The following is a 63,452-nucleotide window of genomic DNA, read 5'->3' on the forward strand; positions in this document are numbered from 1 at the left end:
TACATGTAATGTGTATACATATTACATATAAAAAGGGGTCAGTGCTTTTATTACTTTTTTCTCCAGCTTAAAAATAAAACAGATTGAAATAAACAACATAATAATAAGATAGAGTAAGTCCAAGAAGGAAAAAAACTTAGAGGCAAATTAAAGAAGTTTTTGTTTGCACACATATAGATGGGCATATATTTTTGCCTAGATAAATTAGGATGAAAAAAAAGTTACAGTCGAATACAGAAGTGTTATGAATACGGTGCTTTGAAAATAAAGGAGTGTCTTATGAATCACAATGTTTATACAAAAAGCCTGAATTAAAAATTTAGGTGACATTTTCTCAAAAATATGCTCCTGACATTTTTTGTCTATCGTCAACATCAGTCTTTCCCCGCCGAATATACATATTCAGTAGACAATATTTAAAATATATATGGATAGGTAAGTAGGGAGATCAGTAGGTAGATAGAGTACTTGTTATATTAGTAAAGTCTGAGAAACAGAATTGTATTTATGTAGGTACAAATATTTCCTTTACGTGTCTTTGGCCTTGCATCATTTTCTCTCTCGGGTAATAAGCATGTAGAGGATAATAATATGCTCGATTTTTTTAAATAAACACTATGTAATATTTTATTCAGTTCATTAAATTCTTCAGAGGTCCCCCTGCATGGTGCATGACAAATTTTCCTTTCCCCCCAAGTCACTGATGTGGTGAATTCAGAGTTCCCCTGCATGTTTATATACTTTATATAAATGTAATCTGGTATTGTTAACTATGATTAAGTCATAGTTAATAATAAATTAACTTTAAATAAATTTACTTTAAATAAAACTATAGTTTTATTTAATAAACTATTTAAAACTTGAAATAATTTTTTTTACCAAACATGGCCATTCTAAATTGTATTTTTTCTCTCCACATTACTTTTCATAGATTTTTAAAAAGATTCCATTTATTTATTCATGAGACACATACACACACACACACACACACACACACACACACAGAGTTAGAGACACAGGGAGAGAGAGAGAAGCAGGCTCTATGCAGGAGCCCAAAGTGGGACTTGATCCAGGTCTCCAGAATAACGCCCTAGGCGGGAGGCAGGCGGCCAATGGCTGAGCCACTTTTCACAGATTCTATGTTAATAGATATAGAGCTAGTTAATTAATTTAAATTGCTCATTAAAATTATGTTGGGGGGGGTCCCTCGGTGGCGCAGTGGTTTGGCGCCTGCCTTTAGCCCAGGGCGCGATCCTGGAGACCCGGGATTGAATCCCACGTCGGGCTCCCGGTGCATGGAGCCTGCTTCTCCCTCTGCCTATGTCTCTGCCTCTCTCTCTTTCTCTCTCTGTGACTATCATAAATAAATATAAAAAATTATGTTGGATGCATATCCTTGTATCCAAGAACTATTGATGGACATTTGAGCTAATTTGAAAATTACTCTTCTATATCCTATGTTATATTGAAATCTAAGTGTATATAAATTCTAGGCTCATTTATGACTTTTTCTAGAGAACATACAGAGGAATGAGATACCCAAGTAAAAGAGTGTGATTTTTTATTTTAATTTGATTTTATGAATTTTGATTTGATTTTAATTAATTTTGCCAAAAATTAATCAAATTCATCAATCTTTCTATTGTAATTTTTGTTTTTGTGGTTTGTAAAAGAAAACCTTTCCTATTTGTATATCACATAGCTTGTCTCCTGTTTTGTCTTGTATAATTTAAATTGCATTTCAAAGTTGATGATGCCAAACGAATGAAATTTATTTTATTGGTGGTATGTTAAATGAATCTAAATTTATTTTAATGTATTACCAGTTGTTTCAGGAGTTATTGACACTTAACTTTACATTTGTCCTATACAAAGTTTCTATGAATGTTTTTCTCATTCTGAGCTTTTTAATCTTACCCTTTTATCTATTTGTTTATGATAATAACAATAGTAATAATAATTAATCTTAGTATTTTTTAATGTGCCAGATACTATCCTAAGTACTTTATAAATACTTAATCTTTTAATCTTACAACATTCTATGAGGTAGGTACTTTATATCTTCATTTACCAGATGAGCAGAGAATTTAAATAACTTGTCTAAGATCACATAGTACTTGGGAGAGTCAGGTTTAAACCAACATTTGGCTCCAGAGTTTTAATTTAATTTAACTCATTAATTTAATTTAACCCTCAGCTATCCTCCCCGTCCAATATCATACTCTGAGAGAAACTGCTATGTGTTACCAAAGCATATTTCATTTTCCTCTTCGGCATACTATTAACTTCTAATTCCCCAGCCTCCCTTTTAGCAAGGTATATTTATGTGATTTTTTTCTAATCAATGGACGATGAACAAAGTAATGTGTGTTATTTTGAGCCTTGGCTCATAAAATGTTCTTATGTATAATCTCCCCCTCCATTTACATACAAGATGCAGAAAAGCAAGTAAAGGATTATGAGATCCTAAAAGATAGACTACACATAAGATGCACTGAGCCTGGTCTCTGAATCACAGTGTGGACCACAGATGCCAAATGATGGTTTTAAAGATTTAGGTAGGCAGGAAATAATATTCCAGAGCTGTGCTATCACATACAGTAGGTACTAGCCACATTGGTTACTAAATTTAAATTTTGATTGATTAAAATTAACTAAAATTAGAATTTTAGTTATACAGTCATATTAGCCACAGTCAAGTGTTCAGTAGGCACATATGGTTATCACATGATCATTATATTGAACAGCACTTATTTTAACTGTAGAATAAGATTCTATTACAAATATTGTTATATAGATGTAGTACAATTTATTTATCTATTCACCTAAATGAAGGACAGCTCAGTTGCTTCCCTGTTTCGGCAATTATGAACAAAGCTCCCATAAACACTTATGTGTAGGTAGGTGAATGGATAACTAAACTGTGATACTTACTACTATGTAAAAGAAGCCAAGTCCATAGCATATACAACACCAAGAGTAACCTCTAAGGTTAAACTCTGGATATTGGGTAATTATGATATGTCAATCTAGATTCATCAGTGATAACAAATGTACCACTCTGATGGAGGGTGTTGATAATGGGCAAGTGTATGCATGTGTGGATGCCAGGGATATATGAGAAATTTCCTTACCTTTCTCTCAATTTTCCTGTGAACCTAAAACTGGTATAAAAACTTAAGTCTTTAAAAAATTAATTTATAAAGATACTCAATATCATCAGTCATCATGGAAATGCAAATAATAATCATAACAGAATGCCACTTCACACCACTAGCATGGTTATAATCAGAATAACAGAAAGCAACTAGTGTTGATGAGGCTTCAGAGAAATTGAAATTGTTGTTAATTGCTAGTGAGAAATATATAATGGCATCATCACATTGGAAAACAGTTTGTGGGGAGATAGGGTAACTGGATGATGGGCACTGAGGAGGGCATTTGATAGGATGAGCACCGGATGTTAAACTGTATGTTGGCAAATTGAATTTCAATTAAAAAAACGTAAAAAAAAAAAAAAAAAAAAGGAAAACATTTTGAAAATCCCTGAAAATGTTCAACATAGAGTTACCATTTAAACCCAGAAATTCCAATCCTAAGGATACCAAAAAATAAGAAAAATATATGTCAATACACAAAATTGTATATGAAAGTTCAGAATAGTGTTATCAACGCCTAAACGTAGAAAGAGTACAAGGTCAATTATCTGATGAATGAATAGTAACATTTAGTATATTCATACGATGGAATATTATTTGTCAATGTAAAGACTGAATTGCTGATACATGCCACATCATAGATGTGCCTTGAGAACTCTACACCATGAAAGAAGGCAGTCATAAATTAAAATCTATTGTATTACTCTATTTATATCAAATTTCTTTAATAGAAAAATTCATGGAGACCGAAAATTGATTATTGTTTGCCAGTGAATTCCAATATATATAGCAGTTTCTCTTATGGTGATGAAATGTTCTAAAATTAGATAATACTGATATTTGCACACTTCTGTGAATATACTGGAATCAATGAATTATAGAGTCTAAAAGAGTAAAATTTATGGGTATAAATAATACCTTAATAAGCTGTTATAAGAAAAATATCATGTTATGCACATTTCTACATGCCTTTCTATGCACAGGTGTATTTATTTCTTCTGGTATATATTTCTTGGCTTGCTTTTGGCCACATCACTGTCCGCTTTTACTCTTGTTCACTAAAAACAAAACAAAACAAACTAGGTTCTGGCTCACATGTGGAGGAGGTAGAGATCAGTTACACTGTATTATTTTAGGCCTTATCATAGCTCTAATACAGAGAAAAGACCAAAGAAGAAACACTTAGTAAAGAAAACATATAGAAAAAAGATAAATCAAAAATGTTTATTGCTAAGAATGTAGTCAAATTGTTAATTAATAAATAAAATTCTGAAAGAAGAGTGACTAATGTTATAGGAAATACACGTGAAATTATTTCCAAATATACTTATTATTATGTACCCAAATTGCATGTATCTGAAACTATTTTTCCCTAACATGATCTCTTCTTGGTGAAATACCCAAGTAGGGCTTCTTTCATTTCATTCTCTTTTGTTTCTATTTCTTGATAGAAATATTAAAGGAAAAACAACTATTGCAAATGTATTTTAAATACACCAAACACATTTAACTTTTCACTTCTTTCCATTAGAAATAACTAGAGATTAATTGATAATGCAGTGCAAAGTATAAGCATAATAGTAACAGTTATCTAACGCTTACTATGCATTATGCATAATTTTGAGCACTTTACATAATTCCCTGATTTAAAATTTGGGTGATAACACTAGCAGGACTGAAAATGTGACAGGAAATATATATATTAAATATATATTATTTAATATATAATATATATTATATATTAAATATTATAGTATATTATTTAATATATATAATATATATAATATAATAATATAATATAAATAATAATATAGTATACCCCACTATTTCTTTTTTACTTGAATCTATTTTTCTGGGATTAGAATAAGATCTGATAGACAAATCTAAGAACTTTAGCTCTGCTAAGCAGTATTAGCAGCAGTAATGATTGTAACATTAAATTTCTTGATTTGGGGCGGCACCTGGGTAGCTCAGTTGGTTAAGCATCTGCCTTCAACTTAGGTCATGATCTCAGGTCCTGGGATGGAGCCCTGGTCCCTGCTCAGTAAGGAGTCTGCTTTTCCCTCTCCTTCTGTCCCTCCTCCTGCTTGCTCTCTCTTGCACACACATGCCCTATGCATCTCTTTCTCTCTCTCTCAAATGAAAAAAATAAAAATCTTTAGAAAAATAAATTTATTGGTTTTTTAAATTCAATCTAAAATATTTAGTAAATATCCTGTGAACCTTAAATCCTATTTTCTACCCTAAAAGCAACTGAAGTTAACAGTTTATATGTTCTTCTTGACTTTTTTCTATGCTGTACAGATATATTTTTTATATAAAATAGACAATATCTTTGAAATATTATTTGATCTCTAGTAATGCAACAAAAACAGTATTCTGTATGGAAGTTTAGCTAGGCCTTGCAATTTCAACATTCCTTGCATCTGATGGAGAAATAAAGACAAGTTATTTGAAAATATAATTTGAGACACTATGATCTAGCTTCACCCTATAGTTCATGAAAAGGATCTCTTATACCCATATTGTCTAATGTGATAGCCTTTAGCACTTATGGCTATTGAGCGATGAAATATGACTAATCTGAACTGAAATCTTAAGCTCCACATATTTGGAAATTAAGGACTATATCTCAAAATAATCACAGCTTCTAGCAAAATAAATCTCAAGGTAATTTTAAAATATTTTGAACTAATGATCTGAACAATATAATAAACACTACAGGACTTAGCTAATAGCAGGGCTTATGGAGGAATTTATAGCTTTAGGGACTATAATTAAACATAATATCTAAATTTAATCACCTATCTTAGTAAGCTAGGAAGAAAAGCACAAACTAAACTCAAAGTCAGAAGAAAATATTTATAAATGTTTATTGACTATCATTTAGATTAAGGCAACATACCAGTGTTTTAATTTCATATATCCTTGAAACTAGTTTTATACATTTCACAACACATCTTATTTGTATGTGACTGAAATATATATAGCAGCAGGAAAGTTTTCAAGACATTTATTTTTCTTTCACTACAATTTCAATGAGAACAATTTTGCTACAAACCTTTTACTTTTATGACATTAAAAGTTGTTCAGTTTTGGAAACCCACATTAGCATGGAAAGCACTAACTGGAAAATATAAACAGGAACTTCTAATGTTTACATTTTTTAAGATTTTATTTATTTATTTATTTATTTATTTATTTTAATTTATTTTTTATTGGTGTTCAATTTACTAACATACAGAATAACCCCCAGTGCCCGTCACTCATTCACTCCCACCCCCCGCCCTTCTCCCCTTCTACCACCCCTAGTTCGTTTCCCAGAGTTAGCAGTCTTTACGTTCTGTCTCCCTTTCTGATATTTCCCACACATTTCTTCTCCCTTCCCTTATATTTATTTATTCATGAGAGACACAGAGAGAAAGGCAGAGGCACAGGCAGAGGGAGAAGCAGGCTCCATGGAGGGAGCCTGATGTGGGGTCCCCAGGATCATGCCCTGGGCTGAAAGTGGTGCTAAACTGCTGAGTCACCTGAGCTGCCCAGGAACTTCTAATAAAAGAAAAATGAATAAATAGTGGTTACATGAAGGAAAAAAAATTGGAAAAATATTCCCAAAGAATGTAAACATAGTAGTTACATTGGTGTACAACTCAACAAAATTGTTAGATACCATTTGTCTCATTTACATGAGTCAAAATGTAGGAGATGAAAATTAGAATAGCATTTTTCCAATTAAACTGTCATAATTACCTGTATTGAAGTAACCTATAATGAAACATGACGAGTCTTCACTTCCTACTAATTTGTTATTTAGCACAAGATAGAAACATACAGAATTTATACTGAGTAAGAAAATATTCTGGACAGTAATGAATTCTGGAGTCATATTATATATTAAAAATACTTATTTTGGAAAAGCATAATCTGGGCCAACCTGTGATCTCACATTATATTTTTGAGATTAAGGTCTTTAGCAGCCAGGACAATGCCATAAGTTAAAGATACTTTAAGGAGAAAAAAAAGAAATCTAAGTCAGTAAAGATCTCTTAAACCTAACAAGAATAAAAAACTTATTAACAAATTACCTTTTTCCTGATTCTCAAGATGAAATTTTGAAATTTTGAAAAGATTGTGATTTCAATAAAATAAAATAAGACACATAAAAAAGCAAATACATTTGGTTGACTTATAAGAACTGAATAGTAATAAAAAAGGGGGAGGAAAGGAATCAAGCTATATAAAATTAATGTTTTATATATTACTGGAATTAAGCTAGTTTAAACCTGAATTTAATTCTAATTGGTTAAGATGTAGTATTAAACCCTATAGCAATCATTGAACAAAGAATTCTCAAAAGATAAAATCATGGAAAACATAATTAATGTGCATCATTGAACAAAGAATTCTCAAAAGATAAAAATCATGGAAAACATAATTAAAACATAATTAAAGTGCAACACTAAAAAGCATTTACTTAATGCCGAAGTAAGTAGGAAAGGAAAAAATATAGGATTAAAAAATATATGAGACTCTGAAAACAGGTAGTAAAATAGAAAACATAAATCTGACAATCGCAACAATAATATCAAATGGTAATGGGTTAAATAATCCAATGAAAATTAAGACAGTGTCAAACTTGATAAAAAATATGATATAACCCTATGCTGTCTATAGAAGTCAGATTTTAAAATACAATGAGGTATGGGAAAAGGTGTGTGAATTATATATCATGCAAGTAGTAACAGCAAGAATGCTAGATAGGCTATACAAATATTACACAATATAGCTATAAAAAAAGAATTTGCTAGTGATGAAGAGGGACATTTCAGAATGAGTCACTGATCAATTTATCAAGAAGATATAATTAGAAACATATGCGTCTATTAACACAGCACTATAGCAAATGAATCAAAAACTAACAGGAGAGGAAATTCAGTAAGAGTTGGAAATTTCAATATCCCATTTCAATAATGATTAGAACAAGTAGAAGACTAACAATAAAAGATTTGAACAATACAATAAACTGACAGACAATATAGATTTAACAGAGAACATTCTATACAACAGAAAATATACATTCTTCTCAACTCCACATGGAATATTTCCCAGGATTGACCATTGCTAGGCCATTAAAAACAAAACAAAACAAAAACCTCAATAAATTTAAAAGGATAGAAATAATACGAAGATATGTTCTCTGATCACAATGGAATGAAATTAGAAATAAATAACAAAAAGAATTTGATAAACTCACATGCATACAGAAATGAAACAACACACTGAACTTAAAAACAAGAAAAAAGAAGAAAATTATAAAAATTAAAATAGAAATTCATAAAATAGAGAACTAAAAGCAGTAGACAAAAAATTAGTGAACAAAACACTGATTCTTTAAAGAGAGAGGGAGAAGGGGACTAGAGGTGGTGGGGGGAGAGTGAGAGAAAGAGAGAGAGAGACCTAGATTACTAGGATCAGAAGTGAAAAAGGAGACATTACTATGAAAGAAGAAGGAAATATGAAGGATTATAAGAGAAAAACATGAACAAGTATATTCCAACAAATTAGATAACTTTAGAAAAATTCAATAAACTAGAAAGCAGAGTAAAGAAATAAAGAAATTAAACTGAAAAAAGAAAAAAAAAGTTGTGTTATTGAAAAACCAAATAAAGTGGCAAGTATTTTGATAAACTGATTTTAAAAAGACACATAAACATCATTAGCAATAAAAAGTGCATATGAATTTAAAAAAATAAAGCTTAATAAAAATCCATAAAATCTTTATCCCAATAAATTAAAGATTTGAAAGGAATATTTTCTATAAAACATAATTTATATAAACCCAATAAAATAAGAAAATGCAGCAATAAAAAAAGTAAAAGAAAATGCAATGATAACAGGCTGCTGGAATAAGTTGAGTCTTTTGAAATCCATACCTGTACTTAAAAGGGGGAAAGTAATCCAAAATATGTTCAAAGGTGATAAAACACTTAGGAGATTTTAAATATTGGCTATAGAAGATTAAGTGTAATGGGAAGGAGCCTAATGGTGGGTATGATTACCACTTTACATAACTTTATAAGAACTTGGATAAAATTAAAAATACCCATATTTGTAAAATAATAATTTACTGTAAAAAATAATGAAGTCTGCTCTTAAGCTAACCAAATACTTAATGGCTTCAACCCATATTTGTAAGCAGTTTTTACATCACCTCAGAGATTTAAAATAAATTTAAATTTTTAAATGGAATCTTAAAAAAATGCATTTAGAAGTCATATGAAAATGTCACATAAAATTAAGATAGTTTGTCTTTTGTCTTATTTTCTATAATTGAACCATGGGACTCACTTATGCCCTAAGCAGGAGCCCCAGTTGAGACAGAAATTGTTGACATCGCAAAGTAGTAAATACACAGATCGCAAACAAGATTGTGACCTAACCCTCTTACTTTGATCTCGATTTGAAGAGAAGGTACAATTTCAAATCTACAATTGGTACAATTTCAAATTTACTTTTGATTACAATTGACAAAATGATATTCTTTGATGGGTATAGGGAAGCCTTATTCAAAAGCTACAGTAATAACCCCAAACTTACATGACAGAGAGGAGTATCACTCTGGAAAGCCTGTAAAATGAAACATAAATGTCCTTTTGCTACAAAATCACTCTCAGGTAAATTATTCAACATAATCTCTTAATTATCATTAATAAAAAGATATTTTCTCCATTTAGGCATACATCCTGCTGTTAAACTGATAAATACTGATACCTTTCCAAGAGGATAAAATTTCTAGAATGTATGTATGCATAACCATACTAAAGAAATATATTCTCCTAAAATATTTGAAACTTAGAGTAAATGTTAATATAAGGAAATCAGTTTCCTAGTTCCGATCAAGTACTTTTTGTAAAAGTTTTTATTTATTTATTTGAGAGAGAGAGTGAGCACAAGCAGGAGACCTGAATATGGAGAAGGAGAAGCAGCCTCCCCACTGAGTAGGGAGTCCCTGCTGGCCTCGAACCCAGGACCCTGAGATCATGATCTGACCCCAAGGCAGACACTTAATTACCAACTGAGTAACCCAAATGCCCCATGAACAAATAACAAAGTATTTTTCAGAAGACAGATTAGCAAGAGTAATTTTGTTGCTTCTGATGTTTTTTTTCTTAGATTTATAAATATATTTTTAAAAACCCTCAGTTAAACAAGAAGGGAAAGAGTAGGCTAATTATATTTTGTATTATTCTGTCATGTAAAGTCCTAATTTTAAACAGGAAATTTCTAATAGAAATACTACCAAGGCAAAGTTAACCAACATAAATTTCTCTAATGATAAAAATGTTCCGCATATGTGTTGTCCTATATAATAGCAGCTAACCCCAACTCATTAGTGAGACTTGAAAAGTAGCTAGTAATACAGAAGAATGGAATTTTTATTTCCTTTTAATTAATTTTAATTTAAATATCCACATGTGGCTAATGGCTACAATACAGGAAAGCAAAGCAAGAATTGATATATTTTACTCGGTCAGGACTTTGTGTACAAGCTTGCATCCTCTAAGACACATTATACATGAGTTTTGTGAAAATGAATAATCACTTTCAGCTTTTTCAAAAGAGAAATTGCCACAGAGATTCACAAAAGCCCACTTTTAGAAAGAACAAATGAGCATAGATATACTACCATGTTAATCAGTGTTTAAATGTGTTAAGAAACAACAAACAAACACAATGATAATAAGGATATGAAAAGCTACTTGTTAGAACTAATAAGAGAACAAGAAAGCATTTTTATCTGGTGTCCCAATTTGACAACATTTCAGTAAGTCTTTCAAAAAGAACAGTTTGCTAAAGACAAAATTACGCAATTAAAGCATGCTATATGGAATTTCATTAATATGTTCATGTTAAAAACAGATAATCTTCATTTGAAGTCTACGTGATAGGAAAATACATAAATCACATTTATCATCTCTCTTACTTCTAGGTGCTTTTTGTGACTTTTGCATTTATTTGAAGAAGCAAAGGAAAACTTACAATTATTTTGGAAATTTGGGAAACTCTTCCAAATTAGTCCAAGTCTTTGAAATACTCTGATTTGGATTTTAAAATGAGCATTTCTCTTAAAAGTTTATACAATGTAATACGATTATTTTTGGTTAGATAACTGGGTAATTTTATTCCGTATAATTTTCCAGGGACTGTGGAGACTCACATTTTCTAGTTCTAAGTAATCGATGTCAACAGTTTTTGAATGCTCTTTATACAGACTCATAAAGTAAATTAAAATACAATCACATTGGTTATAACATCATGGATGCATCAAATACTTTGAAAATAAAGACTAAAGGGCAAAGTACACATAATAAAGGGACATAGAGCCAAATTTACTAGAAATCACTAGTGCTAAGCATAAATTCTTCAACCTAAAAATTAACTCAGTGCCTTTACCAGTCTGTGAAAAGTGGAATCAAGAATGAATTATGCGGATCTTACTTTCTAATAAAACAATTCACATAGGGCACCTGGGTGGCTCAGTGGTTGAGCATCTGCCTTTGGCTCAGGTCATCATCCCAGCGTCCTGGGATTGAGTCCCAATTAGGGTTCCCCACAGGGAGCCTGCTTCTTCCTCTGGCTTTCTCTTTGTGTTTCATGATTAAATAAATAAAATATATTTTTTAAAAAACTCACACAATACCATCAGAAGAAACAAAGTGTTTTTTTAAATCTAAACTCTGATGAGAATGAATTTGGAGTATTATATTTTCAATGATAGATGTGTCAATATATTTAATTCAGTCATTCATTATCTTGACCCTGTACAAACAAAACCACTAAAACTATGTTCATAGTTGTCAAAATATTAGCTTAAATTTTTGCTTCTGAAATATTCAGATCACAAGAAAACTCCTTCCTTTAAAAATGGAACTACCCTACAACCCAGCAATGGCACTATTAGGTATTTGCCCAGAGGATACAAAAATCCGGATTCTAAAGGGCATATGCACCCTGCTGTTTATAGTAGTATTAGTAACAATAGCCAAATTATGGAAAGAACCCAAATGTCCATCTACTGATGAATGGATAAAGAAGAGGTGGTAAATATATGTGATGCACTCTTCAGCTATCAAAAGCATGAAATCTTCCCATTTGCAATATGATGTAGATGGAGCTAGAGTATATTTTGCTAAGTTAAATAAGTCAGTCAGAGAAAGACAAATAATACTTGATTTATACATTAACCTTCCTAGTTTGGAACTCGATAATATAAATAAGAACTGCAGCAAATAAGTACTATAGGGCTGAAATTAAAATTATTTCTCAGAGGTAAAAATTAAAGTGTGTGTATTTATATATTCTTTTAAATTATTGTTTCTACCTGTTTGTTTGAAGACATCAGACACATCTGTTAAAGCAATTAGGATCTGAAAGGACAGGATCATGAACAAGGTGCCAACAATGAAACACAAAGGAGTGAGATGACTTCCAGTCTGACGGCAACTTTATCTTTCCTGGGACATTTGCCGATTCTGTATGCTGTAGAAGAAGCCAAGGATCTGAGTTCCCTTAGCTAAGGGCCAATAGGAAGATGCAGAGACACAAACAAAAATTTGAGAGGTTTTGTGAGACAATATTAGAAACAATGAGGATGAGGGAAAAAAGCAGGGGATAGAACTCAGTCACTTGCTCTGTTTTTCCCTCCAGACAATAGGCTGTAATCAAAAGCTATACAAGGGAGAGTAAGAAATTCAGTAGAATGTTTCCTGAAAGCAGAGCACAAATATTGTGACTGTTCCAACCCCAAGGATCGAAAGTATACAGCTCAAAAGAGACCCTGATGACAATTTGAGCTTCACAGTAATGTGACTATAACTATGAGTTAGGCAAAGATTTTATAAAAATATTAAAAACCCATTAAACATAAAAAGAAAAATGATAAATTCTATTATATTATTTACAACTACTCCTTATCAATTATTACGATAAAATAAAGCCACAAAATTGAAGAATATGTTTTATAATCCATGTGTCTGACAAAAACTTAGTCCATATTTAATTAAATTAATTCCTTGCATCAACTTAAATAAGAAATAAGCAGAAAAACCAGGAGAAAAAGTGATTAAAACACACCAACACTTGCTAAAAGCATATCTAAATAACCAATAAATATATGAAAATGCACTCAACATCATTAGTGATCAATGAAATGCAAACTCAAATTACAGTGTTATCACGTATCCAGCATGACTAAAATAAAAAAATACAATACCATATGTTAACAAGGATGTGAAGAAATTGGCACATACATTGATAATGAGGTTTAATTTTTTTATATTTACTTTGAATAATTATCAGCATCCATTAAAGTTTAACATACACACACTGGTAATTCAGCAGTTTCATTCTTCTCAATACGCAGAAGAAATCCACATTCATGTTTACTAAATACACGTTTACTTTTATAAGTAACTAACAAAATGTTTTCGGGGGTGACTGTATTAATTTACCTTCTCACCAGCAATGTGTGAGTGATCTTGTGACTGTGCATCCTTAATGACATTTTGCATTATCACTATTTTTATTGTACCTATTCTAATACGTATGTACTGATATTTCATTGTAGTTTTAATTTTCATTTCCTTAGTGGCTAGTAATGTTTAATATCCTTACGTGCTTATTTTCTCCTGGTATATCCTGCTTGGTATATATGTACATCTTTGCTCACTTCTTAATTGGATTGCTTATTTTTTTACTGTTACATTTTGAGTTCTTTAAATATATTTTTGTTATCACTAGTCCTCTGTCAGGTATGTCAATTGCAAATATTTTCTTATCTGTAACTTGTCTTTTATCACAACAGATTCTTTTGCAAATCATGAAGTCTAATATTATGAATTTTCCTTTTATTGTTCATACTTTTTGTGTCAAATCTAAGCAGTCTTTGCCTAGACCTAGGTTCTAAAGATTGTCATTTTTTCTAGGATTTTTATAATTTTATGTTTAAGCCCATGATCTATTATTGTTAATTTCTACAGACTGTGTGATTTAGTAAAGGTTCTTTATTTGACTGTTGATGTCCAATTGTTCAACACCACTTCTTGAAAAGACTATTCCTCCTCCACTGAATTGCTTTTACTCCTTTGTTAAAAATAAATTGGACATATTTGTGCATTCTCTATTGCAACTTCATTTTTAATAGCCAAAAACTAAAATCAATTCAAATTTCTATGAATTTTAGATTGGCTAAGTAAATAGTGGTAGAGTCATAGAGTGGAATATCAGAAAGTTATAAGAATATAAAATTATTACTGCACACACATAAACACACACACAACAATGAATCTCAAACATAATACTGAGCAAAAGAATTCAGGCAAAAAACAAGGCATAATATGTATAAGGTTTGAAATGGTCAAAAGTATTTCTGTTGCTACAACGCAGAACAATGACATTTATCATTGGAAAGTGACTGGCAAGAGTCATAATGAAGCTTCTTAGATTTCAATAATATTCTATTTTTTATGTGTGTGATAGCCTAATGTACTCACTTTGTGAAAATTTTCTTAATTGTACATTTATGATCAGTGCATTTTTCTGTATGCTGATTCTATTTCAATATCTCAATTAAGATATAAGAAAAATATCCTATTCTCTTTCATTCCTTGGTCAGTTTAAGTGAGGAGAACCTGTACTGTTCATGTATGTGGAAGATGTGCTGAAATAAAGACTAAAGACTAAGAATCCTGCTCGACTTGTATATTACTCAATATGTTGTAGAACTATCTCACTGATAACTTACAAATACAATTTCTCCATGTTTCCCAACACTGAGAAAATTTCTTCATATTTTTGTCACTTAAATATGGATATGATACTATGAATATCAGGAATTAACTTCATATACTCAAATTGACAATCACAAGACATTTTTTGTTTAGTCAAGTTAAATTTGTATTTTGAAGACTATAGAAGAACTTTTGACATGTAATGAGTCCAATGTATAAATAGAACTTACAGGGCAGCCCGGGTGACTCAGCGGTTTAGTACCTCCTTCAGCCCAGGACATGATCCTGGAGACCCAGGATCGAGTCCCACGTTGGGCTCCGTGCATGGAGCCTGCTTCTCCCTCTGCCTGTGTCTCTGCCTCTCTCTCTCTCTCTCTCTGTGTCTCATGAGTAAATAAATAAAATCTTTAAAATAGAAGAAGAAAGACTTTCAAAAAGAATAAAAAGTAAAAATGCAAAGCTGAACTTAACTTTTTTACATAATATAATTTTTGAGAGACTTGATGAAATGAAACTATATGGGATAACAAAATCCTTTGATCCATCTCCATCTTTTAGTATTTTATATTTTTTATAGCATTGTGAAAACAATGAATCAGAGTAAAATGTCACACAGAGAAGAGAATAATTCCTTATTTTAAAGAAGTTAAGATGGGATCCTTATGGAGAAGTCCATGACTCTAAACACTCTCCTTATTCTAATCTCCCTCAGCCTTCAGAAAACAGAACTCATAACCTGCAGGATTATGCAGGATATATTCCCCTCATTTTTAGAACTGCCTTGTATACGTCAGTATAACATATCATGTCTGAAAAAAAATGTGTCAATATATGTTTCTTTCTATGCTATAACTTGGGTATAAGGTTTTATTAACTGGTAGTACTTGTTTCTACTTCACATTATTATGCAGAACATTGTTAATTTCCTCTGTACTCTTCCTTCTGTCAGTTTCTTTTTACTCTTTCTCGATAAAAGCTGTAAACTTTTCATGGCTAATGACTACTCTATTACACAAAGACCTTGTCAAAGCTTTTAAATACCCATAGTGATCTTTCATTAATCTCTTGGACAAGTCAATTTCCTACATTTTCTGTTGGCTGTTTGTGGACACTGTGGTTCATTGAGTTATAGAAGAAAAAAATAAATTGGTGAATAAAAGTTACGTGTGTGTGTGTGTGTGTGTGTGTGTGTATGCACAAATAATTAAGGGAAGACATGATGAAAGAAGTATGGATAACAGGGATGTAGGGAATTTGTGACCAATAGAGTTGAAATAATAGATATTTAGCTAGTTCTTAAACATCTGATAAGCAATTATAGCTTAATTTAGAAAGCAGAAGTAAAAATAAGCAGTACAGTAAATTGGCAACATTACTCAGAATGAATTAAAGAAAGACATAAAGACTAGATTTTGAAATGTCTCAGGAAGTACTACATTTGGCCAGAAAAGAAAAAGTAAAGTTTAAGCTAGTGAATTCACAGTGAATGAGGAAAAGATATTATCTGTATGAATGATTTAAAGAGTATCAGGAACAATTTGCAACTAATATATAATGGGGACAATGGCTAGGATTATGATGTGACTGGAATAATAGTTATGTGGTGATGACATTTTCAACCAAATTAGAGAATTTAGAAAGAAAACCTGCATTTGAGTAGAAAGAATAAGTTTTATAATGGATATTTGCATACATTAGAAAGGCAATGCCTATTTATAATTTTAATCACTAATTATATTTAACTTCAGACATTGTAGTTATGTTTTTCCCATTATTATCAATCATAGAAAGTAAGTGGGACCTTAGCCAGCACACCAGTGTCCTGATGCAGATACAGGGGACAGTATCATAGTGTTTGTCAAAACCCAGGTCAAAATCTGTTAGTAGGTCAAGATCAGCACTTTTAAAAATGTAGTGAATGAAGGAAATAATCTATAATAGAAAATGAAAGTATCAGAATGTATCCCAGGTACTCAGGGTAAGTGTGCGCGTGTGTGTGTGTGTGTGTGTGTATGTGTATGTGTGCATGTGCACACATATGCATGCATGAGGAATCATTACATAAAAATATTTTCGTTTTGGGCAGCCCAGGTAGCTCAGTGGTTCAGCACCGCCTTCAGCCCAGGGCCTGATCCTGAAGACCAGGGATCGAGTCCCACGTCGGGCTCCCTGCATGGAACCTGCTTCTCCCTCTGCCTGTGTCTCCGCCTCTCCCTCTCTCTCTCTCTCTGTGTCTCTCATAAATAAATAAATAAATAAATAAATAAATAAATAAATAAATATCTTTTAAAAAATTAAAAAAATATTTTCATTCTTAGTATGGATTGTTCAAAACATGATGGAAGCAACTGCTATAAGAAGTTTTAAAAAACCCTGTGGAAGCAGATATCCTGGGTTTAAATCCTGGACCCACCAATATCATGTATGTCACATCGGCATGTTACCTGAAATCTGAAAAATAACTGAAAAATCAAAGAATATCATAATTCATAACATTTTCACAGTGTTGCTGGGATGAGTGAATAAGTAAATATATGTGTAGCAGTTATAATGGTACCCAGATTATATTAAGTGCAATGAATCAAGTCAGATGTATCCTCTTCATGTAACATGCAATAAAGAGAAATTATTCGGCAGTCATTAGTATACCATGTTTTTTGTTTTGTTTTGTTTTGTTTTGTTTTGTTTTGTTTTGTTTTGTTTTGTATGCCAGAATAATCTCTGTCTTTAATACTGCAGCTGCTAAAGGGGAGCCAGACTCCGGAAGTAAATCTTTGGACAGTTATATAATCCACAGGACTACAAAGAGAAAGGGTTATATAGCCTAACTGCTAGAGCCCTTAGATTTAAGGCCTTTCAATCCCTTTCATTTCTCTTACTCCCTATGGAGGCAGGCTTCTGAGCCAACTGGTCAGCCATTTCTATTAAAGTATTTTAAAAATCTTCTTTGGCTCCAGAAAGATTTTATCTGAGATCAATTGAAAGTTGAAGTGATTTAATATGTGATCAGTAGTACCAGTTTTTATTCATCAGTTTTTAGGACTTTGTAATATTTAGTTCACTAGCCTTTGAAAAATAAAACCACAATAATTTCTGCTTATAAACAAAACAAAACAAAATAGAAACAATTATAATTCTTTCCAAATTTAATGCTTGTTTAGTGTTAAATTTAATAAAACATAAACTTTAATTTTAAGAAGTAAAGAACTATTACATGTGTTATATGTGCTACTTTGCATATTTTTTATAACAATTCCCATTTTCTCCAGAATAATATTAGGTTAAAGTATTTTCACTGTTCTCTGTCCCATACCCTTGGACCTTGTAGCTGATGCTTTGTCTATTAATGTCTTCCAACCCTTCCTCTTTCTTCAGATATAATTCAAACATCATTTCCTTTCCCCTTACCATATCACTTGTGCCTTTTTCATACCCACTTTTACTAAAGGGTCAGTCTCAAAACAAAATTTAAGGAATTCCATTTGAAATGCAAAATAAATACATCAATATTTTAAATAATTACTTGAGTTAATATCTTGGGAAGAAGGGTAAGAAAATAATATCTTATGGGACGGGTGGGTGGCTCAGCAGTTGAGCATCAGCCTTTGGCTCAGGGTGTGATCCTGGGATCCTGGATCTACTCCCCTGTCCAGCTCCCCACAGAAAGCCTGCTTCTCCTTCTGGCTATGCCTCTCTCTCGCTCGCTCGCTCTCTGTCTCTCATGAATAAATATATAAATCTTAAAAAAAAAAGAATATAACATCTTAGACATATATTTTTCTAATACTTTTTATGAGCATTACCTACAAAGTAAATACAAATAGTTAAAATATGAGTATCTATCGTAAAACTGTTACAGAGTAACTATACTTACCTCAAGTTCTTTGAAATTTCAAAAGAATACCCTTAACTGTACAACCAATTAAAATTAACTTTCACATATGTACATGCTATATGCATAAAAAATGATTCTTTAAATATTATTCCATTCCGGTAATTAGCACACATTGGAGAGCCTAAGGAAGCATCTGCGTCCTTCTGTTGTGATCAGTAAGTTCCTTAAACTTCCTATGCTTTAGCTTCCTCAACCATAAAACATGGATAAAAGAGGAACCAAGCCCACTGGATAGCAATGAAGACCATGAAAGTTGTTATGCAGATCACTTAGAATAAAGCCAGACATTTGGGGCGCCAAAATTGGTTGGTTAACACATTAAATGCAATCCCTATCAAAATACCATGGACTTTCTTCAGAGAGTTGGAACAAATCATCTTAAGATTTGTGTGGAATCAGAAAAGACTCCGAATAGCCAGGGGAATATTAAAAAATGAAAACCATAGCCAGGGCATCACAATACCAGATTTCAGGCTGTACTACAAAGCTGTGGTCATCAAGACATCAACACATCAAAGCTGTGTTTTGTACTGGCACAAAAACAGACACATAGATCAATGGAACAGAATAGAGAACCCAGTAGTGTACCCTCAACTTTTGGTCAACTAATATTTGACAAAGCAGGGAAGACTATCCACTGGAAGAAAGACAGTCTCTTCAATAAATGGTGCTGGGAAAATTGGACATCCACATGCAGAAGAATGAAACTAGACCATTCTCTTACACCATACACAAAGATAAACTCAAAATAGATGAAAGATCTAAATGTGAGACAAGATTCCATCAAAATCCTAGAGGAGACACAGGCAACACCTTTTTTGAACTTGGCCACAGCAACTTCTTGCAAGATACATCCATGAAGGCGAGAGAAACAAAAGCAAAAATGAATTATTGGGACTTTATCAAGACAAGAAGCTTCGGCATAGAAAAAGAAACAAGTCAACAAAACTAAAAGACAACCTACAGAATGGGAGAAGATATTTGCAAATGACGTATCAGATAAAGGACTAGTATCCAAGATCTATAAATAACTCATTAATTCAACAGCAAGAAACAAACAATCGAATCATGAAATGGGCAAAAGACATGAACAGAAATCTCACAGAAGAAGACACAGACATAGCCAACAAGCACATGAGAAAATGCTCCGCATCACTGGCCATCAGGGAAATACAAATCAAAACCACAATGAGATACCACCTCACACCAGTGAGAATGGGGCAAATTAACAAGGCAGGACACAACAAATGTTGGAGAAGATGTGGAGAAAGGGGAACCCTCTTGCACTGTTGTTGGGAATGTGTACTGGTGCAGCCACTCTGGAAAACTGTGTGGAGGTTCCTCAAAGAGTTAAAAATAGAGCTGCCCTATGACCCAGAAATTGCACTGCTGCAGATTTTCCCCAAAGATATAGATATAGTAAAACAACAGGACACCTGCAGCCCAAAGTTCATAGCAGCAATGTCCATAATAGCCAAACTGTGGAAGGAGCCTTGATGCCATATGTATACAATGGAATATTCCTCAGCCATTAGAAATGACAAATACCCACTATTTGCTTCGACCTGGAGGGACCTGGAGGGTATTATGCTGAGTGAAATAAGCCAATCGGAAAAGGACAAACATTATATGGTCTCATTCATTTGGGGAATATAAAAATTAGTAAAGGGAATAAAGGGAAAGGAGAGAAAATGAGTGAAAATATCAGTGAGGGTGACAAAACATGAGAGATACCTAACTCTGGGAAATGAACAAGGGGTAGTGGAAGGGTAAGTGGGTGGGGCTTGGGGTGACTGGGTGATGAGCAATGTGGGGGGCTAAAAAATTAAAAAAAAACTGGTTGGTTAAGCATCTGCCTATGGCTCAGGTCATGATCTCAGTGTCCTGGGATTGAGCCCTGCATTGGGCTTCCTGCACAGCAGGAGACTGCTTCTCCCCTCCCTTTGCCCCTTGCCTCAGTTCCTGCTTGCTCTCTCTCTCAAATAAATAAATAAAATCTTTTCTTTAAAAAAATTAAAAAATGAACAAGGCCAAATATGAGAATTGTAAATGCTACTCGTTTTTTTTTAATTAATTACTTCAGAGATGATTATTACAAAACACTAAGAACCCAGAATCTAAGTCATTGTCATAACTTTATGTCACGTAGGAAAATTCCCTTTCCTGGGGAAATATATTTAACAATTCTAGTTTCATTTATTCCAGAATTTTATATTTAATGTATTGTTGAAGGTTTTATTATTAAGGAAGATTCTTTATGTCGGCAATGTTTCCAGACTACATATGTGAATTCAAATTATGGAAAGAGATTAAAGCTATAATTCTCAAATTTTACTATGCGAAAGAATCATTGAAATACATGCAGTTTTCTACCCCTATAATTCCTGAATTCAAATTCTGGATGAAGGTACTTATATATTAACCAAGCATTACAAGAGATTTTGATGCAGGTAGACCTAGTGAAACACAGAATGATAAAAAGGCCATTTCCCTCAAAGATTGTCCCCATATATGGTGAATAGTATATACATTTATTTGATTTCACATGTAAACTCAGGCAGTAAACATGCTAAAAGGCTGTTCTTCACTTTAAAAATATGATTAAGAAAACTGAACACTCAAGAAAAATTCAGATGAGATAAAGTATTTTTATAGTTTTTTTTTCTGTCAATAGATACTTTCAATTGCAAGGTTAAGGAGAGAAAAATAATACAATGAAAAGAGTATGTCAGGATGATTAAATCTTCTTAAAAATGACAACTACCTGTGTTTTCAGAAGTACAAATACACAAGACAAAAGGACAAGCTTAAGACTAATAATGAAGTAGAACAAAAATTTTTATGTTGAGCTGTCAGGATAATTTCATGATACTTTGTCTAGTAAAATATTGGGATGGGGTATAGGGTAATCTATACTAAAATCCTAACTGAGATTTAACTGATTAAAATTTATAATGCTGCAAATTGGCGATCTTTACATGGATTGCAGAAACATGCCTAATAGAACATACCTAATGGGCAATACACAATCATTAACAGCTGAGGCAGCATATACAAAAAAAAAAAAAAAAATGATTGTTGGATATTGAGAGAAGAGAAAAAAAGTCCTAAAACTAAGAAATGAGCAAATTATGTTCTGCCTCACTCTTTGCAGCTTGAAAGAAAAAAAAAAATCACGGGTGATGGTCTCTTTAAAATCAGATTACACTGCTTTACTCTGCCTGTGGTCTCTGTGTGACACCATTTCCTGTCTTCTTGCTTGTTGGCCCTATTGGATCCTACGGACAGGGGATCAAATCCTTTTATTCCAATTTCAGACACAGATGTGGCTTTCTCATTTGCTTCTTCAATGTGTTAATTTTGCCTCCAGACTGATATTCCACACACCTGGCACTTCTCATCACCAAACCCCAGACCTCCTATGTAAAATCCAATCTGGACATGAAACTTTTAAGAATATGTGAATTTAAAATTCAAAGCTTTCTTTTAAAAAAAATTAGCTGCTTATATAAGTATCCTTGGACCTCCTCCATGCCCTGCAACTGTCCTGTTTTATTTGCTAGCATTTTTAAAATTTGGGGTGTATTGTTGATATTAATAAAATTTTGTTTTGAACAAAAATATTTTAACAGAACAATCCTATCTATTAAAGGAAGAAAAGAAGAAAGGAAGCATGAGTAAACTTCATAGGATGATTAAAATGAGAATTACCGAGAAATATTAACAGAAAATATTTATTTAAAAGAAGAATCATGTATGAGTAGCATGGCATTCAAATCCATGAATTGTACTTTCTTTTTTGTTTGTTTCATTAAGGACTTTCTCCCTTCTTCCTCTTCCTGCTCTGACACACAGACACACACACACAAAAATATTGTGCTGTGCAGTACAAGGATTTACGAGTTAAGAAGGCAACATTATGTACTTTTTGTTTTCTCTAAGGACAAGTAACTAGTTGTGACCCACTTGCAGTCATCATTTTCAAGAGATCTATGTCACAACAGAATGACACAGCAGAGACCCAAAGGATTCAGATTCAATGGTGGGAGATAGGATAAATGAAATTTATCAAATTAGATCAAGGTTAGATTATTTGTGACTGATGATAGCTGATGTCCATTGTCATAAAGAATATGTGCATCAAACATGTTTTAAATTAGCAGCATATTTTGATAAAAATTACATTCTAAATTATACATTAATTTTATTATATTTATAATATTTGAGATTTGTAAGGAGGAATAGTTTAATGGATCATATACTAAAAATTCTGAGCCTACCTGGTTCTATCATAGACAGGTTTACCTTAGCAGGCACCTGGGTGGCTCAGTGGTTGAGTGTCTACCTTTGGCTCAGGTCGAGATCCCGGGGTCCTGGGATCGAGTTCTGCACCAGGCTCCCAACAGAAGGACTACTTCTCCCTTTGCCTGTGTCTCTGCCTCTCTCTTGTGTCTCTTATGAATAAATAAATAAAATCTAAAAAAAGAGAAAGGTTTAGCTTATTAACTTACACTTACACACACTGAGTTGCCAGTTAATGGCAAGTGTACACATTATGTACATAACATAGGAAGAACAATTTAACTTTATAAACAAGAATTGGATACAGTAAAAAAATATTATACATGATCACAGATTCTGCCAATATTCTTGAAAATTAACTACTCGAATCTCTTCTTTCAACTTCATTCCTTAAATGATTTCTCTTACTTTATACTATGCATTTTCCAATTATTAGAGACACAGAAATAAGAAGACCTGATGTGTGCTTTCATAACATTCTGACTATTAAGCAGATATAAATAACTAAAAACAAGGAAGTAAGAATATGAAATTTGATGCTACTAATAAATTATTATGGATTCTAAAGAGAAGTCTGTGTAAGATACCCTGAACATGAGAGGCAAGGTCAATGTATTCTGATGGGGTGAAGATGGGAGACAGAAAAACTTTACATGGGAGGGTGATGCTCAAGATGGGAATGCCAAAATGAAAATAAAAACTAGAATCTTGTGCTATTATAAGAAATTCTAGCACTAGAAGAAAAAAAACCTATGTTTTAAAACTGTTGCTAGAATAACTGTTAACAAATTGGCTTTAAACAAATAAAATTGGATATTTAAAAATATAGTTTAGAGTCCATCTGTGGCAGTTCATGATTCTAATTATATAAGTATTCTTGGACATGAAGGCCATTCACCAAATTCAGGGCACTTTTTTTCTGGATTGAAAAAAATGACTTTTCTTCCTGTCACTATACCTAAAACAATTTTTCCAAACTCTAATTTTGCTCTTATTTTTCTAAACATTCTCAGAAGAAACCTTGTTAAGCAAAATACCTAGTCAGATATTGTTAAAAGTAGAATTTCACTAAATATTTTAATATGAGAATAAAAGTAAGATGATTTAAAAAACAAGAATCTCCTTATTTTGGGTAACAAGGTATTCCCTGGAAATGTATAAGAAAATAACACAAGTAAAAAAGGATAATTGGTGATAAAAGTTTGAAAAGCAAAATAAATAAATAGGTGAATTATAAGGAGATAGAATGACTGCAAAAATATATCTGCTAAGAGAAGATATGGTCAATAATATGTAGTTGCTGGGCTGAAAAAAATATTAGATAGTTTTCTATTTTATTTTGTTTATAAAGAGCATTATTGATAAGTAAGCAAATCAATTCAGAAAGTATGTGTACTAAATTGACCATGTGAAAATCATGATCCTATATAATATGGAGGTAATAGAGGAATCATCTTTTTTAATCAGAAAATCATTCAGTACAAAAAAATGCAATTCAAGATGCAAATGATTCAAGAAACATTATGGTAGAGATGGAAATAATCTTGAAATCAGGTCAGCTTTACTCAGTGACTAAGCACAGTCTACCTACCAAAACTAGCAGTCAGGTAGGAAAGGAAAGAATGTCACTCAGTTACTGAAACATTGTTTCTTGAGTTTTTAAACTGTAACTTTTTGTTTTTAGGCAGAAATTAATAACAGAATAATAAAAAATAACTATTAAAAACACTATATATTACTAGGAGTTATAGAGAAAAGAATGATTTAGCAGTTATGACCAAGTGATGAAAATCAAAGTGCTCAACTCATGGACACATTCACTGGCCTTAGTAAGACAGCAGATCACTTTCTCACCAGAAATGAGAGTTTAAAAAAAAAAGGAAAATGTGGGAATAAAAGAGTTATGGGTAGAAAGAACCTCAAAACAAAGCACAACCACCACCACAACAAATGTCATGTGGTTTGGCCAGGACACACCATATTTAAATACAATTGCCCAAAAGAAAATCTTTTTTTACTGGAATTTTACTAAAAAGGTATCTTTCATGAGCTACATAAAATATATTTCTTTCAGAATATGCATTTAAGTTACAAGTAGACATTTTGAACAAAATCAATATATAACTTAATTAAATTAGTGATATAACAAATACATGAGAAAAAAGAAATCATAAAATGTTTTACTACTCAACTAGTTCATATTAGGTAGTATATTTTGGGAGTTCCTAAAACACTACAGAGTTGCAACTGCAAGAGGAAAATCAATCAAGATTCCCTTGCTAATATTTCCGTAATACAATAGTAAAGTATTGGAAATCTACTTATATGTGACTATGAAGTGTTTGGGGAAAATATAAATAAAATGCCTTTAACCTTGAGTGTATCTGTGTGTCTGTGTGTGTGTGTGTGTGTGTGTGCATTTTTAAACAGTCAATTGCCATGAATCTGATCAACATGATTAGGTTATGAAGTTTTGTTGGAAAGAGTAAGATTGTATTTAAATATGGGAATTATAAGAAAAATCGATTTTATTTTAAATCATGTATTAAAACACAAGGGAATGAATATTGAACAGACAAAACATAACTGTCAGTGCAATTAAAATTTAAGTTGGCATCTTAGAGTGGAAAAAAATGAAATCATTTTTAGGAAATCAAATTAACTAATGCAATATCCATCCAAACACTGGAGGGGGAGAATTTTCTTAGCTAAGCGGTTTAGAAAGCAAAGCAAACCTTTCTTTAAACATACTTTTCTAAAATGTGCAAATATTAAAGTTATCAATTTTATAGGGTAAACCACTCTGCTATACAGCCAGATTATGGCTTTACTGGTGTATATTTAAGTTAATTCAATCTACATCCCTTCAACATATTCAAAGTTAACAAATCATGCAATTTTATCAATCAAGGGCTAGTCAGGAGACAAAAATCACCTTAATATTTTGAATAGGGGGAATTTAATATAAGTGATTGTTAAGGAAGTATAAGTTTATTAACTAAGTAATAGAATAGGTAAAAGGAGAATCTGGCCATCATGAAAGTAGGGCTTAAGTAGTAGCTACCCTTCCAGAGAAGAAGGAAGAGAGAAGATACTGAGATTATTACGATTTAGAAATTAAGAGGAGGGCCCTGAGAAGCTGAAACTCCTCCTTGAGGAGGAGAAGATGCTACTCAACTTATGTGGTACATGCCACGGGAGTCCCATGGGGCTAAGACCCTTACCCCTAAGGAAGAGACAAACATCTGCTACTCGGTGCTTATGTCTCTGAATGAGTACAACAAGGCTACTTTTGTAAATGTTGGGAAAAAGGTCAAACAATCCAGCTCTGCTCCAGAAAGGCAGTGCTTCCGCCAAGGTCAACAAACAAGGCTGAGATGATGCTCACAGAAACTAAACTGCCAGCCTCAACTATCTATCTGCCTCCCCTACGAAAGAGCCTCACAGTGAGGAGCTGGCGGGGGGAGAATATGGAAGGGTGGATTGGGAGCTGAGAGGAAATAATTTAATAACCTGTCTAGCATTGAATCCCATGCCAGAGGACTAAAAGAAGTTATTGAGGTAAGTGTAAATAAATTTAATTTAAAAACATAAAACAGGAAATTTATTCTTCATTGGAATCAAGCCTAGATTTAAACTAATCCAGTAGAATTTTGAGCAATTAGTATAGTGATCAACAACAACAACAAAATCAAAATGTAATCATAATATCATATACTTCAATCACTGAACAACTTTAGGAAACATTTTTTAAAGGTGAAAATATTTTTAAAAACTAAAGGTGAAAATATTTCAGAGGATCATAACATAACTTGCCCAAAATCATAACAAAGATTACTGATGAGAGGAAAATTGCAAATCAATTTCTTCAGTCTTATTTTCTATTTCTTAGAATATAAGACTCCTCTGATCATTTGAAAATAGGTAATATTTTTAGTAAAAAACACTTTTAGTATCCTTACTTTTGATATAAAGGTCTTAAGTAAAATAACTATAAAATCATATACAAGCCAGTACTAACTTTCTTTCTTAAACTATTACTTTTCCCTCTAATTTATGGTAGCTCTTCTACTACTGTTGTCAATCTGATTCAATTACAGGAAAAACCCAGCGTTACTGTTAACTATTATTTTCTTAATAACTATTGATTGAATATTTGAACATAATATTTAGACATTAAATGTATTTAGACAATTATAAATGTGCCACATGCCTTCAGAATCTATCACTGAGATATTGTAAAACCTAATGAACTGCTCCTGGAGTCTAGACGTACAATTTGCAGAAGAAACTGACAGTACAGAAAATCAATAATCTACCAATAGTCTGCATTAGTTATCTATTGCTGTTATAAATTATCTCCAAGCTAAATGTCTGATGAGATCATGCAGCTCTTGGGAGCCTGTAAGTCCTAAGTGACTGTTGATTGGCCTGAGAAGATCTACTTCCAACTCTCACATGACTGTCTTCAAACTCCAAGTTCTCACTGACTGTTGGCCAAATACCTCACTCCCTTGCTATTTGGGTGTCTCCACAGGGATATTTACAATGGGCAGCCTCCTTCTCCCAGAAGGAGGATACCATCAAAGAGAAGGTGAGAGATGACAAGAGGACAGAGAACACATTTATTTTGTAACCTAATCTCAGATATGACATTCAACCACTTTTGATGTATTTCATTCATCACAAGTAGGTTGCTAGAACTAGCCCATAACCAAGGGGCAAGAGTTGGTTACACAAAGTCACAAATGCCAAGAGGTAGATGTCATTTGGAGACATTTTAGAGGCTGTCTACCACAAGGTCTATCTCCAGCGCCCAAAAAGAGACAAAATGCAGAGGGAATCATACTGAATTTTTTCATCCTTAGTCATTCCGAGTCCTATTTAAATATCTTAATTAAGTTTTACAACAGAACAAATAAAGAAAAATGTTTTGAAATGTGACAGAACTATCAAAAGCACATCAAACAGATCACATAATTTGTGAAATTGGAACGGATTTTAAAAAATAAACATGTAACAGTTCTACCAAGGATCTCTCTCTCTTTTACTGAAGGCTTTTTTTTTAAAGTATAGCTAGCATACAATGTTACATTATTTTCAGATGTACAACATAGTGATTGAACAATCTATGCATTGTTTTGTGCTTATCACAACTGTAGGTACCATTTGTCACCATACAATGCTTCTACAATTACCATTAACTCTCTTCCCTTGCTGTACATTTTATCCCAGTGACTTATTCATTCCGTTACTGGAGGTATCTTCCACTCTCCTTCACCCATTCTGCCCATCTCCACCATCCCCCTTCCTTCTGGCAAGTTTATTCTATTTACATGTCTGTTTCTGCTTTTTGTTTGTTCATTAATTCATTTGTGCTTTCTTCCTTTTTAGATTCTACGTAAGTGAAATCCTATGGCATTTGTCTTTCTCTGATGACTGATTTCACTTAGCATAATACCCTCTAGGTCTATCCATATTGTCTTAAATGGCAAGATCCCATTATTTATATGGCTAATATTCCACTGTATCCAAGGATCTCTTTACTAGTATAAAAATGTTATCTGTGAAATTGTGATTTAATTTTTTTTTTTAACTTTCATTGAATGACTGTCCTAAACCTAACAGTTTCAGACTTTAGGTTATAAAACTGTCAAGCTTGAAAACAGATGCATCAATGATTTCAGTCTATCATGCCTTCCAAAACTCCTGTGCCGTTGTCATCTATGATTCAGATTGTTTTATTTCACACTTGTTGCAATATTGATTTAACTGGTGATTCAAAATCACTAGGATAACTAGTGTAGTATGACTGATATTTGCATCTTTACCTTCCTGCATTACATGTTCTTTTTTTTTTAGGTAAGAGACTCCAAATTATGGGAGATACTTTATCTCCATTCTCAGGCCAGGGCTCAGTGAATTATATACCTCTGGCTACTGTAATTATTTTGGAGGTAGGAATTTAGCCCAGATTAGGTTATAAAGCTCAGGTCTGGACTTGCCTTGCAATCAGCTGAGATATTAAAAGGTCTCTCCTGTTTGCTTCTTTTACGAAGCAGTGGAAATGAGACTACAGATTCTGACAACTCTGTCCTAAGTCTAGAGACCTCCTGCAAGTGACAGTAATGCTGAGGAAATCTGGAGCTTAGAGAAGTGGATAGTAAATCAGTGAGACCACTCTTGAGCCACTTCTTTCAGCTATGTCTGAGATAAGCCTTATTAGTGATCTGATTCCAAAAGACTATAGTCTGTCTGTTGTGCTTTCACTAAGCATATTTGACTTGGTTTTGTAGAGTTTGCTACCCAGTGAGTTCCAGCTTCTATAATCAGTAAGCAAAATGGTGTTTACCTGAACGCATGTCTTCGCAGTGTAATTCAGTAATGGAAGTAAAAACCAATCTGCTACCATATATTGAATTTGGAATATTTTTATTTAGATTTAAATATGATAGAAGCAGAAATGACTTATTATTTGAATAAAAAAAACCTTATTTGATCAGTCACTTTTGTATGCAGAACTTAATTACCTATTGAGAAAAAGATGTACCTTCACTTCAGAATCAAACTTCTAAGTAAATGTAGGGAATGTTTAAACTGCCACTTGATATATCAAGTCACAACTTTATAAAGAGGGAACAAATTCTTTATCAGCAATTAAAGTAATTTGAAAATGTACAATTAAAAGGAATCCAAAAGCTTTTTTTATATATATAATACTTTCACCTTGTTACTAAACTGTTTTTAGTTATTAGCTTGACAGATCAAAGATGCTAATGTGTGTAGTGGAAGAAAATCATTCTAACATAATTAAATGTTAGTATGTTAGCAGGAATAGTGAAATCTTGTTGCACTCCTGCAGTTAAGAAGCTGTGTGATTTCAGAACATTTTGTGATCTCTCTGATATTTGAAAGTCAAGCTATTTTCTCTACAATAGTTGTTGTGGACTGTCTCCCATTGACTCTACCAAATATATTCCAAGTGATAGACTAAAACTGAGAGGTATATCACTTCATTATCCCACTTAAATTTTTCAAGCTTATATGCACCTAAGATGATGTTTATTACTTTTCATGAGGACTATTGCCAGAATATCTGTCCTTTGCCTGACTTCCAAGTTTTTTTTATTTTTTTTTTCATTCCTCACATACAGTTCAGCTAACCTGACTTTCAACCATTTCTTCTTCTAACCTGTTCCAGTCTTATATACTTTGCAAATACTATTTTTTTCTCTCTCCAAAATGGTAGCTTCTATAATCTTGACTTACCTAACTCTTCCTCCTTTTTCTTACACTACTTTAAATGTCACATGCTCAGTTATTCCTTCTCTAACCCATTACCACTAATCCCAATTTAGTCCTTCCTTCATAGTATTTTGATATTTTCTAAAGATAATTTGTTTCATTTTATAATTTTATAGACACACATAGATATAATTTATTCTTTACATATACATATATGCATATATATGTATGTGTGTAAATATCTGTACATGTATACATATATATTTACTCTATTTAATAAATCTGCACCATTGTATATGTAGTACCAGACACTTCTCTCTAGTGAATATTAGGATCAATATAAAACTGTTAGATTGATTTGTATTTTTAAAAACTGGTAGAAGAAATACTGAGGTGATTTTTCTTTCTGAATCCATATACTTTTGAAGGTTTCTCAAAAAGTTAAAAATAGAACTACCCTATGATCCAGCAATTGCACTACTAGGTACTTACACAAAGGATATAAAAATAAAGATTCAAAGGGTCACATGCACCCCGATGTTTATAGCAGCAATATCAAGAATAGCCAAACTTTAAAGGGAGCCAAATATCCATCGACTGATGAATGGATAAAGAAGATGTGGTGTATATAAATATATGTACATATATATACACAATGAAATATTATTCAGCTATAGAATGAATGAAATCTTGCCATTTGCAATGACATGGATGGAGCTAGAGTATATTATGTAACTGAAATAATTGGTCAGAGAAAGACAAATGCCACATGATCTCACTCATAGGGAATTTAAGAAAGAAAACAGATGAACATATAGGAAGGGGAGGGAAGGAAAGAAGGAAGTAAGCCATAAGTGATTCTTAACCATTGAGAACAAACTGAGGGTTGATGGAGGGAAGTGGGTGGTGGATGGGCTAGTTGAGTAATGATTATTAAAAAGGCACTTGTGATGAGCACTGGGTGTTGTATATAAGTGATGAATCACTGAATTCTATTCCAGAAATGAATTGCACTGTATATTAACTAACAAAATAAAAAATAATATATTCGAGATTTTGTGTATGTCTTTTTGCCTTTATTTGTTCACATTTCTAATTTTTTAAAATTTAATGCATTAAAACATAATTTGTAAAAAAGATTCATCACAGCACACATCATGATAATTTAGGGTAATCAAAGGCAGTATATAGAACACTTAAATAATAAATTTATATTCCCCTCAGAAAACACTGCCACTTCTACTGTAAATAAAATCTGAATTTACTTACTATGTTTTGTAACTCTTATGTCCCACATAGTTAATGATCATTTTCCTTCTTTTTTATTATAAATAAATACATAGACTTTGGTTGACCTATCTACTCTTATTGTCAGACTTGTGTCCTAAACTCAAAACTTTAATCATTATTACCTGAATCCTTCTGTCTCTCCTTCCCCTGGAATACATCCTTAACTCCCTTATCTGGCTGAAGAACTCATATTTATTTGTTAAGATTTTATTTTAAACAGGCACTTTTGTTGATACTATTCTAACTACCACTCTCAATTTATTTTTTTATTTTCTAATGTTTTATAGAATCATCATACAAAAATTGAATCAAAATTAGCAGATGATGAATTATCAAAAAATCCAAATGTCCATATGATAGAAATGGAATATTACCACTGTCCTAAAGTTCCACTCTTCTCCTTCTAACCACTCCCCTGTACTTCCACTACAAAACTTACCATCATTCTGATCATTAATAACAAAACTCAATTTACCTGTTTTGAACTTTGAAAAATGGAATCATGCTTAGGTATTCATTTTGACTTGGCTGCTTTTTAACAATATAATATTCTTGGGACCCTTCCATATTATTTTCTAGAAATGGGTTATATTTTCATTGCTGTATAGTATTCTATTGATTCATCTAGGATTTTTTTAATTCAACCATTATAAATATTTATGTGTCTACTTCCCATTATAACAAATAATTTCACTACACATATCCTTATGCATGCCTTTGTTTGAACTTTTACATGTTTATTTAAGATAAACAAAGCACATGTGCACATGCACATGCATACACACACACTCAGAAGAGAAATAATAAGTCACAAAGCATCATTACATGAATACAGTCAAATAGTTTTCCACAAAACTCCAGTGAATAGATGATACCAGGTGAAAAAACAACCTCCTGAAAGGGAGAAGGTATTTTTGTGAGTGATTTATCTAAAAAGGGGTTAATATCCAAAATATATAGAGAATTTATACAACTCAACACCAAAAGCACCAAATAATTCAATAGAAAAATGTGCAGAAGATCTGAATAGACATTTTTCCAAGAAGGCATACAGATGGCCAACAGACACATGGGAAGATGTTCAACATCACTAATTATCAGGGCTACGCAAATCAAAACCACAATCAAATATAATCTTACTCCTGTCAGAATGGCTAGAATAAGAAGACAAGAAATAAAAGTGTTGGCAAATATGTAAAGAAAAAGGAAACCTCATACACTGTTGGTGTAAATATAAACTGGTACAGTCACTATGACAAACAGTATGGAGGTTCCTCAAAAAACTAAAAATGGAATTATCATATGATCCAGTAATTCCACTACTGGATATTTACCCAAGGAAAATGAAAACACTAATTTGAAAAGATATATACATCTTTATGTTTACTGCAGTATTATTTACAATATCCAAGACACAGAAGCAATCTAAGTGTCCAGTGGTAGTTGAAAGAATAAAGATCTAAAAACAAAACAAAACAAATAAACAAAAAAGCAGAAAAACACCCATAAGTACAGAGAACTGATAGTTGCTGAAGGGAAGGGGGATGAGGAGATGAGCAAAATAGATGAAGGAGATTGGAACGTACAAGCTTCCACTTATGGAATAAGACATAGGGATGAAGGACAGCATATGAAATATAGTCAATGATAATGTAATAGGGTTGTATGGTGACAGATGGTAGCTCTTCTTGTGGTGAGTTATAACTCATACAGTTACTGAATCACTGTGCTGTATACCTTAAAAATAATGTAGCATTGTGTTTCAACTATGTTTTAATAAAAAAAATGCTCTTCTTGACTGGCTATGGGTTTATATTATAATTAGGAATACCGTTTATTGAATTATTCTTCTGTATCTATTGATATATCTTTATGATTTCTCCTTTATTCTGTTAATCTGGTAAATTATACTTAAATGTTAAGTTAGCAATACATTCCTGAATCTAAAATGGTCATATATTTTTTTTATAATTAAATATTTGAATTTGGTTTAATAATAATTAACTCAAGATTTTTATATCTATGTTCATAAAAAATTCATAACTGTCACTGCAATATCTTCACCAGGTTTTCTTATTATATATCCCAAAGCAAGTTTAAATATGATTTCTTCTTGGGATGCCTGGGTGGCTCAGTGGTTGAGCATCTGCCTTTAGCTCAGGGAGTGATCCGGGATCCTGGGATTGAGTTCTGCATCAGGCTTCCTTTAGGGAGCCTGCATCTCCCTCTGCCTGTGTGTCCGCCTCTCTCTCTCTGTGTCTCTCATGAATAAATAAATAAATAAATAAATAAATAAATAAATAAATAAGATTTCTTCTTTATTCCTTCAAATTGTTTTGAATATCTGGAGTTTCTTTTTCCTTAAATATATTTTTTTAAATTTTTATTTATTTATGATAGTCACAGTGAGAGAGAGAGAGAGAAAGAGGCAGAGACACAGTAGGAGGGAGAAGCAGGCTCCATGCACCGGAAGCCCAATGTGGGATTCGATCCCAGGTCTCCAGGATCACGCCCTGGGCCAAAGGCAGGCGCCAAACTGCTGCGCCACCCAGGGATCCCTTTTTCCTTAAATATTGATCAAATTTTTCATGGAAGGCATCTTGACTTTTAGTCATTTTGTGTGTGTGTGTGTGTGAGAGAGAGAAGGATTTTAACAGAGGTAAATTTTATAAATATAGAATAATTCAGATTATAAATTTTTGTTATATCAGTTTGTATAAATCAGGTTTTCCTCCATATTTTCCTGTTGCATTTATCAGGTGTACTTCTAGAAAGATGTTCATAATATGCTTTTATAATCATTTTCACGTTTGTAAGCTCTCTACTTCTATTTCTTTTATCATTCCCATTATCGATTACTGGGACTCTCCAATATCTTGATGTGTCTCACGAGGGATTTATTATTTTTAGTAATATATTATAAAATATATTTCTTATATGATTAATTTTTATCATCTTGATTATTATCTTATGATTTCTTTTTAGTGTTTTAAGTGATAGGAATGCTTAAATCATCAATTTTCTCACTTTATTGTCTTGCATATGCGAGTAAGTGTCACAGCTAGACTTTTTGGCTTTCGAATCAAAAAAGATTTTCTAATTGCATTGTGATTTTTTTTCATCTCAACTGGATATTTAGAATTCTGCCTTTTAATTTCTTAATTTAATTATACTTGAGTGTTACTTGTTTTAATATTAATTTTTAAGGTAACCCCATAATAATTGATAATATACTATCTATTTTAAGGCTTTGATATTCTTGTGACTTTATCTGTGACTCAGCATGTGGTAAATTTTACTTATTATTCTACCATGAGTCCTTACAAAGAATGTATATTTGGAAGTTGTTGGGCTCAGCTCAAACTTAATAATCAGATCATCCATATGTTATAAAGGCTTACTGTGTTTTTTTCTTTTCAGCTTGCTTTATCAGTTACTAAGAAAGCTGTTTAATATTCCATTAGTTCTGTTAATTTTATTTTTTAAAGATTTTATTTATTTATTCATGATAGACACAGAGAGAGAGAGAGAGAGAGAGAGAGAGAGGCAGAGACACAGGCAGAAGAGAAGCAGGCTCCATGCAGGGAGCCTGACGTGGAACTCGATCCCGGGTCCCCAGGCTCAGGCCCTGGGCTGAAGGCAGGTGCTATACTGCAGAGCCACCCGGGCTGCCCAGTTCTGTTACTTTTAACTTTATATACTTTATGGTATATAATTAGCACAGACATACTTATAATTTTGTATCTTTATGATGAATTATAATTTTATTATCATGACTCACACTTTTCCAAACACACATTAAAAATCTTTTTATATATGTATTTTATTTCACCCCTAATAAATCTCTATAGTAGCAAAAATACTGCCAGTCAAAAGTTTTCGACTCAAGGAACTGCAATCCCTTTTGTAACGAATGCATAAACATAGGAATGGCTTATCATTTCTGTGTCTACTCCTTTCTACTTCTCCAACGTAAGATTATATAATTTTCTGCCTTATTTAAGTCACCCAAATATTCTACACACCTTAGTCCATTGAACCTTTGCTTGCATGTTTTTCTTATCATCAAAAGCTTAGTTTTTATCCCTTTGACTGCCTTAATGCTATTCATTCTTTAAACTTAAAATCAAATACAATTTCCCAAGTAAGTCTGGCTTCATCTCCCAAACTAAATGAGGCTTGTGTTATTGTTATCCTCATAGTATTTTTCCTTAGACCTGAATGAATATAATTGATAGTACCCATCTCATAGGTTTGTGTGTGATTATTGAATAAACAGAACATGGAAAGCAATCAGAAGACTGCCTGGCATTAATAACAATTCAATAAAGTTTAGTTATTGTAAAGCTATTTCCATTTTTACATAAAATGGTGGATCTCCAAATGAATAAGAGATTTTCCCCAAGGATACAAAATCAATAAGATGCCATGTTTTACCCCATATACAAATACTGGTTTTAATTTTTCCTTCTTGTCTTTGTTAGCCATTTTGCTCATTGACCTGATGTTTCCCTGATATATTTGTAGGTATATGCATGCAGATGAATATATATGTAAGTATATACACATATACATGGAAAGTCCCATTCACCCACTAACACACACATTTGTAACTGAATACTATAATAGAATCTCCTTAAAGAATTTGTGATAGGGTAGTTAAATAAATGTTTAATAAATCATTGCTTTCAAAAAGTAGTAAAACTCCATACTTGATTGGAGTAGTTATTCCAAAAATTTTTACAAAATTGTTGCATCTATGGGTAGTCATCAAAATATTTTGAGGATAATATTCCTTTATGTTTGTTTTATTTCCAAATAACCAATGTTTATCCAGGATTGCAACTTGGAACTATGACTTTCTATTCAGGCTGCAGACAAATTTCATTATACTTTATTTATACAGTATCCCTCATGTTTCCTAAAATTCATTCCTTAAAAGTGGTATAACATAGAGTTTCCTATATCTAAAAGAAGAAATGCAATTGATAAAAATATTGAAATATATGATGTTTTGATTTGATGTGACATGGTACGTCATCATCTGCTTGGCTTTCCTTTTTAAACTACTTATTTATTTTTCTCCTAGGGCATAAGAGGCAAGTAATGAAAATTATCAGATTTCAGTCATAAGTACAAGTTAACTCACAATCATTAATATGTGGCACTTGAACCAATTTAAAACAGAAATGAAAAATACAATATATTTTATATGATTATATATTAAATATGAGAAATGTGAAAATATGCATGTGTATTAAAACACAGTTTTAAGATATTTTACAATTCAGATTGTTTCTGGCTAAAATTTTATGTAATAATATTAGTAAAAATATACATTTGAAAATATAATGCTTCTGAGTTTTATTAAGCTTTTGTATAGAAAAGTGTGTGTATGTTCATGTGCATGTGTATGTATATGAATGTGCATGCATTAAAAAAAAGAGTCATGAAGAAAAAAACTTAAAATAATGTTTCCTATATGGATTAATGTGAGTATAAAAGTGTGCAGGAAAGTCATTGCCTTTTTGACAATGCAAACTCACATTATTTTATTACTTGAAACATGAATGGATACTGACCTCAAAAATTAAGCATATTCATTAAAATTTTATTTGATGACCCCTGAATATAGGTGGACACTGGCATAAAATTGAGAATATTCATTATAAAATTTGTCACTGTTTCTAAAAATATTGTTCTATGATTTCTAAAAGGACTTTCATTTTAAGACTCAGAGGAACATTTATTTTTATAGTTTATAAGACACTCTCCAGACTGCTAAAATTCACAAGGAAAATTGCATCATATCCTAAATAGACTTCTTGCCTCTGGGTGTGTTTTCTCAGTAACAAATGTTCATTTGTCAGAAGCAAGTATATATATTTGCAAATTGTATTTAATGATTATTTTAGAAAGACCCATGTAAGCTTAAACATAGATACATTGAATCAGAAATATTAAAATTCCAAATATTCCAATTATCTTTTTCTTGTATAACCTGTTGTTTCAACATACTAAATATATTAAACTTCTCATAAAATAAAAGTTTTGTCTTTGGTAAATTTTCTGTTATGAGTAAAGTATTAACAAATGTGAATATCTAATTTGTTACATGCCAGAGTACGTACACATTTATTCCAAAAATAATACCAACAAAAATAACTTTAAATAAAAACATAAATCAGCAAATTTGAATATAGATTTCTTTCTATTATAAAATATGTCTTTAAACTAGAAGCAGCTTAGCTTGAACTCATTTTCATAATTTCATAATTTTAATAATTCATTTTATATTAATTTATTAGTAGAATAAATTAAATGAAAGCTAAATTAAAATATGAGGTATATATGTATTAAATCCTTTTCAGTGATCAATTAGAAGTGAGATGATTAGAGAATATAAATTTTCTTTTGAGTGTTTCTCAATGATAACTCAGATTAAGCAATATTTGGTTATTGTAAGTAAGGAAATAAGATTATTTTAGATATACTACATTTTAAACAGACCATATAAACTATTAATATTTCTATAATTTAAAAAAAACATATATAATTTATATACATACCAAAGATATTGTTTTTTTTTAATAGTCCTATTTAAAGAAAATACATTGCTTGGTGTGATTATTGTATCCCTTTCAAGTATAGTTAGTTATAGCTCTATGAACCATGAGCCAAATTTTCAAATTTCCTTCTAATTATAACTGCCCAAAGTTACGGGAAGTATCATTCTTTAAGCAAAATTACCACAATGAAAAATTTTCATGTACTGTATTTTGTGCTACTTTTTCTTGAGTGTTAAGAATATAAAAAAAATTTTTTATTTCTTTAAATTGAACAAAACCATAGTAACTGACCATAAAAAAGAAATTTCAAATTTTTAATTATATTTAACTTTTCTAAAGTATATATAAAGCAGAGAGCAAGAATTATTTAAGATAATACTTATTAACTTACTACTGGCATAGAAAAATACTGGACTCTATATTTGTTTATTTAATCTTAAAGGAAAAAAATGTTTGAAAGGGAGAATGTCTTCTGTTTATACTTTTTACCATCATTCCTTAACTTTTGCTTACAATGAAAATCATGAAAGAAATATTTTCCCAGAGTCAACAAACTAAAAACAATCTATGCCACTGAAGAGTAATCCTGTTTATCATGCTTTTTTAGATTGTACACATATCCCAGCACAGTGCCATATACACATGGAAGACAGTACAGCAAAACCTTTTAAATGGCTTTGAGTATGGAACTTACATTTAGTGCTGCCTCTGCTTGAAAGACATAAGCAGAAGAGAAGTAGGGAAACATGCTCTCTAATACTGCCATGCTATAATAGGCGGAAAAGAAGTATGTTACAGGAGAGGGACAAATTCTTACAGAAAAAAAAAATACAGTAAGGAAAGAGAGATCTAATTTCTCCAAAATAGTAGAATAATCTACTAGTGTATGGATAGTCCTTCTTTCAATATTTTTTCTGCCGATGGGCCAAAAGGTACCATCAGAAGTGACAATGTGTCCATATGCAGTACTGAGTAAGTTTTCCATTTCCAACATCTGACCTCCTGAATGTGCTTCACTCTCAGTTGTCCCTTTAACTGGATAAATTAGAAGTTGCTCCTTGTAAGGGAAAGTTGGAGACTACCAATTTGGCCCAAGTTCCTCATTCTACAAAGGGAAAATTGAGGTTGAAAAAGGTTAAATGGCTTTTTCATGGTCATGCATATATTCAACAGGAAGTCAGTACAAGAACTTTTGTTTCTTTGCTATCCTTCAGAGATCAGAATATGACCAGAATATGAGATAGGAAAAACCCTAAGACTGAGTCTCACACTTTTACCTAAAATAAGGTATGTGTATATGTGTATGCATATAAACTCAATCTATACATATACATATACCTTCATAAGTTTAGTGTGTGTATATATATGTATATATAAAATACTGTTTTATATATATTATATATTGACTATAAAGAAATTATGTATATATTGGCTATAAAGACATACCTTCTATAGATGTTATCTACAGTTACTGACTCAGAAAAGATTTTGAAATTAAGAAAAGCAACATTAATTGACTTATAGACCATAATACATGTATAATGGGATCTGAAAATAATTTAATCATAAATCACACAGTTATTTGCATTATTTAAAATGAAAGCACTTTTGTATGAAAATTCTAATTGGGAGAATAATTTTCTCTATGTTAAAACAATATATTATTGAGTTATGTTACATTTCAAAAAATAAAAGAGAAATAGAAAATAAATTTCTTAGCTTACATTCATGCTATTGTTTAAATTCCTATAATGAAATATGGAGGTACCGTGTTTTAATGTATGCAGCTTTTTGAGAGCTGGAGAAGTATTTGAAGAAAATAAGATCATCACTCTAAACATTCCAATGTTTTTAATTTGACTGGAAATTTAGTATAATTTAAATAGTATTTATATCTAGGGTCATTTTCCCTATTTATTATTTTCTTTGGAACTCTTTCTAAGGTATATTTCAAATTAAATGTACATGTAATTCTGTTTGGGGGCTAGTTAACAAATGTTCTTCCTTAATTTCTTTGTGATGAGCTTATTTTTCCCCAGGATCTGATCAAAATAATTGTTTCACTTTAAAAGTGTAGTAAATATACTTTATTAAAGTACATATATATGTAAAATATTAATAAATAGTATATTCTGACATATTCTCTGGTGGAGGAATTAAAACAGGTGATTTAAAGTGAAGAGATCAACAGTTGTAAGACAAGTATCTCCAAAGAGTAGAGACAAAAATGAATTAATGAAGTCTACTATTTTCATACAAGGTTTAGTTTTATTATTAGAAGTCTAAAGAATTGGCACAAACTCTATTTATGTTTTCACTGAACTATTAAGTATCATATCATTGAGTTGGATTGTATTGAACATTATATTCATCCATAGTATTAGTCAATGTATGTCAGTTGATATTAACTTCTGTATTCCTACATAAATTTTCATACCTGTTAATTTATTTAATATATTTTAGAAACAAGTATTTACTATTCTGTGATATACTGACTGCTAGTCAGTATAAGAGAATAAGTGGCTTATGCCTTTAGTTGTTCAGTCTGATATTAGGACTCTATATGTTTCTGGTGGAGATCATAGTAGAAGCAAAACATTACTGCCTTCTGGAATCTTTTCAGACTTGGATCTGTAAAGATCTAAGTGAATTTAGCATCATATATAAATGATATTGCATCATTCATGTCTTTGGAAATTACCACCATTATTTATTTTGTTATATGTTTTCCAAATAAATGGCCTTAGACTTTATTTGAACATTGCATAGTATAGTTTTCATAATTATTTCTATATTGAAATGAAACTGTGAAATGTCAAAAAAAAATTAAGGAATAGACTTAAAAACTAAAACAGGGTTTCCCAAACTAGTCTTCAAAATTCTTGTACAAACTTAACTGAAATATTTGATAAAATGAAGATTTTAAAAAACCTTTTCCAAAACATATTAAATCAAAATCTCTGTCACTGCAATTTAAATATCTATAATTTTAAAACTATTTTAAGTACATATAAACATTCATTTTATAACCAGTGATGTAAATCGTATCATGCCACTTATATTCTGATTTTATTTGGGTTACCCTAAAGGCAAAGACCTGTGTGCTGATACATTATGTCAATAGGCAAAAGTGAACGAGGGAAATGGGAGTTGAAAAGTGAATAATCAAATAAATATGAATAATTTATCAAAATTGCTGTTCTGAACAAAAGATGCTTATTTCTACAGGGATCTCTGAAAAGCATATGGAATGCCTCTCAAACCATCTTTTAAAGATGAGTAGCTGAAGCATTTATCCATCAACCTCCACTAGTTGAAGGTTGCCTGCAAGGAAAGCTCTCCCACACTTCCAGGAGGCATTTTTTGTGTAGGCCAAGTGAGTTCTCACAGCTTCAGAGCAGGCCCCATGGTCAAAGCACAAAATGATATGTGGCAGAGACCTGAGGGGGTTACTATTAGAATGAGTCTGAGCTTGCAAGAACATCAAAACAAACAAGCAAACAAACAAAAACCTAAAACACCATCACAACTGTGGTTAAGTCTAGAAATGTAAGCAGAATACCAAATATCTTGCTTATATGTGTCTTAACATTGCTCAGATCCATTCATGCCAAATGCAAAGTCTCCCTCTGTCGTAAAGTTTCAAATACTTTCTGGTTGACAATTTCTATGAAAGCCAATGCATAGAAGAAGTAATGGAAAAGCAACAGTCCCTGCTATTATAAGGCAGCATCATTGTTTTCGTGGTGAGAGAGGAGCCATAATCCTGACTCTCTAAAAGCACCATCCCTATCACCAATGCTACTCTATTTATGGGAACATTAGTCAAGCATGAGATGGGCAATACAGAGGATGGCTATCATATAAAGGACAAGTCATTTTGTCTTTTGAAGGAAGCCAAAGGTAAACAAAACTTTTTATTTTATTTTTTTTAATTTTTATTTATTTATGATAGTCACAGAGAGAGAGAGAGAGAGAGAGAGAGAGAGGCAGAGACACAGGCAGAAGGAGAAGCAGGCTCCCTGCACTGGGAGCCTGACATGGGATTTGATCCCAGGTCTTCAGGATCGCGCCCTGGGCCAAAGGCAGGCGACAAACCGCTGCGCCACCCAGGGATCCCAAACAAAACTTTTTAAAAAGGTGAGTGAAATACCACTTTCTCTAGCCTTATAACCATCCCCTCAACCTAATTGACCTTTACTTTCCTTTCTGTCCTGTAAACATCTACTTTCTCTCACTTATAAATTTTTTTGGCACTTTCCCTCAGCTTTCCTAGGAGACACTTGTAATTTGAAATAAACAAATAGTCATTTTGTTCTACATATTTGTTGAGTACTCTCTCTGCAGTAGAGAGTTTTCTGTTCTGTGAACATTAATGTGAACCACGAACCCCCAAAATTTGTGTTGGCCCCTATGTTCCAGCCAGTTTCTTTCCCCGATCTCTTTACAAACAAAAAGAATTTTGTTTGAATTTATATCAATTTTTCCATACTGTGCCTTCAAGGTCCTGAAAAAAGCAAGTGAGCCACTTATCACTGCTCAGGAATACTTATATATTCTTTTTTTTTTTTTTAATTTTTTTTTATTTATTTATGGTAGTCACAGAGAGAGAGACAGAGAGAGAGAGAGGCAGAGACACAGGCAGAGGGAGAAGCAGGCTCCATGCACCGGGAGCCCGACGTGGGATTCGATCCCGGGTCTCCAGGATCGCGCCCTGGGCCAAAGGCAGGCGCCAAACCGCTGCGCCACCCAGGGATCCCTACTTATATATTCTTATCTCACAATTCATCTCACACTATACAGACTCTCAGTATCATGAATAACATGCTGCCCAATTGAGAGAATTTCTTCCTAATAATATTGGTTAGAGTCATCCCTGAATGGAATTACAGCTTAGCAGGAATCCATTTTCAGATATGTTCCAAAATATTAAACCACCCCTTTATAAAACAGGTGTAAGCCTTTTCCTTTTCCACTAACTAATCACGAAGAATGCCTCGCCATAGGTGAGACTTCTGTAAGATGAAAAGATACATAATAGTAGCTATCATATAAATCTGGGGCATCAGGACCAGTAACATGCTTGTGTCATCTGAATCTGCTCAGGTCCAATCTGAAAGATCACATTTCCATTATATAATGGATAGCTGCTCTGTCCACTTAAATTTGTTTTGTGGTAGATCTTAACATACCCAGCTTTGGTGGAAGGCAGTTTGTGTCACATAGCCATTTAATGTCATCTGTTGTCACCTCTCATTCAGGAAGGGACTAGTTTGTGGTTCATCATCAGAAATATAGATAAATAGATAGATAGATGATGATGATGATAGATAGATGATAGATAGATAGATAGATAGATAGATAGATAGATAGATAGATAGATAGATTTTATTGGTATATGTTTGCCATTTGTGCTGGCAAAGCCTCAACCAGCACACTATCCAGAGGAGAGTACCTGACCAACAGGCATGGACTACCACATGGCTTAGCATATGATAAAGGGATCCAGTTCACATCAAAGAATATGCAGAAATGGATGTGTCACAATAGGTTCCACAGGTTGCATTACACAGCATATAATGCAGAAAAAGATTGCTTTACATAATTCTCAAATAACTTTCTAAAAGCACATCTGAAGTATATCCCCTGAAGCAACATTGAAAATACCTGGTACTGTCATTTGGGATGAAATGTGTACATTAGGGTTTTTCAGGCTAAGAGCAAGGAGTGGAAGCAGGAGCAGCAGCTCCACTTACTAATGACCGAATAGTGGACTTTGTGCATCTTATGTATCCCCAAAATCAGGGCTCTGCGTGAAAAGCAGATGAACTCTTCCCAGAGACATATATCTACGTCAATGTCTAGGTCAATGGTCCCATTGAGCTAAACTGAAATTCTGATATCTTGGAGATAGAAGGCACATATAAGTATAAATGTGACCAGAATAATTGACCCTGATGATCAGGAGCCAGTGACTAGGACTGCTTTTAGGTCATAAGTGTAGGGAGAAACATGTATTGAAAACAAGGGATCTACTTGGGTAAATCCAGGTACTTGCTTCCCATATTATAATTGTGAATGGATAGGTACAGCAACCCTAATCTAAGAAGGATTTTGAGAACTCTTAGGCTTCAGTCACACTACCAGCTAAGCTACCAAACTTACTGATATGATAGGTTAAATTTAAAGGAATTTAGAGCATATAATAAATGAGATGGAATGGATACCAAGTTGTAGCTATAAGACTGACTATAGTGAAGGTAGTTCATCCCATTAATTTCCTCTTTTAAGTTTCCAACAGGAAGAAAGCCCACAGAAACTGTGGAGGAGCTGATCTTTGAACTTGTGAAAGAAACACATCTATGCGGAGATTGGCAAATATCCGGATGGTCCAGCTCCCAAATATGAGCAAAGTGGTCCTCTACTAGATATTTTTCTCATAAGCTTTTATTGTTTTAACATCTTTGTGATATATAAAATAGGGATTTTTTATACATATATAATTTTGTTGTTTTTGTTTTGGGGAGAGAGTCTGTCTTTTGTAAATTATTCCATCATAGCCAGAAGTAGATGGTCCCCCAAATTTAAAGGATAATTTCTAGAAATTTCACATAAAACATTTGTTTCTTTCTATTTTAATTACATGGCTATAAAATCTGCAAAGGACCATAAAAAAATATACCCAGTCAAAAATCTTAAGTTCTATTAATGAAGAGAGCAATGATAGATAATGAATGTAAAAATAATAAGGCCTACTACAATCATTAAATCCAGTTTAAGAAATGGTGGGGTGGAGATAATCCATTAGGAATGGGGAAGCTGATGTATTTTGTGAGCACTGACTCCAACAATTATTAAAATAAGATTGGAAACTTAACTTATATATAAAAGCAGTATATACTTGGTTAAGGTCTGACTCTTGATTTTTGTCTTGGGTCAAGGTCTCAGGGTCTATGAAATCAAGCCTGTGTGGAGCTCTGCTCAGCACAGAATCTGTCTTTCCTTCTCTTTGCCTCTCTGCCCTCCCTCCACTTGTGTGCACACATGCACTCTCTCTTAAATAAGATCTTTTAAAAAAATAAAATTAGTATATATATAATAGAACTATTAACAATGTAAAAGTTAAATAATGACCACATGAGATACAACTTTACTCCCACGAGGATGGTTATTAAAAAAAAAAAAGAAAGAAAGAAAAGTTCGTTTCCCAGAGTTAGGAGTCTTCCATGTTCTGTCTCCCTTTCTGATATTTCCTACCCATTTCTTCTCTCTTCCCCTCTATTCCCTTTCACTATTATTTACATTCCCCAAATGAATGAGACCATATAATGTTTGTCCTTCTCCCATTGACTTATTTCACTCAGCATAATACCCTCCAGTTCCATCCACATCGAGGCAAATGGTGGGTATTTGTCGTTTCTAATGGCTGAGTAATATTCCATTGTATACATAAACCACATTTTCTTTATCCATGCCCAGAGGTCAGTGGCATTTCTATACATTAACAATGAGACTGAAGAAAGAGAAATTAAGGAGTCAATCCCATTTACAATTGCACCCCAAAGCATAAAATACCTAGGAATAAACCTAACCAAAGAGGTAAAGGATCTATACCCTAAAAACTATAGAACACTTCTGAAAGAAATTGAGGAAGGCACAAAGAGATGGAAAAATCTTCCATGCTCATGGATTGGAAGAATAGATCAGAGATTTAAACGTGAAACACAGAAATATAAAATTCTAGGATAGACTGAATGTTCGTGCCACCCTCTTTTGTGCCAGAGTGAAGTCCTTATTGACAATGTGATGGTATTTTGAATAGGGCCTTTGGAAGATAATTAAGCTTACATGTGATCATGAAGATGGGGCCTCCGATATGGGATTAGTATCCTTATAGGAAGACAGACCAAAGTTCCCTTTCTCTCTTGCTATCATGTAAGGGAATAGCAAGACAATAATAGCCATCTGTAAGTCAGAAGGGAGTTCTCACCAGGAACTGAATTGGCCAGCATCTTGATCGTGGAATTCCCAGCCTCCATTATGAGAAATAAATTTCTGTTGTTTAAGCCACCCAATCCATGCTATTTTGTTATAGCAACCAAAGATGAACTACTAAAAGATAATATATGAAAAATTCTATATGTCCTTGATTATAGCAATGACTTTCAGATACAAATTTGAAAGTATAATCCATGAAATAAAGAATTGAACTGGGCCTCATTAAAATCAAAATCTACACTGTGAAGGAAAATGTCAAGAGAATGAAAAGACAAGCTATAGAATGCAAGAAAATATTTACCAAAGGTATATCTGATAAATGACAGTAATCCAAAATATACAAGGAACTTTTAAAACTTATCAGTAAGAAAACTGAAGCACTTGATTAAAAAGTGGCAAAAGACTTGAAGAGACACTTCACCTACACACACACACAAAGGTATACAAACGGCAATCAAGCATATGAAAAAATGCTCCACATTATATGTCACTAGAGAACTGCAAACTAAAACAACAAACAATGAGATATGTATTAAAATTGTCAAAATCTAGGGATGCCTGGGTAGCTCAAAGGTTCAGCATCTGCCTTTGGTTCAGGTCATGATCCCAGAGTCCTGGGATCGAGTCCCTCATCAGGCTCCCTGCATGGAGCCTGCTTCTCCCTCTTCCTATGTCTCTGCCTCTCTCTCTGTATCTCTCATGAATAAATAAATAAAATCCTTAAAAATAAATAAATACAAATAAAATGGTCAAAATCTGAAATTGTGACAACATCAAATGTTGAGAATGATGTGGAGCAACAGTCATTCCCATTCATTGTTGGTGGAAATACAAAATGGTACAGCCACTGTGGAAGACAGTTTGGAAGTTTTTTTTACAAAACTAGACATTATTATCCTACGATTTAGCAATTGTACTCCTTGGTGTTTTCCCAAAGAAGTTGAAAACTGATGTCCACTCCTAAGTTGAATCTAACATAGATGTTAAGATCAGCTTTATTTATATTTGCCAAAGCTTGGCAACAATAAAGATTATCCTTCAGTAGATGAATTGATGAATAAACTGCCGAACATCTGGACAATGGAATGCTATTAATTTTAAAAGAAAATTACCTATCAAGTCATGAAAGGACATGGTGGAAATGTAGATGCATATTATTAAGTGAAAGAAGCCAATCTGAAAAGCTACATGCTGTATGATTCAAACTATGTGACGTTTTGGAAAAGGCAAACTGTGGAGATAGTAAAAGGATAAATGGTTGTTAGGAGTTAGAAGACAGGCTGGGAAACACAGAATATGGAGTATTTTTAGGGAAGTGAAACTACTCTATATGATATAATAATACATAGATGTCATTAAATGTTTGTCAAAACTCACAGAATGTACAGCCTCAAGAGTGAACCATAATATGAACTATGGATTTGGGGTAATAATGACATTTCTTTTTAGGTTCATCAGTTGTAATAAAACTAGCATTGTGGTGGAAAGAAGTACATAATGGGGGGCCTATGGATATGCAGGGGCAGGAGGTATTGGGGAAAGCTCTGTATCTTCTCAGTTTTGCTGTGAACCTAGACCTGATCTTTTTTTTTTTTTTTAATTTTTATTTATTTATGATAGTCACAGAGAGAGAGAGAGAGAGGCGCAGAGACACAGGCAGAGGGAGAAGCAGGCTCCATGCACCGGGAGCCCGACGTGGGATTCGATCCCGGGTCTCTAGGATCGCGCCCTGGGCCAAAGGCAGGCGCCAAACCGCTGCGCCACCCAGGGATCCCCCAGACCTGATCTTAAAAAAAATAATATATAAAGTCTGCAATAAAAAAGAAATACATATTCCCAGAGTCTATTCAAACCAATAGAGTCAGAATTTCTGGGAGTGTGATCTTATACATTTATTAACTTCCCAGGAGACATTTTATACATACAAATGTCTAAGATGGGTCATGATCTCTCTCTTAAACTTGTCTCAGATCATGATTGCTTCATTTCATAAAGCTTTATATGAAAATTATATAACTCAATTTATAGTTGAGATATTTTAGAAAACTACTTAAAGCTTAGAGAAACAATGTACTACACTTAAGTTTAATTTCTAAATGTATGATTCCTCACCTGTTTCTGACTTACTTATTTTTTATTTTTATTTTTTAAAATATTTTATTTATTCATTCATGAGACACCCAGAGATAGAGATAGAGAGAGAGAGAGAGAGAGAGAGAGAGGCAGAGACACAGGCAGAGGGAGAGAGAAACAGGCTCCATGCAGGGAGGCCCAACACGGGACTCGATCCCGGGACTCTAGGATCATGCCCTGGGCCGAAGGCAGGTGTTAAACCACGGAGCCACCCAGGGGTCCCTTCTGAATTATTTATTTTTAATGAATTAATTTATTAGTTTTGAATAAACAGAAATTACATAATCTAAAGTTCCACTGTATTTGTAAATAAAAATCAACATCTCTATCCAGCAGTCAGTCATATTCTGTGTATTTAATTTTATGCATTATAATACTGCATTATAAATATTTTACCTGTCAGTTATGATTTTTAAAATTTTATAAGACTTTATGATTCCCACATGAATATTTGCTCACTCTAAAATTCAAACTAATTATATTCCACTGTTCACACACTGCCCATCTCATGCAGTCATTCATGTTGTCGCTGTCCTCTGCTGCCATTCCCACATTTTCTCAAAATACAGAATATATTATCTTATAATCTATCTTAAAATAGCTGTTTAAAATTTCTCTCTCTCATCTCTCTGATTCTTTTCAGTATATGAAAAGTTGAAGAGAAAAAAATCTAAAAGCAGCATTACTTTTATGCTGAATCAGTATTATAAACATCTTGAATTGGTTTTTCTATTTAAAATGGTTACTGGCAGCAGAATTTGTATCAGCTTTCAATATAATTTTCAACTCACTTGGTACAGACAGTTAATACTATTAGTGGAACGTATCCAAGAAGCTCTCTAGTTAAAACCATGTCAGTAATATGAAGAAAACTTAGCAGTCGATTAAAAGCAAATTTTCATTTTATGAAAAAATTGCAATAAATTATTATGAATCTATAATCAGAACATGAAAGACTTTTGATAATACAGACCTAGCCCCTAAGAATCATGTTTGACATTCTAATTTGTTTAGCCTGCCTCATGAGAATCAATAAAATAAAAAATATAGATTCCAAGATTATCTTTATGATGAGAAGAAAAATCAAGCTGTTCCAAAGCTCCCTCTTAATTAAAAAGAAGGGGAAATGAAAAGCTATATACCTTTCATGAAGTCACCCAAATAAGTTTTCTTTTGATTGTGATTGGAGAAATATGAGAGTTTAAAAGATGTTAATTTATTATTTTTTTCTTTTGGGGCACCCAGGTTGCTCAGTGGTTGAGCATCTGCCTTTGGCTCAGGTTGTGATCCCAAGGGTCCTGGAATCAAATCCCACATCAGGATCCCCACAGGGAGACTGCTTCTCCCTTTGCCTATGTCTCTGCTTCTCTCTGTCACTCATGAATAAATAAATAAAATCTTTAAAATATTTTATATATTTTTCTCTTTTGGCTTTTAATCCAATTTTTACATGGTTTATAATTTTTATATTTCAAGTTGACCTACCAACTTTCCAAACAATTGCCTGCTATGTTACCTAAGAATTTAATGCTTCTCAAGTACTATCTTTACCCTCCCAACGTTTCTATATCAGAAATTTCTTTTTAAAGATTTTATTTATTTATTCATGATAGTCACAGAGAGAGAGAGAGAGAGGCAGAGACACAGGCAGAGGGAGAAGCAGGCTCCAGGCAGGGAGCCCGACGTGGGATTCGATCCCGAGTCTTCAGGATTGCGCCCTGGGCCAAAGGCAGGCGCCAAACTGCTGCGCCACCCAGGGATCCCATATATCAGAAATTTTAATAAAAATTTGTTAATATCGATACTATCTGTATTAACACTACTCGCTGTTAAACCAAATAATAGTTTTGGCTTCTGATTACCTATACATACATAAACACACATATATGCAATTTGTATATATATATATATATACCCTTGTAGTTTTTATTATTGCCATTTATATTATTCTTATTCTCAGTGTTCTGAGTTCACTTTCTAATTGGCTTTTATGTGAGGCTTTATTAACTAATTTTTCTGGGCACTGGATAAGTCTCTTTTATCTGAGTGATAAGAAAAGTTCTGGAATTACTTTTTTTAGATTCTTTTTATAGTTACCCCTTCTCTGTTTTTAATTCATATTTTGGAAAGAATTCATATTGCTCGAATACTGAAACTTCTTATCCAATCTTTATATATCCTTAACTTTCTTTTTTTTAAGATTTTATTTATTTATTCATAAGAGATACACAGAGAGAGAGAGGCAGAGACACAGGCAGAGGGAGAAGTAGGCTCCATGCAGGGAGCCCAACGTGGGACTTGATCCCATGTCTCCAGGGTCACGCCCTGGGCTGAAGGTGGCGCTAAACTGCTGGGCCACTGGGGCTGCCCTATCCTTAACTTTCTTAACCAATTTTGTTCATTATCCTTTTTGTTGGTTTCAACTTTAGAAACATTTTCTAAATTTTATCTTTCAAATTTCCTACTATTTTTTTACTGATTGATATTTTAATTTCTAGGAGATTACTGTTGATTTAGAATTATTCTTTTTCCCAAACTTATTTTTCCATGTTAAAGAATCTAATGTCTCTGAGAATTTAAGTTACATTATTAAAATATTTTTTCTCTCGATTCCCTCCCCCACATTATTATGGGATGCTTCCTTATGTCACTTATAGGCAATGCTTAAAGAAAGCAAGGCACATTCCAAAAGAAAAACAAAAAAGAGATTAACATTAGAAAATGTCAAGATACGTCACTAAAGGCTATTTAGAAGGTTCACCAACATCCAGAATTAAACAGAGATTTCAAGGAGTATTGATTAGAAGAGCATTTGACTGTGAATTTCTCTTCCTAAAGAGGGAAATAGATTCTGGGAAGATGCCGCATTCAATCACAAGCTTAGGGAGTCATAAATGTCCCCTTGCAGGTGGAGGCACTCTAGATGGGTATCTGACATATGGCTGTGATGGAAGAGCATCGAGTTGCCTCTAGGAGAGTCAGTGATTGACTGGCTTCATGAATGAATGCATGATTGAATGAAACAAAGGACATCTACTGCTATTTACAATGTGCTGCATAAACAACTATAATGTAGTTATATATTTATATATATACTATATGTAAACATCAATAATGACAACAATACATCTGAGAACTAATAAATTATAAAATCTGACAGGGAGTTTTCACTAACTTCAATTCAGTGGTGACTATGAAAGCAACATTTGTTGACTCCTTCATCTATACTCATCCTCAAGTTGGGAAGGTGGAGGTTCCTTATTTACCATATACTACTAGAAGCATGCCCTTTATACTCTATTTTAAAACATTCAGAGTTTATTCTATTGCCCCATGTAAATACTCTATTATTGCTGTTATAATGGCATTAACGATTGTCTCACACACATAAAGTCTACAGCTAAGTAGAGAGGAGGTATTATGGCCTATTGTAGATTGTACTATTTTTTTTAATTGAAGGATAGTTGCCACACAATGTTACATTAGCTTCAGGTGTACAACATAGTGATAAGACAATTCTATATGTTATGTTATGCTCACGAGTGTAGCTACCATCAGTCATCAGGCAACACTATACAACACCTTTGAATATATTCCCTCTGCTAGACATTCTATCTCTGTGACTTAATCATTCCACAACTGGAAGCCTGTATCTCAACTCTCCTTCACTTGTTTTGCCTATGCAATAAGTTTTAATTAGGCACCCAGATCCATGAGACAGAGGTCCAAAAATAAGAGTTAGAGAGAGGAACTTTGATTAGGAGAGCCACTCCAGTGTGTTGGGCTATGAGGTTGCAAACAATTTACTGTATATGTAACTGTAGATTTTTTGAGTGAGTATAACTAGAACTTATCAAATTGCAATCATATTAAGTAATCTCAGTTTTTCTCTCAGCTGTAATGTTGAAAGAGAATTGATGAGAAGGGGAATCTGTTGAGGATAGATAACCTAGACCTGAAATTTTGAAATGTCTATACATCAGGAGCAAGATAAAAAACAAAACTTTGAGACAGAGAACACTGCAGAGAGGCAGTAAGAATATTTTAATGCTTTATATGCCAAAACAGAAAATGTTAAGATTAGGGAGTGATGAATGATGAACCTATATGGTTAGCAGTTATCAGTTAAAATTATAAATCTTAACAGAGGTGGGTATTTTTGTTTGTTTGATTTTTTTTTTAACAAATGTTGGTGTTTTCAGTGAAAAACTTCCTGCCATGGTAGTCACCTCATTATGCATAAAAACCTTCATGATTATAACATTTTGACAGCGAAAAAGCATTCCAACAACTGCCACTTGTTCCAGGAAATAGCTGGCCATGGAAAACTCTCAACCTCTAAGATTGAATAACCCTTCCTTTTTTGAAATGACTTCAAAACTGTAAGGTTTTGGCAACCAAGGCTGCCAAATGTAGAAGACCAACTAAAATGTCTCCCTGCATCTAAAACCTTCACCTTAAGAGATAACTTATCAGTCAGAGACTGTCAGCTTTTTCTGCTTTTACTCTATAAAATATAGTTTCCTTTCTGACTCCTTGTTTGAACCCCTATTGAAATGTAACTGATGACAGATGGGTTCCCTTATGGCAACTTTGTGAATAAACAAACTTTGTCTATGTTGTAGCAGACTTAGTTTTGTCCTTGACATCAATAAAAGGGCCCATAAATTTAAAAGATGAATAAATTTCAATATGAAGTAACTAAGTACACAAATGCCAAATCAACACTCTAGTAAACTTTAACATTTTTGTGGTCTGTTATAATTAGCAAAGCATCTTCACTTAGATTATGTACACTTGAACACAATCCATACAATCATTCAATATAACGGATATAGGAAATAGGTTCTAGATTTTTATTTATATTTTCACAAATTCAGTAAATATGAGCTAGAACTTGAACTGAGGCCCCTCTGATACAAGATCCTTTTCCTTGGACAATTCAGCATGTTGTTTATATTATGTTACAGGGACAAAATTGAGATAGTGTTCTTCAACAGTGGAGATGTCTGAAGTGAGAAATAGAACATGGTTTGGCTTCTTAAAGGAATTTAGCCTTGGCTAAATTTCTAAAAAAAAAAAAAAAAAGAAAAGTGATATTAACAGACTGGGAAGGAGCAGAAGAGTAAAATGTCATCAGAATAAAGAAACTTAAAAAAAAAAAACAAAACACATGAAAAAATTTTCCAGTACATGAAAACAAGTATATTTTGCAGACATTTCTTTTTCAGTTTAAAACATGGAAAAATGAGATAAAAATCTACCATCTGCTATGTTTAACCTATAGATTAAAGGATCATCAAAAATCAAATGTGTCATGAGACACATGCACACACACAGATGCAGAGACACCGGCAGAGGGAGAAGCAAGCTCCCTACAGGGAGCCTGATGCAGGACTAGATCCAGGGACCCTGGGACCACACATGAGATCTCAACCACTCAGCCACCCAGGCATCCCTAATACAGTAATTTACAATTATTGTCATTGATAGCTGTAAATGTGGTTCACTGACAGTGAAAAGGTCTTAGGAGATACACTTTTATAGGCCAAATTCCATCCAGGCCCAGCATCAAAGAAGATTATCTTTTTTCTTTTTAGGAATTATAAATCTTTCTGTAATTATTTTCTCCTTCCCTCAGGTCTTTATATTTCTTTCACTTGACGATATTTCATCCATATAAACCTACAAATTTGATCACATCATTACAATACTTAAAATCTCCCTCTGACTTCAGGGTGAAATTCAAAACTTATTAGCACATAAAGGTTACTTGTGCCACTGCAAAAAGATCGTGGTTTGGAGAGTCAGTGAGGATTAAGAATAAATCTGGATCTATCATTTCAACAGACTCAATTCCTTAATCTTTATATAGACATAATAATAGACAACTCACAGGTCTGTTGCACAGACTGGCAAGAGTTTGCACGGACAGGACAGAGTATAGCAGGTATGCACTAGGGATACATGACATTATTTATGATCCTTAGTATTTATCATTTATGAATCTGTATAGCTTCCACACAATATCACCTCTTGCCTGTTAAAATATACTTATCTTGTCCGTGGAGCTCTTTTTTTCTGCTTTCATTCATAATTTTGCTCTTTCTGACTCAGTTCTTTAAAAAAAAAAAAGAATTTATTTACTTATTCATGAGAGACACACAGAGAGAGAGAGGCAGAGACACAGGCAGAGGGAGAAGCAGGCTCCATTCAGGGAGCCTGATGTGGGACTCGATCCCAGGACCCCGGGATCACGCTCTGGGCAGAAGGCAGAGGCTTAACTGCTGAGCCATCCAGGTGTCCCTCTGACTCAGTTCTCACCTATGAGGTAGAGAGAGGACTTCAGAGGTAGGGGGAGAGAGTAGGAATTTTTTATTTGATGGATTACCAGGCTCCTTTCCAATGTGTGGAATCAAATAATAGACATAGTCAAGAGAAACAATTAAGATAAAACTCCATAGGCTAAATATATCTCCACAGTAAGGAATTGAGAGAAGGGGAATTCTGCAACAAGTCCTCCAAATTCTACTATAATAAACTTGTGCAGGGGCCCCTGGGTGGCTCTGTGATTGAGTATCTGCCTTTGGCTCAGGCCCTGATCCCAGGGTTCTGGGATCAGATCCACCATTGGGTTCCTCGTGGGGAGCCTGCTTCTCCCTCTATGTCTCTGCCTCTGTCTCTGTGTCTCTTAGGAATAAATAAACTTTTAAAATATCTTTAAAAAATAAATAAATTTGTGCAGTTGTAATGTGCTCTTTATTTTCATACAATATTTGAAAATGGAAAACACTTTTTTTAAAAAATTTTTATTTACTTATGATAGTCACACAGAGAGAGAGAGAGAGAGAGGCAGAGACACAGGCAGAGGGAAGAGCAGGCTCCATGCACCGGGAGCCCGACGTGGGACTCGATCCCGGGTCTCCAGGATCGCGCCCTGGGCCAAAGGCAGGCGCCAAACTGCTGCACCACCCAGGGATCCCTGAAAATGGAAAACACTTAAACATGTTTTTGTTTTATATACTTTTATATTTAGTCAAATGAACTTTCCTGATTTGTTTTTTTCCAGAACCCATTTTAGTTTCACAAGGTTAATTCACTTCAATACCCTCACTATATCAGTTTTCACCGCCCAAAGCAAAGAAACAAAACATATCCCAGTTACAAGGATACATATAAAAATATATCATAGACATCTGGGAGTTTCAAACAAAAACAAAGATTAAAGAATGCAGGCGACACATCATATGCATGAGACATTTTGTCTCCAGTAATGTTTGAAGCTGGAGACCTGAGGCTCCCCTTGATATGGTGAGACCAGAGATTATGTTTCACACGTAAATGGAACAGTGTATTTGAAGTAAATGGGACACCTGGGTGGCTCAGCCAGTTAAGTGTCTGCCTTTAGCTCAGGGCATGATCCTGGAGTCTTAGGATTGAGTCTGGCATCAGGCTCCCCGCTTCACGGGGAACCTGCCTCTCCCTCTGCCTCCCTGTCTCTTTCTCTGCCTCCCATTAATGAATAAGTAAAATATTTTTAAAAACGAGTATTTGAAGTAAATATTTTTTTAATTAAATTATTTTTTTAGAGAGAGACAGTAAGTGTGGGCAGAGCGAGGAGCCGAGCAAGAGGAAGAGAAGCAGAGCGCAGAGCCCAAACCCAAACCAGGGCTTTATCTCATGACCCTGAAATCACTGCCTGAGCTGAAATCAACAGTAGGATGCTTAGCTTGCCTGGATGGCTCCATGGTTGAGCGTCTGCCTTTGGCTCAGGTAGTGATCCGGGGCCTGGGATTGAGTCCTACATCAGGCTCCCCATGAGGAGTCTGTTTCTCCCTCTGCCTATGTCTTTGCTTTTCTCTCTCTCTCTCTCTGTCTCTCTCACGAATAAAATCTAAAAAAAAAAAAAAAAAAAAAAGTAGGATGCTTAACCGAATGAGCCACCCAGGTGTTCCTTGAAGTAAACATTTTAATTCTCATACTCACTATAGAATGGGTAATTTAATGAAAGCCTATAAATATAGCAAATGCTTTAAATTTTCTTTTTTTTTTAATTTATTTTTTATTGGTGTTCAATTTACTAACATACAGAATAACCCCCCGTGCCCGTCACCCATTCACTCCCACCCCCCACCCTTCTCCCCTTCCACCACCCCTAGTTCGTTTCCCAGAGTTAGCAGTCTTTACGTTCTGTCTCCCTTTCTGATATTTCCCACACATTTCTTCTCCCTTCCCTTATATTCCCTTTCACTATTATTTATATTCCCCAAATGAATGAGAACATATAATGTTTGTCCTTCTCCAACTGACTTACTTCACTCAGCATAATACCCTCCAGTTCCATCCACGTTGAAGCAAATGGTGGGTATTTGTCATTTCTAATAGCTGAGTAATATTCCATTGTATACATAGACCACATCTTCTTTATCCACTCATCTTTCGTTGGACACCGAGGCTCCTTCCACAGTTTGGCTATCGTGGCCATTGCTGCTATAAACATTGGGGTGCAGGTGTCCCGGCGTTTCATTACATCTGTATCTTTGGGGTAAATCCCCAGCAGTACAATTGCTGGGTCGTAGGGCAGGTATATTTTTAACTTTTTGAGGAACCTCCACAGTTTTCCAGAGTGGCTGCACCAGTTCACATTCCCACCAACAGTGTAAGAGGGTTCCCTTTTCTCCACATCCTCTCCAACATTTGTTGTTTCCTGCCTTGTTAATTTTCCCCATTCTCACTGGTGTGAGGTGGTATCTCATTGTGGTTTTGATTTGTATTTCCCTGATGGTAAGTGATGCAGAGCATTTTCTCATATGCGTGTTGGCCATGTCTATGTCTTCCTCTGTGAGATTTCTGTTCATGTCTTTTGCCCATTTCATGATTGGATCGTTTGTTTCTTTGGTGTTGAGTTTAATAAGTTCTTTATAGATCTTGGAAACTAGCCCTTTATCTGATATGTCATTTGCAAATATCTTCTCCCATTCTGTAGGTTGTCTATGAGCTTTGTTGACTGTATCCTTTGCTGTGCAAAAGCTTCTTATCTTGATGAAGTCCCAATAGTTCATTTTTGCTTTTGTTTCTTTTGCCTTCATGGATGTATCTTGCAAGAAGTTACTATGGCCGAGTTCAAAAAGGGTGTTGCCTGTGTTCTTCTCTAGGATTTTGATGGAATCTTGTCTCACATTTAGATCTTTCATCCATTTTGAGTTTATCTTTGTGTATGGTGAAAGAGAGTGGTCTAGTTTCATTCTTCTGCATGTGGATGTCCAATTTTCCCAGCACCATTTATTGAAGAGACTGTCTTTCTTCCAATGGATAGTCTTTCCTCCTTTATCGAATATTAGTTGGCCATAAAGTTCAGGGTCCACTTCTGGATTCTCTATTCTGTTCCACTGATCTATGCGTCTGTTTTTGTGCCAGGACCACACTGTCTTGATGACCACAGCTTTGTAGTACAACCTGAAATCTGGCATTGTGATGCCCCCAGATATGGTTTTCTTTTTTAAAATTCCCCTGGCTATTAGGGGTCTTTTCTGATTCCATACAAATCTTAAAATAATTTGTTCTAACTCTCTGAAGAAAGTCCATGGTATTTTGATAGGGATTGCATTAAACGTGTATATTGCCCTGCGTAACATTGACATTTTCACAATATTAATTCTGCCAATCCATGATCATGGAATATTTTTCCATCTCTTTGTGTCTTCCTCAATTTCTTTCAGAAGTGTTCTATAGTTTTGAGGGTATAGATCCTTTACATCTTTGGTGAGGTTTATTCCTAGGTATCTTATGCTTTTGGGTGCAATTGTAAATGGGATTGACTCCTTAATTTCTCTTTCTTCAGTCTCATTGTTAGTGTATAGAAATGCCACTGATTTCTGGGCATTGATTTTGTATCCTGCCACGCTACCGAATTGCTGTATGAGTTCTAGCAATCTTGGGGTGGAGACTTTTGGGTTTTCTATGTAGAGTATCATGTCATCGGCGAAGAGGGAGAGTTTGACTTCTTCTTTGCCAATTTGAATGCCTTTAATGTCTCTTTGTTGTCTGATTGCTGAGGCTAGGACTTCCGGTACTATGTTGAACAGCAGTGGTGAGAGTGGACATCCCTGTCTCGTTCCTGATCTTAGGGGAAAGGCTCCCAGTGCTTCCCCATTGAGAATGATATTTGCTGTGGGCTTTTCATAGATGGCTTTTAAGATGTCGAGGAATGTTCCCTCTATCCCTACACTCTGAAGAGTTTTGATCAGGAATGGATGCTGTATTTTGTCAAATGCTTTCTCTGCATCTAATGAGAGGATCATATGGTTCTTGTTTTTTCTCTTGCTGATATGATGAATCACATTGATTGTTTTACGGGTGTTGAACCAGCCTTGTGTCCTGGGGATAAATCCTACTTGGTCATGGTGAATAATTTTCTTAGTGTACTGTTGGATCCTATTGGCCAGTATCTTGTTGAGAATTTTTGCATCCATGTTCATCAGGGATATTGGTCTGTAATTCTCCTTTTTGGTGGGGTCTTTGTCTGGCTTTGGAATTAAGGTGATGCTGGCTTCATAGAATGAATTTGGAAGTACTCCATCTCTTTCTATCTTTCCAAACAGCTTTAGTAGAATAGGTATGGTTTCTTCTTTAAACGTTTGATAAAATTCCCCTGGGAAGCCATCTGGCCCTGGACTCTTGTGTCTTGGGAGGTTTTTGATGACTGCTTCAATTTCCTCCCTGGTTATTGGCCTGTTCAGGTTTTCTATTTCTTCCTGTTCCAGTTTTGGTAGTTTGTGGCTTTCCAGGAATGCGTCCATTTCTCCTAGATTGCCTAATTTATTGGCGTATAGCTGTTCATAATATGTTTTTAAAATCGTTTGTATTTCCTTGGTGTTGGTAGTGATCTCTCCTTTCTCATTCATGATTTTATTAATTTGAGTCTTCTCTCTCTTCTTTTTAATAAGGCTGGCTAATGGTTTACCTATCTTATTAATTCTTTCAAAGAACCAACTCCTGGTTCTGTTGATCTGTTCCACAGTTCTTCTGGTCTCGATTTCGTTGAGTTCTGCTCGAATCATATTAACTCCCTTCTTCTCTTGGGTGTAGGATCTATTTGCTGTTTTTTCTCTAGCTCCTTTATGTGTAAGGTTAGCTTTTGTATTTGAGTTCTTTCCAGTTTTTGAATGGATGCTTGTATTGCGATGTATTTCCCCCTTAGTACTGCTTTTGCTGCATCCCAAAGATTTTGAACAGTTGTATCTTCATTCTCATTAGTTTCCATGAATCTTTTTAATTCTTCCTTAATTTCCTGGTTGACCCTTTCATCTTTTAGCAGGATGGTCCTTAACCTCCACGTGTTTGAGGTCTTTCCAAACTTTTTGTTGTGATTTAGTTCTAATTTCAAGGCATTATGGTCTGAGAATATGGAGGGGACGATCCCAATCTTTTGGTATCAGTTCAGACCCAATTTGTGACCCAGTATGTGGTCTATTCTGGAGAAAGTTCCATGTGCACTTGAGAAGAATGTGTATTCAGTTGAGTTTGGATGTAAAGTTCTGTAGATATCTGTGAAATCCATCTGGTCCAGTGTATCATTTAAAGCTCTTGTTTCTTTGGAGATGTTGTGCTTAGAAGACCTATCGAGTATAGAAAGAGCTAGATTGAAGTCACCAAGTATAAGTGTATTATTATCTAAGTATTTCTTCACTTTGGTTAATAATTGATTTATATATTTGGCAGCTCCCACATTCGGGGCATATATATTGAGGATTGTTAAGTCCTCTTGTTGGATAGATCCTTTAAGTATGATATAGTGTCCCTCTTCATCTCTCACTACAGTCTTCGGGGTAAATTTTAGTTTATCTGATATAAGGATGGCTACCCCTGCTTTCTTTTGAGGACCATTCGAATGGTAAATGGTTCTCCAACCTTTTATTTCAGGCTGTCGGTGTCCTTCTGTCTAAAATGAGTCTCTTGTAGACAGCAAATAGATGGGTCCTGCTTTTTTATCCAGTCTGAAATCCTGCGCCTTTTGATGGGATCATTAAGCCCGTTCACGTTCAGAGTTACTCTTGACAGATATGAGTTTAGTGTCATCATGATAACTATTCAGATCTTGTTTTTGTGGATTGTTCCACTGGACTTCTTCTTAAAGGGGAATTTTAAGAGTCCCCCTTAAAATTTCTTGCAGAGCTGGTTTGGAGGTCACATGTTCTTTCAGTTCCTGCCTGTCTTGGAAGCTCTTTATCTCTCCTTCCATTTTGAATGACAGCCTTGCTGGATAAAGTATTCTTGGTTGCATGTTCTTCTCATTTAGGACCCTGAATATATCCTGCCAGCCCTTTCTGGCCTGCCAGGTCTCTGTGGAGAGGTCTGCTGTTACCCTAATACTCCTCCCCATAAAAGTCAGGGATTTCTTGTCTCTTGCTGCTTTAAGGATCTTCTCTTTATCTTTGGAATTTGCAAGCTTCACTATTAAATGTCGAGGTGTTGAACGGTTTTTATTGATTTTAGGGGGGGATCTCTCTATGTCCTGGATCTGAATGCCTGTTTCCCTTCCCAGATTAGGAAAGTTTTCAGCTAGAATTTGTTCAAATACATATTCTGGCCCTCTGTCCCTTTCGGCGCCCTCGGGAACACCAATTAAACGTAGGTTTTTCTTCCTCAGGCTGTCGTTTATTTCCCTTATTCTATCTTCATGGTCTTTTAAGTGTTTGTCTCTTTTTTCCTCAGTTTCCCTCTTTGCTATCAACTTTTCTATGTCACTCACTCGTTCTTCCACCTCGTTAACCCTCGTCGTTAGGACTTCTAGTTTGGATTGCATCTCATTCAATTGATTTTTAATTTCTGCCTGATTAGCTCTAAATTCTGCAGTCATGAAGTCTCTTGAGTCCTTTATGCTTTTTTCTAGAGCCACCAGTAGCTGTATAATAGTGCTTCTGAATTGGCTTTCTGACATTGAATTGTAATCCAGATTTTGTAACTCTGTGGGAGAGAGGACTGTTTCTGATTCTTTCTTTTGAGGTGAGGTTTTGCTTCTAGTCATTTTGCTCAGTGCAGAGTGGCCAAAAGCAAGTTGTACTGGGAAAAGGAGAAAAAGAGGAGAGAAAGAAGGAAAGAAAAGAGAAAGAGAAAAAAAGTAAGAAAACAAAACAAAACAAAAGAAGCAAAAGAGAAAGTGAAAGAAAGGAGAAAAAAGGGGGGTGGGGGAAGGAAACAAATCAGAAAGCAAAAAAAAAAAAAAAAAAAAAAAAGAACCACGGGGGGAGTATCTTCTGATTCTGTGTACTTTAAGTCCCTTGACTTCCCCTGGAACTGGTCCGTCTCCCTGGTCTTGTGGGGGAGGGGCCTGTTGTGCTGATTTTGAGGTGTTAGCAGTTGGGGGAGCTGCTGTGCCCCTGCCTGGTGCAGGGCTCAGTGGGGGTTGTTTACCCCGTGAGGCCCCAGGAGGAACAACTGCAGTGGCGGGGCAGCTCTGGAAACCTGGATTCAGCTCCGGCAGGAACTCCGAGCTCTCAGTCTGCAGGGCCTGGAGGCTCCGGGGCGGGGCCGCAGATCTGCTCAGCTGGGGCAGGAGCGTCCTCGCTGTCCTGGGCCCTCCCGGCCTCTGCCTGTCCCGGGGGAGGCCGGATCCTGGGCTGTGTCTCGGCGCCCTGTGCTCCGGGGCCTGCGCTGGTGGATTCGCGCTCCCGTCCTGCAGCCCCCTCCGCGGAGCCGCCCCCGAGCCCCCCCGAGCTGCTCCCGCCCCGCAGCCCCCTCCGCGGAGCCGCCCCCGAGCCCCCCCGAGCTGCTCCGGGTCCCCCCGTGCGCGCTGCAGCCCTTAGGGAGCTCGGCGCACTCTCCCGGGGCGCAGGTGTCTGTTAGTGTCCCCGGGAGCCCGAGAGCATCCCCGCCCTCCCGGGTCCTGCTCCACCTCCCCGCGAGCCCCTTTCCCCCGGGAAGGTCGGTGCAGCTCCTGCGTCTCCGGGACGGGGCTCTCCTGTCCTGGGGACACTCGCCCAGGCCTCAGCCCGGCTCCTCGCGGGGCCCCTCCCCCTCGGAGGCCTTTTGTTTCTTTATTTCTTTTTTCCCGTCTTCCTACCTGGATAGATGCGCGAACTCTTCTCACTGTAGCATTCCAGCTGGTCTCTCTTTAATTCTCAGGCCAAATTCATAGATTTTCAGGATAATTGGAAGGTTTTCTAGGTAATTTGGTGGAGACAGGTGATTTGGGGACCCTACTCTTCCGCCGTCTTGCCCCTCCCCTCTGCTTTAAATTTTCTGCTTGAAACTTTCACTACATATGCTAAAATTGCAATAGCATCTAAAAGTAATTATGATATATATATATATATATATATATATATATATATATATATATATTTACATATATCTGTCAACTTCAAAAAAGAAATGGACATTTGCCTATATTTTGGGACTTACATTCAGCCATTGAAATAAAAACCATTAGAATTACAGAGAAAAAAATACAAGCTGAAAAAGAGTTATAATAAATGCTTTTCACAAAGCATAATCACAACTGCATGCCCTTAAACTTTAAAACAATAATGCAGAAAGAGAAAGAGAAATGTTATAATGCATTGTCATCAACCTGTGTTATCACACTCTCAAAGCAGTAAAAAAGAGTAGGAAAATAAGATGAGCAAAAGTTATTTTTAAAAAAGTGTTTTGGACTCAGTCCAATTCATAGAAAAGTATTGAATAGATAGTATGGAAAATAAACCAGCATGGATTTTTTAAAGATTTTATTTATTTATTCATGAGAGACCCAGAGAAAGAGACAGAGAGAGAGAGGCAGAGACACAGGCAGAGGGAGAAGCAGGCTCCATGCTGGGAGCCCGACGTGGGACTGGATCCCCGGACCCCGGATCACGCCTTGGGCTGAAAGCGGTGCTAAACCGCTGAGCCACCCGGGGAAGCTTCAGCATGATTTTTGTTAATGCAAATTCTCCCTTAACAAACCAATAGAGATTCTTCATGCTCCTTTCTGTGGAGAATTTACTAGGAGGAAAAAAATTACAAATGACAAATGATATAAAGGAATGCTAACTGATGGTTATTTTCTCTACAGACTGAATACAGGATTGGTAAG

General features: G+C 34.2%; 1 long non-coding RNA gene across 1 annotated transcript; it reads right to left on the reverse strand.

The window, feature by feature from the left end:
• Positions 1-4,044: 4,044 nt before the first annotated feature.
• Positions 4,045-39,015, reverse strand: LOC144291493 (uncharacterized). The gene is made up of 6 exons (XR_013358777.1): positions 38,943-39,015; positions 23,123-23,318; positions 15,178-15,352; positions 12,541-12,732; positions 9,756-9,785; positions 4,045-4,216 (listed from the first exon to the last, which is right to left on the reverse strand). It is a non-coding gene; the product is annotated as an uncharacterized LOC144291493 (long non-coding RNA).
• Positions 39,016-63,452: the final 24,437 nt, after the last annotated feature.

This window comes from Canis aureus, chromosome 20 (assembly GCF_053574225.1).
Source record: "Canis aureus isolate CA01 chromosome 20, VMU_Caureus_v.1.0, whole genome shotgun sequence".
Classification (NCBI taxonomy): domain Eukaryota; kingdom Metazoa; phylum Chordata; class Mammalia; order Carnivora; family Canidae; genus Canis; species Canis aureus.